We start from the raw sequence: 72,089 nt of genomic DNA on the forward strand, positions 1-72,089 counted from the left end.
GGGCTTCAATACAAGAGGGACATTACAGACGAGCAGTATGGAGGTATTTGGATGTTTTTTGGTGTGTCTTTTTGAACGAAGAAAGTTGGTATCCATTGACAACCATTATATGGACAAATACTGCTGCGCTGACCCCCCCCCCCCTAACTCAGAGAAGGAACGGAGGACTCTGAAAATTCTCACAGCTCTTAGTCGACATGAGGGTGAGTAGATAATGAGTGAAATTTGAATTTTGGGTGAACTATCCCTTTAAGTATCTAAGTTAAACTGCCTTTGTCATCCAAAACTGTGGTTCCCCCAGTTAGAGGAAAGTTATTTTGGTAAGTGTCACCTGTGTCCTCACTAGCATGATCATCTGACCATGTCTTCTGTCACACTTGTCATGTGATGCTTGATGCTGTCATGACCTAAGTGCCGTTTCCTCCTGGCCTCTTCCTGTGTACATAATATACACTGAGACCAGCAGCAGTAGTGAAAGTCTGTGTTGTCATTCAGCTGTGACCGGCCTTTCCTGTATTTTACAGCAGTGTCGTCGGGCAGGTTGAGACAGACTCTGGTAGATTTACCACCACCCCGGGCCGTGCTCCGTCCTGGGATGGAAACAGCATCTCCATTGTTATGTTGTGTTGGTGTCACAACAGGCGGTCGTACAGGTTTCCTATGTGATGTGTGTGTTTCATCCTGGGGGCTGATGATCTGGCCTTCGGAGGATTTGGTGAGGTGAGGTGAGGTGAGGCTTTGGCGTCACCACCAGCTGTGGCTACCATTACCGTTACGTCACAAAGCGCCACTCATGGTGCCTAGCAACCTTGAAAACACACAGCTTATTGGTACTTTGTGACCGAAACTTAAAGCGGAACTATTAAACTTACTCTTTTCTGCTGTGTTGCTAACCCTTCTCTCGGCCATGTGCATTTGTTTTAAACGAAGGTGGTAAGAAATCAATCCATGGAGCGGTGGATAACATTATTTGTCATATACAATGTTACATTGTGTATATTTGTGTAGTCTTATCTGTCATAAACAAGAGATTACAGGTTATGGGGCGCGTTTGTGCCACAGAGACGAGAGCTGGGACACCGGGTCGGAGGCTCTGATCTTACAATGTTGGTTTACAGCCAAGAGACGCTAGGTGGAAGGCAGAGAGCCTCCATTCTCCCTGGAACAAGTTACAAGTCATTAATTTAACCATTGCAATTACTCTGAAGCTTTTTAATCATAGGGATATTTCAACATTTTGGCAAATTCGCCTATTGCCATAATCCTTATAGTCTTAGGAGCAGGTTCATTACCTTTAATTGTCGGTGCAAGCTGTTTTTAGATCGGCGGGGCAGAGACGCAAGCTGCTTAGCGAACACAACGGAGGCTCATGGTATTTCTACGTTTGCCTCATCAAACTAAATACACAATCCAACAACCTCAAAACACTCTCGTTGTGACCTGCACATTCACCACGCTATGAAATAATAACGTATAATTATGTAACATTACGACACATGAGGCAAATACTCGGAACTAATTGTTCTTTTGAAGTCACTCTGACGAGCCACCGTGTCTGGATGTAGTTCAGGCTACGCATTTGCCTCGAAAACAACTCGTATATTATTTCACAGCGTGGTGAATGTACAGGTCACAACTTGTCCACAAGAGCGTTTTGGAATTGTTGGATTGTTTATTTGATGAGTTTGATGAGGGAAAGGTGAAAATACTGCACGCCGTGCATAGCCCGCATCTCTGCCGCGCCGTTCTAAAAACAGCTTGCACCGACACTTAAAGGTAATGAGCCTACTCCTAAAACTATAGGGATTATGGTAATGGGCCAATTTGCCACAATGTTGAAATATCCCTTTAAGGTAAAAATGTAGCATAGTTCCTCTTTAAGGTTTGAAAACCTGCAGTTGTACCATGATCTCCAGGTTTCCTCTTCTGTGCTGCCACATTGATCTTCAGATACGTTGGGCTGTGAAAGAGCCATCAGTTGGAGCCAAGGAAAATAATACGGTCACATTTGATGACACTTCCAAAAACGGGGCGGCAAAGTTGCGCCGCTGTGACACTAACAATCTTCAAATGGAGTCTCTGAAGGAAGCGGCTTTTGCATTGTGACCCTGTTTTGTTTGGCCTCTGACCTTGTTAACCACAGTCAACGTTCTGGTGGATGCAGCATCACACCACGTCTTACATGAAGATCCAACTGCTTCCTGTTTCCTACCCATTTGTCATCAATACAAGAAAACATGAATGTTCCTCTTAATGCCGAAGGTTGCACTCTCACATCTCTATTTGCGGTACAGACGGTGTAAATCTTCTCACTCGTGGAAAAAAAAAAAAAAAAAAAAAAAGTGACCATTTTCTAAAAATAGCAGCAACCAATTAGTGATGCCCATCCTCAGCTGCTTAAAATAGATCCTGCATTTCACACAGAGCTTATCAGTCGCGGTGCTGCTGAGTCTGACTATGCTCGGCATGTCCTTACACACCTGTGGCATTCGACGGCTACCTCTGTCTTTGTCTCTTCTGGCTTTGGGCCACGAGGTGTGACCTTAAACCATTTCAATATGTCTCCCTCTTCTCTTGTCCTGGACTTTTTGTGTCATTATTAGTTGACTAATTATACTGTTTTGGTTTTTATGTTGTCCTAGGTTACAGGTCTATACAAGCCAAGGTCTGTTTAGCTTTTGCTTTTGGGAGTGACAAGAACACTTATGTAAAATCAGTAAAGGGACATAATAGGGCAACAGTGTCTCGCCCCGATGCATCACATCATGTATCATCTGCTGAAGTTTAGTCATTTAGCTGAAAAACACTCCCAGAGCCACCAAAGTCCTTGGCCTCTCCCCTGCTGCCGCTGTCAAAACATCAATTAGCGAACGCCTTCATGTACAAAAACCCAGCAGCCGGCTGCACTTACATTAAATGGATGGACATTTTTTTTATAAATAGGCTGCATTATCCATAGTGCTGGTTTTCCAGGCAGAAGGAAACATGACTGATGGGCTGATTTACTTGTCCTTTTTCCCTCAAATAGCCAACAATGACAAGCAATATGCAGGCCATTTGGCTACGATGAAAACTGTTCATTCACCAGCTCAGCTCCGGTGTGTTCCAGGAAATCTGAAAAGGGTTATCCATCATCAAGTGGCTTGTATAATGGTGTCTTTGAGGAAATAAAAAGGAAAAAAATTCAATTACCATCCTGAAGTTGACTGAACCAACGAGCCAGGTTGCAGGAAACATGGTCCAAATCTTTTCCTTCATGGATTAAAGCATGGAATAATGGGGACAAGTGCTTTTGCAGAACATTATGATAGTTAAAATTATGTTTTGTGAGGTTAATGTGACCTCGACCTTTGACCTCTGACCAATAAAACTGGCAACTGTACTTTCTACCTTCAGGTTTTTGTAGAGGAAGAGTACAATAGAGGTAAGATACTCCTTGGAAATAATGTTATTATTATAAAATAATTGTTTTATATTGTAAAAATGCTGGGTAGCTTAATTTGGTTCTGCCTGTGCCTTTTCAGTCACTATTTTGTCGAGAATGTTTGTGTCGATAATGTTTGCTATTGTGTGATGCGACTGAATAAAGAATTTCAATCAAAATCAATCAAAAATCAAGATCGTTGGCTTTTAGCATTTGCTCTTCAAGATATGAATCTTATTTTCTACTTTTATAAACCTGTAGCCTACTTCTATATTTGTGAGGCAAACTGCAGCTGACGTCTTTCAGTTGTAGTCGGGGCATGAAATAGATGGTGAGGCCAAAATTGCACAAACATTTAAATTCCAAACCTGTAAGGGTGTATGTGTGAGTGTGTGTGTGTGTGTGTTTGTACTGTACGTGGAGGTCTGCACAGAGAGTACATGCACAAACTGCAGAGGAACCTCCCTTTTACACAGAAGCTGACAGTGAAAAATCCACAGCTCATAACTGATGGAGGAGATTAAAACGTACGAGGTCTGGTTTATCAGAAGAGACGCATGCAGTCAGCGCTACACAAACGTGGAGCTAGCTAGCAGTTACACACTGCATAACAATGTTTTACAGCATCTTGGCATGACAAAAGAGTTTCCACTCACATGTGAAGAGCTTGTGTAACTGAGCCCTGTCCAATCACATAGTCTTTTTTTTTTTAAAAGCACATAATTACGCTGACAAAATGTTAATGGGCAAGTAGTTATTAAAACAATCACAGATTGCACCTAAATTACTTGGGATGGGCGACCCATCCCAGCCCCCCACCCCCACCCCCAAGCATGCACATGTCTGCATCCCTGGTGCATGTGTTAGTGCATGCACAGGGGGTTCAGAGCATGTTTCAGAGGAGTTGTCAGTGCTGCTCAGACAGCCAGTGCAAGTGGTCTGCATGATCATCTGCAAAAAAAAAAAAAAAAAGTGAAAGAGACTCACAGACACTTGGAATTAGTTGTGCAATGCAAGCTAACTGTCTCATCAAGCACTGGACAGTTTAACCATTTGAAAGGTGTAGGTGTAGATGTGCATTCATAAAAAAAAAAAAGGTTTCAGTTGGATCAATAACTTAGCCGTTAGCCACATAAGCTAATAGCTACTGAGGCTGTGCAACGCGCTGCTGTCAGCCAACAGTATTTTCTCATAGTGTCTTTATTGCCTGCTGTTTATGAGTCTGTAAAAGAATGAAAACCGCTCACCTGGATCGGTATGTACACTACAAAAACTCAAAATCATTCCAAGAATATTTGTCTTATTTCTTGTCAAAATGTCTCATTTCTAGTCAAAACTAATCTCTTTCCACTTTACATAAGACGCATTACCTAAAAATTAACTTGTTTTTAGATTATTTTCACTTGTTTCAAACAAATTCTCACTTGAAATAAGTAGAAAAATCTGCCAGTGAAAGGAAGTTTTTTGTGATTGTAATAAGAAAGAAAAACTTGCTCCACTCTCAGATTTTTCTACTTATTTTAAGTGAAAATCTGCTTGAAAGAAGTAAAAAGTGTCTAAAAACAAGCTACTTTTTAAAAATATATAACTATGTATGTATAAATATACCTATTTTAGGTATACTGAGATTTGTTTTGACTAGAAATTAGACAAATATTCTTGTTAAGATTTTGAGTTTTTGCAGTGTACTACTGTACCTGGTGCAGGAGGGGATCAGTCTCATTTTTCTTTTTAAGTTTACTTTGCAGTGCATTTAATTTAAGAAAAAAATGTGATCAGTGCATGTCCAAGGCTTATTCAGTAGCAGCAGCAGCAACAGCATCTACATTTGTTCCAGCAGGATATTGCATAATACAGTATCTATTCTGGATCTGTTAGTGTGGGACCAAAAGCTGTGTTCAAGAAAAAAGAAGAAGTATTTTAACACTGGCAGAGTTACGTATGAGAGTTTCATTAATTACAGCCTGTTCAGTTGGACGGCATTCCAGCGAGCACATTTAGTCGAGCTCAGACACTGACACAGGAAGATTTGTAGGAAGAACTGACACACAGAGAATGAGACCTAACAACATTTAGCGAGTAGTTCAGAAAATAGAGCCTGTCCACTTTCCCGCCCGTGGCATCACTCCAGCGTTCTGCACTGCTCAGCATCAACAGATACAATGGAACAGTGTGAGACACTAATTGTGGCTTTATCAACACCGCAGCTCTGGGATCATGTGCGTTTCTTTTTAAAAAATTGCATTTTCAGTATCTGCTTGTGCTTGTTTGTCTAAGGCCTGAGTGACTCTGTGATGTAACCAGTGACGGCAGTTAACGCGAATCTCTGCTCTAAACTTATCAATAAGATGTTTTTTTTAAGCAAGCAAAGCTTATCATTACTGTCAGACACAGGCGCAGCCTTTCATTCTGCCGTGTGGCTGCATTTCAGAGAAAATCTCATTTCTCACAATGACTGATTTCATTAGAAACTGGAAGTCTAGGCCTTCCTGTTTTTAAAGCAGCGTGTATCGCTTATGCGCTCTATTTTCAAGTCAACAGATGCTTTTCAGTGATAAAAAACCAAAGATAACAGGAAACTGCACACACCCAGTATACTTTGTCGTATATCACAATGGTTGTTTTTGAATTGATGTAATTTCCAGTTAAGTCTGAAAACTGAAATTGAAACTCCAAACCACAGAGTTGGTCCTACTTCTGGATTTCTTGTAGAAAAATTCATTATCATGGGTGGATTATTCTATCTCACTTACAGTAAATCTGTGCTCAGTCTCAGTCTGATAAGAAGGAAGAAGCTTTTAAGGACAAAAAAAAACATCTCAGCATAATTTTGGAGCTCTGGTAACAACAGGTGGGTGTCAGCCAATCAGAAGAGAGAAGGCTCTGTACTTCTCTCTTCTGATTGGCTGGCTGTTTTTAGTTTTTTTTAGCCAATTGATCAAATAAAAGCAGAACACTAAACACTCAAGAGACGTCAAATCCTGTACGTGTTGGATGGATGTTTGGGTCCAGGTGAGGGGGCGGGGCTTGGTAACTGCTTCGTTGTGACATCACAAAGTGACAGGAAGTGCTGACGGCTGGTTTTAAGGCTCAGTTTCTGAATACAGGCTGTGTGCATTTCTCTGTGTGGACTGAGGTTTTGTCACTTTCACAGTATTAATATAGAACCTAGAGCTGCTTTATAATCACACTACACATGGACATCTATACTTTTTTTTTTTTTTTTTTTTTTTTTTACACAATATGGGATTTTTAAAATGCTGAAAATGTTTAAACATGAGACCAGAACCACTATTTATTAAAATAAAGAGAAAAAAAACATTTTGTATATACTCTGTCACTTGGTAGGATGGAGTGTAAAGTCGGGCCAACAACTGCACTGTAGTTGCTTCAGTGAAGATAAATTGTCCACCCACTAGAACTTGGCGCAGCCTTTATGTTTCCATCCTAATGCGGTGGAGTATTGCTCTAAACATATAACAGACAATCATTATGCAAACATCCCATTAATTTTCTAATGCAATGTTTTAGGATCTATTTCACTAGAAGTGTGTTGCAGCCTTTCTTTAAAACAGACCGCAGCACTGAAATCACAGCTTGAAGCAACGAAATGCTGCAACGTCAAACTAAACTGTAGTGATGTGGTGCTAAGAGGAAAAACAAAACAAAATGAAAAGTTCACTTACGTCCAAGTATGCAATTTAAATAATTTAATGTCATTCAAATCACTAACATTTTGAACAAGCACATCAACACGGCAACAAACTTTGTACTCAAGTGGTGACAAGTAACAATAAATAACACAATGTTTTAAGTTTTAAGTTAACTTGACTATGAACTCCCTAAGAATACATTCAAACAATACGTAACTGTTTGGAAAAGCAGTATTAAGGCCTACTACTCTCAGGGTATATCATCCTCTCATGCAATGTGAAACATACTATGTCTATTACATTTCCACTCAAATATTACTTTATTACATAAAGTCACAACTGTTGACACTTCAGAGCTGTTAAGAATTTGGTTTCGTCTTCGGCCAGCAGTCACATGCTGAGGCGTTAAAATTAGACATCACCGGCCCTAAGTGGGTAGTTGTTGGTTTTCTCTACAGCTAAATTTGGTTCAGATTCCACACAAAAAAAATGCACCTGACTATGTCTTGTACCAAATATAATTTTTTTCCCTAACTACGTTTACTTTCATCTGTTTGAAAAATGATCAACCTTAGAATATTAAATACTTTGCACAAAATATCACCCACAGGCAGCCTAAATCTAAAAAAAAACAACTCAGTATCAGTCTTTTAAAACCCCGTATCCAATCTGGAATGAAAATAAAAATAGAAAATATCCTTTGAAAGTGTCCCAGACGCCTCCAAGCAGAACTAAAAGGCCCTCTGTGACCTTTTACTATAGATGGCATGTGACTACTGAGTCCTCTGTGTGGTATGGATCTGTTGTCTTCCTTGGTGCTGTCAGCTCTTTTAGTGACAGCTTATTATGTGTCAGTGGCAGTTTAACACTACAACTAAACTACACCCACGCACACACACTCACACACACACACACACATACCCATGCACACTCCTAACTGAGTGTGACAGTTGATTCTTACATCCTCTATCTCAATCTGCACAGGAAACACCTCTGCAAAGAAGGACGAAGGAGCTCCGTTGCATGGTTTGCTTACGCAGCAGCTCCAGAGCGCCAACAGCGGCGGTGGCGCCGGGCGGATTCATTCATCGTCATAGTGCACAAACTTAACATCCAGTGCAAAACGCACACACACTACAGTGTCATTATCGTGTTTATTCTTCTTTTTCCTTTTTGTCAAATAGTCCTCAGGAGTTCAGGTGGAGGGGGAGGAGGAGGAGGGGGTTTGTCCTCCCGTTACTTAAGACTAAAGGCGCCGTTTGCTTCTGGATGTGGCGGCGTGTGAGGCCTCGGTGTGTGTGTGCGTCCATGTGCCACGCGCACGTCGACTCTCCTTCCTTCTTTGTTGTCAGTCCTTTCCCTCGAAGGAGCTCAAACATTCCAGTTAAGGGTTTTTTATGTCCTTTCTCTCTCTCTTCGTCTCTCTCTCCGTCTTTCTCCCCCCTCCGCGCCGCTCTCATCCCTTCGCGGTGTCGGCGGCGAGGTTTTCCAGGAGAGTTCTATAAATGTCAGAGCGGAGGAACCGCGGGTACGAGTCTCTTTCCATCAACCCGTAAACTATCTTCTGAGCGTCGTCGAAGCAGTGCATGGTGGGAGTCTTGACGTTCCTTTTGATCTGCTCTCGGGTGTGATAGTCGATGTTGATCTGCAATGAGGCACACAGACAGGAATGAAGGGATCTGAGCCAAGAGCCAAGACACTTCTCTGAGCCGCTCTGTCAGAGCTCAATCTTTATCTTCATTATTATGTCTGATGCTTACCTCTTTTGGAGATTCTGCCTTGATGAACTGTTCATAAATCTTCTTGGCTCTCGAGGACATCCTGAAGGAAGACTTGATCTTCTTGTAGTCCTCGCAGGTGAGCCAGAATTCAATGTTCTCATCGCTGTATTCGGATTTGAGAAAGTTGCGAAAGGTTGCCAGTCCATCTGAGGGAAGCGGAGAGAAAACAAGGCAAACATGAGATGCGGATAATTCCTCCCCTGTTTTCCCTTTTAATCATCCTTTTTTCTCACCAACATAATGTTTACTGTTCTAGTATTATCAAGTATTCTGGTCCTCAGGGGAAAAAAAAAAAAGGCAAACCTACATTTAGACTCGAGGAGCCTTTCCAGTGACTGTGACCATTGTTGGGTATCTTCTAAACTTAGCCTGCTGGGAGAGAATGCAAGTTGGATTACTCAACCAGAATCAAATTTGGGTAAAAATCAAGCTGCACAAAGGAGCTGCAAGGAGCACAGAAGCAGACTAATCAAGACAGCAGAGCAGATGTGCTTATCAAATTCCTACCAAAAAAAAACAAAAAAAAACAGAATGTCAAAACCATGGGATATGTTGGTGTGCGTGCATGCTGTGCCAAAGCAAACATGGTGTCTCTAGTTTGTTTGAATCCTTTCATGATGCCATAGATGGAAATGATAGGAGCAGGCTGGCTATTTTAAAACTGAAATGTATGCAAAACACGCCATAAGTCTCCTTACCTCTCAGAGCTTGACGAGTGTGAGAACATGCACTGGAGTCGGCACATGAAGTTCTTTCCACTGTGTATAGAGATAAGAAAATTACATGAATTTATCCCTGTTGGATTTACGGCGATTAAATTAGATTCAAGTGAGTCCGTCAAAGGGTGTATATATACGTATTGGGAATGTTAGTAATTAGAAAAGAGCATGTGGTGCAGTAAAGTTAGCTGGCATTATTAACTTAAACTATTTTCAGGAGATACCATGAAGCATCCATAGCATTCCTGTTTGTCTTTAAAGGATTAACAGGACAACAAAGATGAAATCCCTTTTGGACAAGTTCATCATCCAGAAATAAATTCATAGCTACACACACAAACTGAGAAACTATTCTTTTTTTTCAATCGAGCAGCATAAGTCGGTGCGTTTACTGGAAACCCCGGGTCTGAGCGACAAAGTAAAAAGTTTCACTCACATGTTCTTGTTTCTCTTCCTGTCATCTCTGTCCATGATGAACTGCTCTGTGTTGAGTGGTTCAACGATTAGGCTGGGCATTGTTTTGTTAAGTCCACACTCTCAGGCTCTCCGTCCTGGTCATGCTGCGGCTGAGACACACTTAGGAGGGTTCCCCCTGCGCTGCGGCTTTATATACCAAGGTTTTCTGTTGCCACAGACCGGGTGCTGCTGGGATACATCAGCAGCTCAGCCCAGACTGAAGAGGAAGCACCCCTTCCTCCTCCTCCTCCTCCCGTTCCTCCTCTCCTCCTACCTCACTGCTAGAAAAAAACACATACTCACACTGTACTGAACGTATGCCTCCCTCCTCTTGATGCCTTACTCCCTATTATGTCTCTCTGCTTCCTTTCCTTTTCTTTCCATCTGCTGTTGCAAGATCCTTCCCTCCTCCCCGACTGGACGAGCCAAACACACAGAGTCTCTGTGGCTGAAAGCATGCTGTGTTCACATTATTTTTAGTCTTGCAGCACAGATGCAAATGACAGTAACAGTGACTGTGATAGGCAAATCGTGACCTTCGCCCGCTGTGTGGTTTTGGTAGCTCTCTGCGCTGGGACTGGAGTCGAGCTTGTTGTGAAAATGGAGAGGGATTGTCTCCTGCCTCCTGCCTCCCTCCAAGAAAACATCAACTTAAACATTTACGTAGATCCCGCAGAAGGATAATGCATTATACCCGCTGGGCGGAAACTCATGCAACTGGAAGCTACAGCCTCATGTGAGAAAGAGGAAACAGCAAATTGATTGCAACAGGACAGGAAGTTAGAAAGATTGTCAGAACGTCATATCATCATTCTCCTGTTTCAGCCGCAAACGTATTGCTTTATTGCTGAAACCATCCAGTAAGTTCAAACACAGGCTCGGATGGCAGGAAATACAAATCCATGTTCTTATTTTGTAGCACTACAAAGCTAAATAACTGTTAACATCAAATCACTTAAAGGAGAGATAAAACAAAGTTAAGCACCCCAATAACGACTATGGAAACCAATGCCAATGTCAACACTGACTCATACACATTTGACAGATCACAGCCTTGTGCGTTTCAGCCGGTTAGTCATTCGACGGACTGGGAACAGACGGCGTGAAAAGAGACGACTGTGATGTGAGAACTTGTAGCGAACTGGACATTGTATTGGCGAGTGACTAACGTTAGCTGGAATTAGCAGAGCTGACCTTTGACATGTAGCCTAATGTTTCTGGTGAAGTTTAAAGTCTGGTTTATGACGAATACTTTTGTCATTGTTACCTAGATTTAAAAAAAAGGCCTTAAAATGTCCTCAAAGCCGGAAAAAACCTATCCAAGACTGATTAGAGATGTTGGGCTAGCTGGTTGCTAACTTAATTCGGATAGATAGATAGATAGATAGATAGATAGATAGATAGATAGATAGATAGATAGATAGATAGATTTTAATTGTCATTGTTATAAAAACAGTTTAGCAACTTTGAATGCTAATATTAGCTGTCTTGCAATAGCAAATCTTAGAAATAGCTATTAGGATATTAAACATGTGTATTGTTGTCGTCCCACATTGACCGGGAAAGTGAAAAACTGTCACAGAGATGAGAGACAGGTTGACACTGTCTCTTTGGGAAGACGTTCACAGTGTTATGCTCAGGATCAGTTTGATACTCAGCTTCTTTCTCACCTCTGCACAGCAGTGAAGTGTAAGTCTTTTTTTGAAAACACCTGCCTAGATTTTATCTGAGGCAGGGAAAATGTGGAGGGTGAAGGTTTCAGAAACTGTCAGACGACCTGACAAGCAGAGATTGGAGAGAGAACGAAATTCTACAAGCGCTCTGTGGTTTTGTTTAGTCATAAAATAAGTAGTAAAATGTGTCTAAAGGCCTTCAAAAAGCCTAACCCCAGTGGTTAGTCAGCATAACATAACCTGTTGAGCTGTCCTCCACCTGTGACTGTCGTGCTAATGCTGCACCAATCTCACAAAACATCTAAAAACCTCCACATGGAAATGGTCAGAGCTGAAGCTTCAACCCACTCACTGCCCTCCGTGCTGTCAGCTCTTAGTTTCTTTTTGTGCAGGATGATCACAAGCTCGCACTGTACCAGAAGGAGTAGGAGTTAAATCAATGTATAAAGCTCCGATGGGAAGTTTCTGACAGCCAGGCTTTGGCTGTCAGGACGAAATCGGCTTTTAAATTAGGTAATGTTGGGTTTCTAAAAATAATGTAGCCTACTGTGAGGCTGCGCAACTCAATTTCTTTGTCATTTTAAACACCAGTCTATATAAAAACAAATTTAGATAGGCAGACTAAACCAGATATCTGAAATCTGTGGGTCATTCGGGCAGCATGAGTCACTACGAACCTTTCATTCAGATGTATGCAGACACAGCCTGCTCTCATCTGATTGACACTGTAGGATTATTAGATACCATGCTCAGAATATAAAGCAGCAAAAATCAAATTATTCTTGAAAGCAACTTGACCAGAACAGTAAATGCGAGTGCAATTACGTGATAGGCTACCACTTTGTTTCTGTTAGGCCATATTACCTCTGATAAATGCTGTGGAGGATTTTTGGCAGAAAAACTTGAAATGAAGAGAAAAGACAGATGACTCAGAAAGTAATTAAAAGCATCTCAGAGGAACGGACTGTGATACCAGAAAAGCTTGTGTGACTGTGTCCGAGTCGACTGCTTTATCTGTGTTTGTGTCGGCCATTACTGCTCACCACCACCACCACCAGCACCTGATGCCACAGGTCGCCCTGCTACAATCTGCTGCCCTTCAGCTTCGACTTCACTCATGCTGCTCTCCCTCTTTCTGCCCAAACACGGTTATAAAGTGCTGAAGCGTTACGAAGAGTCACCAAACACACACGAGCTTGGAGGTCGTCCCTCGTGCTGCACGTCGGTCTGGTTTTGACACTGTAACCTTTAAATATTCAAGGAAAAAGCACTAGATCTTAATCTCTGAGGGATATAAATATATATACATAGATAACATAATAAATCAGTCTCTACCATCCACTTCTGGTCATCAAGTTCCCCAAGTGTGAACGGTCTTGACTAATACTGTGCCACTGACAGTGCTCACTTCCTTTTCCGTTACCGCGGCAACCGTGCTGGGCTATGAGAAAACAGTGACAGATTGTGAGTGGAGAGCACCATGCCATGTGATGCAGGAGATGTGAGACATGTGTCATCTATCAGGACCAGCCCCCCCCGACACCCCAGTGTGAGTCTCTGACTTACTGACGGCCCCCACCCCCCCGACTCTGACTTACTACTGACGTTTGACATTGAATCTGTGGCGTTCAGGATAATCGGAAATGATGAAGCTGTTTATTGTGATAGCTTCAAAACACCCTACAACTTTATATCCATTTTGTAAATAATATTCTACAAACACCTCCAGTCCATCCATCCCCAAGTGATACATTTAAAGGGATAGTTCAACGTTTTGGGAAAATATTGCCATAAAATCCCTATAGTTTTAGGAGTAGGTTCGTTACCTTTAATTGTCGGTGCAAGCTATTTTTAGAACGGCGGAGCAGAACCGTGAGCTGCTCAGAGCTACGCTACGGAGGCTAATGGGATTTCTTTGTTTCCCTCATCAAACTCATCAAATACACAATCCAACAACTCCAAAACGCTCTGGTGGACAAGTTGTGACCTGCACATTCACCACGCTATGAGATAATAACAGAAAGTTACGAGACAAAGTTGTTTTAGAGGCAAATACAGAGACTGCTTGCTGAAAAACTGTCCTGATGTGAACGCACATCAGCTGTTTTGCATGAATTTACCTCTAAAATAACTCTGTTATTATTCCGTTATTATCTCATAGCGTGGTGAATGTGCAGGTCACAACTTGTCCACCTGAGCGTTTTGCAGTTGTTGGATTGTGTATTTGATGAGTTTGATGAGGGAAACCAAGAAATCCCATTAGCCTCCGTAGCGTAGCTCTGAGCAGCTCGCGGCTCTGCTCTGCCGTTCTAAAAATATCTTACACTGACAATTAAAGGTAACGAACCTATCCTAAAACTATAGGGATTATGGCAATGGGCCAGTTTGCCAAAATGTTGAACTATCCGTTTAACTAAAACCTTGATCTTTTCTTTTGTTGTGACATTACAGACAAGAGCAGGTTTGGCACCTTTGATGTGTGAAAACCGGATTTTGTTGTGGTATCTTTCTCCTAAAAACCACACAAACAATAAAATGAAGTTCACTTTGGGTCAAGCTTACAAAAAATCTGTCGGACCAGTTTTCATACATATTGGACAAAAACCAAGACGAGTTGAATGACACAAATGTGGTTTTATTAGACACTGTAAAAAAAATTCAAATTTATAAAAGAAAAAAAAACTGGGACAATTTGTGTCCGCAAAAAGGAAATTCATTTTTTCGGGACAGTCACTCAAGAACAATTCCTGGAAAACCAGGGTGGGCCACGAGCATAAACAAGACCAGACAAGTCCTACATCCTCAACACCTTCCCTTTAACCAGAGGAGCGCAGTGTCACCCAGGCGACAATTAGGTTTTCTTTCCCCTGCATCATTAGTAGCTAGTAGCTATATAAACATAATTTTTATCAGGTTATGTGAATTTCAGCACATGTGGATGTTTTTACTGACATGAAGTAGAGCATGTGTGGACTTGTTGCTTTGTGTTTCTACATTTGATTGTCATTTCTTTGCTGGAACATCCTTATTAAGAGTAATTTATGCATTTAGCGGTATAAAAATACACCGAGTGGGTACTTTAGTTTCTAGTTTGGAGGTGAACAAGGTGTATTTATGCATAATGCCTGTGAAACAAGGAGAGAGCACACAGCTTTAAGTCGCCTACTGTTTCTCTAGAAAAGTCAAATCACCTTTAATCTTTTCCTTCTTTCTCTAAGTAAAGAACTTGTGCATCTGTGCCATCATTGTCTGTGGGTGATGAGATTATTCCCCTAACAAGGCAGCACATCCAGGCTGATCTGTTACGCATCAGGTTGTCTGATGACTACAGTGTTGTCGTTTAAGCCCCTGGGTTATTATTAGCCGCCTCACTATTCCTTTTTAAGGCACAATTTTCAGGAATAAGGCCATTTACAGAGCAGGGTAGGATCAAGGGTTACTGCAGGGTTACTTTTTTCCAGTTTGGTAAACCCTTTTGCTGGTGTGTGGAGTCATCTCCGCACCTAATTAGAGGATATATCAGACATGTGACCAAAAACATAATCTCCTTGCCGGGTGAGCTGTGGAAACTCTGTTTTTTTTTCATGCCCATCCCCACACATGCGCTTCAGTCAGTCAATCAGAAAAAATAGAGTTATGACTCTATGGAAAGAGTCAGAATATTAAAAACAGTAGGAAAGCGGTGACAGGAGCGATCCGCTTAAATGTTGGTCAAGAGATAATGAATGAACTGATTAAAAACTAGGTCATTTTATTCCTCATATCAGAAACCATTTATATTCTTTCCTCATCAGGTACCGTTCCTCACTCACCACCTCAACTTACTGAGACTTTCACATAACTCATACAGGATTTCAAACAACAATAAATGGCACAACCATCATCATCATCATCATCGTCCACAGCTTTCTGTCCGCCTTACATACGTGTACTTTTCCCGACTCACATTACCTTTCTCCTCTTTTTCCCTTGCTTTATTTCATCAATGCATGACTTTACCACCAAAATACAGAGACATGGTTGAAAATCTTCCTTTTAGTTTGGGTTTTGGAGTACGACAGAGATGCACTTCCCTTGAAAAGAAAATACTAAATACAAAAGAGGAAAAAGAAAAGAAAAAAAAGTCTTTGATAACGTCGACAATGTTCTTCCTTTTCCGCTAAATGTACCACAGAGTTCTGGATTTACGCTTCAGACTCAGGTAGGCGTCAGAGTGCAGGAATCTGGGGCAAGAGTCTCTTTCCATCAGCAGGTAAACTTGTCTCTGAGCCTCGTCGAAGCAGGAGAGGCTCGGCTCCTCCAAGCGCTTCTTGATCGTCTCTCTGACGTGTTGGTCAACATTAATCTGGAGGGAACAAGAAGAAAACTCAGTATAAATGATGTAGAATATACCAGATGTGCACAAATTGGTTCATTTAGTCATTTCTGTACCAAATAGATGCAAGAAGATGCTTAAAAATTTGACTTTTTCTTAATTGTATTAAAGGTTTCATATTGTATAAAGTGATTTTCTATGTGTTTTGTATTATAAAGCAGGTCAAGGATATTAATACCATCAAAATATCACAGCTCTAAGTCCACACACACACGGCCGAGCAGTCAGGCCCTAAGCTCCGCCCACCATCCAACTGAACCTTGCAAGATTTTGTTTCTCTGTTTACTTGAACTCTGACATATTTTTATTTGACCACTCAGAAAACAGTCAGCCAATCAGAGGAGAGTCTCACAGCGTCCTCTCTTCTGATTGGCCAACGCTGACCTGTTGTTAAGCTCCAGAGAGAAGCTGAGAAAGGAGGTGGAAAAAAACTACACTGAGACGGTTTGTTACGGAGGTAAAGGGTAAAACACGGGGCCTTAAAATCCAAAACAACCAGGAAACATGAGCCGCAAAATGATAAGATTTAAAGAGGATTAAGTTCTAATCCAGTGAGGCGTGTGTGGTGAACCCAACCCTTTATTTAGAGGATGTTTCCTCAGTGCACTTGTATACAAGGTGGAAGTTGTGATATTATGTTATTTGTCATCCATATTGCTTCACCCACTTTTACTCATTCTTCCTGCTAATGTGAGGTGTAATTTCTTGTGCTGATGCAGAAATACTCTTCTGTAACATTGTTCACATTCAGGACAATGCCAAGCTTGTTATGGTGTGATACCTATCTATCTATATACGTATATCTATCTGCAGGCGGTTTGTCCATGTGAGCACACTGACCTCTCTGCAGGCTGTGGGCCGGATGAACTCCTCGTAGATCTCCTCTGCTCTCCAGCGAAGTGTGTCCGGCGAGGCGGTCGACTTAAAGTCTTCACACGCGAGCCAGAACTCGATGTTTTCATCACTGAACTCAGACTGCAGGAAAGTGTGGAACGCTGCTAAATACTCTGCAAAGAAAGATTAAAAAAAAGGATTTTAACCTTTAATTCTTTTAAATCTCATTAGAAAGGTCATTAGACTGTGAAATGCTGTGCACGCTCAGAATCCCATTTAAAGTATGACTTTATTATCAGAAAACAATCAACCAGTTGTTTTTCTTACTTTTATCCTGCAACAACTTTTCCAGAGTTGGGTGGAGTTTATAGTCAGTCTGCCAACTGTAACAAAGAGACAGTATTGATTTTCACACAAATTATATATAAATACATGGAGATATATAAATGTTAGAGCAACATAAACTACCTGAATTTTGATGGAATTGGCTCATCATTTATTTTTTGCACCATGAGGCACTGGATGTCCTTCTTACGCCTCTTCCGATTAAGAACAATATCAATCCTGCAGAACAAACCAAATTAATCTCACAGTACAATACAACTTTATTAATCCCAGTGTTAATTGGTGCTATACATGAAAAGTTTTATATTTAAATTGTGGATGCATATAAGCCGGTCCACCTCCTCGCTTACCTTCTGGGCCGCTTGACATTTTGCATCAAATCCCTGATCTCATATAACCGCATCCTTGAAAACAAAAGTTTTGGCATATTAACATTGCTGTAAATGTCCAGCTCACAGTTACAGCGCTTTGTGTCTCTAAACAGAAGCGTTGCCTCCCGTTCTCACCTTTAACCAGGCAGGGAAAGGTGGATCTGCGATGACGCTGGGGGCCTGCTGGTACAGGTAACTGAATACCATTGGGATAAGCGTACAGAAGGCTGCTGTTTAGACTCACTTACTGTTGTCACTGACTCACGGCTGTAAAATTCCACTGGGAAGAGATTTATTGGACTGCTATTCCTGGAAAAAAAATGCTTATTTGTCTGGACAACTCTGTGTTATGCATGTTAAATGTCAAATCTATATAAATGTGCAATTGATAATGTCAAAGACTTTATAGGGGCGCTGAAGGACGAGGTAAATCCCTGGATGATTCATGGAGCCTAGGCTGGAGCGTGCGATGATCAAGGCGACGCCATGACAAGACAGACATTAGTCAGTTGTCAGTAACTATTTATACTATTGCACCACTTCTAGTCATATTGACATGTCTGGGTGTGTTGTGTTCAGTAGGGAATCGTGGCTTTGGCATCAATTTAAAGGAATATCCAGGAATGTATTTTAGATTTTTGGTTGGATTTGCAAATAATTTACCTCTGTGATTTGTGACATAATAACCTTTATTGACATTTCTAACTTTATTTAGGGGATCACATTCAGCAAAGGGCCCCAAAGTCAGATTTGAACCTGGGCTGCTGCAACAAGGCATCGACCAGCATAACACAGGTGAGGGGGTATGCTTTGTTTTAGCCTAAAAGTGAGTGTTTGTTCGTGATTTAATAAAGGAGCTCCATCTAAATTTTCTCCGCGGCTGAAACGTAGCATGTTGCCAGGATTAGGTCGTGGTGATTTATTGCTTGACAAGAACATCAGGTGTTGTTGCGTTTCCAAGTCAAGAGGTAATAATACGACCTCCGAGCAGCGCTACATCTTCAGGGCAAATTGGCGGCTCCAGAGAGTCGCTATCAGGAAGTGATGCGATGGACCAGAGTTGGCTGGTTAGACAAGTTACTTAAAACTAGAGTTGCTCTTCACTGCTGAAGACAGAGGGTTATGGAATTAAGTCTAATGCTGAACTTACAATGTTTCATTAAAGCGGAACTATGCAAATAGGCTACCAACGCTTTTCCTCTGTTTTGCTAACCCTCCTCTCGGCCATGTGCATTTGTTTACAACGAAGCAGGCGTTATAGCTATATATCATACACTGTTACAATGTGTATATTTCTGTAGTCTTATCTGTCATAAACAAGAGATTACGGGTTACGGGGTGCGTTTGTGTTGCTGTGTCTCAGAGACTCTGATCTTACAAGGTTGGTTTTCAGCCAAGAGACGCTAGGTGGAAGGCAGAGAGCCTCCATTCTCACTGGAACAAGTTACAAGTCATTCATTAAACCCGAAATCGAAAGCTGTTTAATTAAGGTAAAAATGTAGCAAAATTAAGCTAAAAAATCTTGCATAGTTCCTCTTTAAGAGAGCTAGGTAAGCAACTGGTAATACTAATGCTAGCTATGCAGCAATAGCAAAATGTACAAGTAGCTCCTCCTAAACAAGAGGTGGAATGGAATTCTGTTTTCTTTTAGGCAACGTCTAAAAACAGACAGCCTGTTCTCCTGCTCAACAGACCTCCATTGTTTCCACAAAACTAATAATAACAGATCAATGTACTGTACAGCACATGGCATGTTCCATCATTTCCCTGACTTCTGTTTATTTTGAGTCAGTCCCACAGGCTCTTAATGCTACCTGTCACAACAGGTCCAGACCTGAAAATAGACTCCAGCAGCAAAACGCTGAATTTACTGCTCTCGGATTAATGTTGATAAAAAAAATACAACAGTGCAGATTTTAAAGGAGATTATTTAGGCACCTTTAAAAGAAAAGACTGGTGACACCATTTTCAAAAAGTCTGAATTGGCCTTGAGCTGAGAGTCACAGTCAGGGTAGGGAAGTTGGAAATTACTAAGACTGACTAAAGCGTGGTTGGTTACAGTAAGAACAGGAGGGATGTGGTCTTATTTCCTCGAGTCTGTTTGTGAGAAGAACATGCAACATTTTCAATGGGACCGAGTCGGCCTTCATCATCCAGCACACACACAGGCTACGTTTGCAGTTTCACCACCAGGTGTGAGGTGAACAAACGGAAATTGAAAAGCGAAAAAAGTGTTTTGTTTCTTTTAATCTGTAAAAGTCCAGAAATGGTTCACACAGAAACGGAAACATGTCTTGAGTCATATGAGGACGGTGTGTGTAAGAGCTTTAAATGAGACAGGAAGCTGGCTGGGAAGTTTCAATATGTACCAAGGCAGTGACCCAGATAGTTCTGCGAGCAGCTCCGCTAACGAGGACATGTCCTCCATCTTTTTACCGTCAGAGATTTATGATGCTCGTGCAATAATGTGCTCATATATTTATCATCTTTTAACCTTAGTCATGTCTATCAGTGAGGATGCCATAGCTCCTCTTGTTGCATTAAAACCTCTGTATGATGTTCTGCAACACAGATTTAAATGGAAATTTTATAACATCATGCTTAGTGCCCATGTTTGAGTGGGTGGGGATGTTTACATGGGTGTGAGTGGTGCTTTACATGAGTCCCCGAGGGGGTCTCATTGATATACAATGGTATTTTTGTGGTTAAGAGAATGATGAAGTGAGCAAATTTCAAATTCCCCCCCCTGTTAGAATTACAGGAGCTGCAGCAGATGCACGTGCACCATTAGGGAGTCGACACACCCTTCATATTTCATGCTTGAGTGAACAGTACTTTCATAGGGGTCGTGAGAAAGTTCTGAGTGTGTAAAAATACTACAGGAAACTTAACGTACACAGTGCCATCATGACACGCCTCACTGAGCTTGTGAAACAGCATAACGTTGGTTTAACCTGTTCATAATCCTCCTTAAAGCTCTGTGTCATCATGCTCTGTTGACTTTTTCTTCTTTTGACAATTCATTTTCAATCAATGCCTTATTGTAACTGTTCATTTGAAGGACCATACTTTTTTTTAACCAGAAAAAAAGAGAAAAAGCTCAAGTGATGGACTAAATAGTGGGTCAGGAAGTAGAACAGGTCGTCCAATGACCCAGTCACTGTTGTAGTGTCAGGGGCAGATGCAGCCTTGTTGTATGAGTGAATAATAGTTTCTGTAAAGCGCTTTGGGTATCATGAAAAGGGCTCTATAAATCCAATCCATCTATTATTATTATTATTAATAAACTGTGTGTATCAGTTATAACACAACATTAGCATGCCTCACTAAATCCCCACAGTCACAGCCTGTAGCCCTCCGATTCCCTAGCTAGCTACACTTTGTTTTTCATTTTAAATTTGTATCCAAATGTGGGAGTAACCCTTTAACCCTCATTTATAAATGAATCTTATTCACTTGATTGCATTTCAATGCCATAATCTTACTTGTCTGATCACTTTTGCACTTTTGGTTCCACCTCTGATTTGCCCTGATGTGTGTCGTAGAGTTGTTTTTGGCTCATGAACAATCAATTATAACTTGATGCTTAGAGTCTGTGATCTTCTATAATCCATAGTAAATGTGTTAATGAAAAAGAGCTACATGTTGGGGTTTTATTCATGTGATATATTTCTGCTTTGTTATTATATAGTGCACTCAAGGTCATATAGGGGCACATGAGTGCTGCATGTACTGTACAGTATATAAAAGTATTCTCTGTGCACGGATTGTGCTCTCTGTGCAGGTGTGCGGACACACCTTGGTGACCGATGGGTTCATGACAGCCTATTTATATCTGTAAAACCTCGAGCCCTGTAGCTTCTGAAGACAATGGTCCTTTGATTTGAAGCGTCTTCCTCCCTCATCGCTGTCCTGGCAGCTTTTATCTGTGAATGAGGTTGGAAACTGCTTCCACTGAGGCATGTGGATCGTCCTGAATAACTGGAGCCCTTTCAAGAGAGGCGAGAGCTCTTTCTATTTCTACCTGTTGTTTGTGAAAGATCTTGATGATCCTGTGGGAACTGTTGATATAAAACTAAACAAACAAATGTATGAATTTCTTAATCCAGCTTTAACAGCCTCGGGGGCACGGCCAAACTGAAATGAAGGTGTATGTGTGGTCCTGTTAATAATAACGTGCACCAACCACCTTGCCTTATGAGATTTAATGAAACTTAATGGAAATTTTTTCCTGCTCTTGTTTTCTGTTCAAACATACGGCCTCAGGCGGAGTACTTGACGTTGTTTCTCAATAAAGATGCAAATGTAAACAGACAAACATATGGAGGCAAAATGCAAAGGTCAGCCAGCTTATCTGTCAGAGTCACACCGTGTAATTAGAGTACACAGGGGGTAATTTACTTCAGACACAAATGATATACTTTAGCAGTCAAGTCATTCAGTCATACGACCCGAGAACAGTTCTCCTCACATTGTTTTATTAATCATGTGTGGTTCTTGAGCTGCATGTTCTTCCTATGTGCCTTTCTAAACTGTCTATAGGTGTGAATGTGAGCAAGTTTTTTCTTCTATACTGTACTATATACAGCATGTCAGACCTGTGCACGATGAACCCTGCCCTCACCCTATAGGCCTATCTACCCTGTCAGATTGGCTCCAGACCCCTATCCCAAACGCACAACGCTGCATCGGTGTGTAAACTACAGATGGATAGATGGGTTCTTGTTGGTTCGATTGGAAACACTGCTTTAACACTTTAACGGCTGTGAGGTCATTTTGACCTCTCTCGCCTATTTACATGCATGTACTGTAACTCGGTTTAAACAAAAACCCAATGCCTCCCAGTCGATGACTTTTTTTACTTGGAACCGCCAAGAGGCCACTTGACCTCCATTATTTCTAATGCAAAAATGGTAAATAGACTGCATTTATACTGCCATATCCACCTTTTCCTGAACGTCAAAAAGGTAAGCCGGTTTTGCTCTTCCAGTGGAATTTAAAGCGGAAGTAAGCAGAATGTTTGTGTTAATATAAGTCTTAAATAGTTCTATCTTCCGACAGCAATCACTTATATAGAGTGTTTGGTCCGAAACACGGGTCTGTCAGTCACTCTGCTCTGCGCTGAGCCGAGGAGAAAACTTTCCTTGTATCCTACAACCTTTATCCAATGAGGAGAGAGAACGGCATAAAGGGGCAGTCCTCTCTGTGTGTGCAGCCAAGGGATGCGCGTGAATGTGGTGACGTAGGGACGAGGGCGGGGACTGCTAACTCCATCGGCTGACAGGAAGTTAACCAAAACCACCGGATCGCTTACTTCTGCTTTAATGTTTACGTTTCCATGGTTTCAGTAGTCGCGGAAAACGCATGGATCTTTTTTTTTTTTTCATTGAAAATCCATAAAACGCATGCATCATCACGCCAGCTTTTGACAATGGATATCACACAAATGGAAATCCATTATTAAAAGCCAGCGTTTAATAGATCAATGTGTTTACCGCAACTATGACAACTAGTGAAACCATGGAAACGTATTTCCATCGGAAGAGCTTATTTTTGACTTTCGGAAACTTGTGGATACATTATATAGCCAGTCAAACACACAGTTCAAAACACTTTACAGCAATGCCTCACATTCACACACACACACACATACACTTTCCAAAGTAACCACGATACAGTAGCTCTTCACTGCAAAAACTCAAAATCTATCCAAGAATATTTGTCGTATTTTTTGTCAAAATGTCTCATTTCTAGTCAAAACTAATCTATTTTCACTTAAAATAAGACTCATCACCTAAAAAATAACTTGTTTTTAGATATTTTCACTTGTTTCAAACTAATTTTCATTTGAAATAAGTAGAAAAATCTGCCAGTGAAAGCAGGTTTTTTGTGCTTGTAATAAGAAAGAAAAACTTTCTCCACTATCAGATGTTTCTACTTATTTCAAGTAAAGAATATGCTTGTAAGAAGTAAAAAGTGTCTAAAAACAAGCTACTTATGTGATGAGTCTCATTTTAAGTACCCTATAATAAGATTTGTTTTGACTAGAAATAAAACAAATACTGTATTCTTGGTAAGATTTTGAGTTTTTGCAGTGTTGGTTGGTTAGTGCTTGCGTAAAAATGTACTAAATTGAATTCCCAATCCCTGTTTATCTGTTTGACAGCTTTCTCATATTTTATTTCATGTATCTTGCCATTGATAGTTGACTAACTGAATCAAATTTATATTATTATATCGCTACAATAAAATAATCCTAATGTTGCAAAATTCATAAAATTAGGGTTAGGGTTATGATATTTCATCCATTTTTACATCTCATTTTGAAAGAAAGTCTAAACATTCCAGTAACAGAGGTCTATTTTGCGATTCTAAAGCCTGCAGTTGTGCTATGTCAAAACGACTTCACGGCGGTTCTAGGAGGTGCTGCATTGTTGGTGGTTCTAGTGCTAAAGGTCTGACGGAAGTCGTGCGTAATGCGAGTGTCATGATACAAGTATTTAATTGGATGTATTCCAGATGTTTTCTATGCACATGTAGAGAACAACTTGAACTAAAAATAATCTCCGGCAGGCATCCATCACCAACATTCCTTCTCCATCCAGTACAACATTCACATCCGGTGAGTTTGATCTGCTACTTCAGCTTCACTGGATGCCGATGGTGACACTTCCAGATGACTGTGGTCACACTTGGGAGCAGGTTACCTAAACCGACGTGACAACTTGAATCAGCAAAGGACGGTTGAGTCATCAACTCAGATCACACAGTGGCTCGATTTCCTGCTCTGTGGTTGTTGGCACAGTAGTGGTGGAAAAAAAAAAGAAAAAGTTGCTAAGTGTTACTGATAGCAGAGCGAGTATCGCTGAGAGCAGCACAAGTATCACTCAACACATCGGTTCTTACTGTACCAGTTGAGTTTTGTTGTGAGTGACACTGAGGTGAAGTTGGTCTATCGCGCTGAGAACAACTGTGTTTTTGATGATGACAGCTTTATTGCTTTGAGTCCTATGAACAGTTCAGGGTAACACTTTATTTTAAGGGGTCCTTGTTCCTTTGTATCTACCTAATTAATTACAGTGTAATTACCTATGTAACTATATGTAATAACATGTACTTACATTGTAAATACATAGTGTATTTTGGTGTACTTACAGGTCCTTGTTACACTTGTAATAAGAAATGCTTGTGCAAAGAGAGAGGCCACTTTGGCATTTCTTATTACAAGTGTAACAAGGACCTGTAAGTACACCAAAATACACTATGTATTTACAATGTAAGTACATGTTATTACATACAGTTACATAGGTAATTACACTAATTAATTAGGTAGATACACAGGAACAAGGGCCCCTTAAAATAAAGTGTTACCCAGTTCAGTGCAAATGGGATTTATAAACCCTGTGAATTTATAACTATCAATATTAGAGCCCTTATTGATGAAGACACCAATTATGAAAAGTGAGAAAAAAAGTACATAGCTTAGCTTCTATTGAGATACAGTCAGTGACGTCAATCAACATGTTGCTTATCAAAGTCACCAGCAAAACAAACATTTGAATACCTAGCAGTGTTTTGTCATATGCTTTTGCATCAAAAAGCTTCTGTTTTTTTTGTTTTTTTTGCCTCCTTTACAGTTTATCTCAAATGATGGGAAAAAACAAACAAATCTCTGACCACATTTACCAGATCTGTTTCGGTCTATAGCGCAGTTTCTGAAAAATCAAGGTACAGGATGAATGCCAGCTCTGTTCTGTAGTGGTGACAGCACAGAGGAGATGAAACCAAATGAGTCAGTCAGCAGCGGCATGAGGGAAAATATTCCACTGACACATTGTGGTTTGTCTTCAGACAAACAGACAGCGATTAACGGATATTCACTGAAGCTCTCGACAAACATCTGGACATGGAGTGGTACTACAGTCACGTATTGACAATATTGTACATTAACATGGACACACCGAAAGGTAATGTACTGTATGTCCACCTGTGCCTATGAGGATATATTTATTGGACCATCACCACTTTTAATATTTTAATATTTTCAGGTTTTCTAGTGAAAAGGGAACTGAGCTGAAAGTCAAAGATCTCGAGTTACCAGCTGATCTTTTTTCTGTCCTTTATCTGTGGTCATGAGCTTAACGTTACTATTCGTTGTCTAGACATTGCAGGATATATTTTATCATATATTTTCCTCTTTGTATCCTATTTATTTTCTTTAACTAAGTTATTTTCCTCTGGAGCGGCCTGGCCGGATAATTTCCTTCGGGATAAATAAAGTTCTATCTATCTATCTATCTATCTATCTATCTATCTATCTATCTATCTATCTATCTATCTATCTAGTGACCAAAACAATTATATTCCAGACAGGGCCGTTGTATAGGGGAGAAAGGTGATGATAATTCTAGGGGCCCAAAGCCCAGTAGGGCCCACAAAAAACCCCAGTAGTCTAATCTTTATATGACTGAATTATTCTGCATAAGACCCTGACTAATACTCATAGTAATGCTGCATTAGCATCAAAACACAGTAGGCTAAATAAGAAATGATAATACATATAGTCTATGAAAAAAAGTGGAAAAGTCAGGGGGCAGGGGCCCACTTTAGTATACTTTCAGGGGGCCCAGAATTCCTAGCAACGGCCCTGATTCCAGATACAAATGGCTTAAATGAGTTGGCTTCACAATATGGCTATAGAAGAGCTGCCACCTTTTTAATGCCATGGCCAACACACAACTCTTTCAAGTGCTTATGGCACAAAATTACAAAATACCAGAGGTAAGAAAAAAGTGAAACCTAATGCTGATTTACAGTGAGTATTAGAGAGGAATGTCAGGGCCTCAGTTCAGCCTCAAACCAAAGCTGCTGGAGTTGATGAATGGATGGATGGATGATGAATAACATATTAAACTTCTACAATCCACTTCTATAACTGGATGAAGATACAGGACAAGGAACCAGCTGAGGTGGTTTGGACATCTGGTTGAGAAGCCTAGATGAGACGCCTCCTCTGGCCTGGGAACGCCTCAGGAAGAGCTAGAAAACGTTGCCGGAAAAGGACAAGATTTCCCAATATTCACTTCCAGAAGCGCAGTGATTTTCAACCTTGGGGTCGGGACCCCACGTAGGGTCGTCTGAAATTCAAATGGGGTCGCCTGAAATGTCTAGTAATTGATAAAAAAAATGAATTCTTTTTTAAAATATGATTAAAAACACCACACGCAATCTTAAACAACTGTATCTATGCTTTCACTTTTTCTAATATAAATTGAGTTCAAATAAAATGCAGCATATATAAATGTCTGAGCTGGCGCATCGTGCAGTCACGTGATCGCATGGTCGCCAGAAATTTGTGATGTCAAAATGGGGCCACGAGCCAAAAAAGGTTGGGAACCACTGCAGTAGCGTAATATTACACTACCAACAGCTGATTCAGTGTCTGAGGTGTAGCCTACACTGTCATGTAAGCAACCACGTTTCGACTGTATCACACTGCTGTCAGTGGCAGATGACGTAAAAACTTTCCAAATACTGTGCACCTTTTGCAATGACTAACCTGTGCTGACTTTCTTTGTTTCTCTGTTGCCAAAGCCCGTGTCACATAGTCTACAATATCTAGAACGAACCAGTGAGTTAGTGGCCTTTGATCAACCTTTTAAAAAAAACGAAAAAAAAAAAACCCGTCCATTTCGTATGATTTCGCATGTTATCAACATCAAAATTTCCCCAGATTGTCTGCAATATCCCCCTTTCATCCAGGAACTGTACCTAACAAAAAAGTTTTTTTTACACATTTTCAAAGGGACTATTGTGACATTACACGTTACATAATAATGGAAAATCATGAAATATTTCACCAGGCTGACTAATTGACAGGAAGTGTGTATGTGTTTTTTTTGTTTTGTGAGATATGAGCGCAATAATATACTGCAAGGAAACTGCAGGGAAGTATGCCACTTTCAATCTCGTTTGATTTATAGACCAGTACACAACAGCACATTATGCTCGCTGAATAAATCACATTATATTCTCATTCTGACAGGGCAGGCATGACTAAAAGTATTGCCTACCAAGTACTGGCCTGTGTGTGTGCGTGTGTGTGTGTGTGTTCAGTACTTGCTTGTCTAAACTCATGAATGGAGGCAGGCCCTTCTGCCATCTGAGTCACCAAACACACACCATCTTATCAGGTAGAGATTGTTTAAGAAAAAAAAAAAAAAAGGGGTAGGTAGTACTTTCATAAAAAAAAAAAAAAAAGCTTCAAGTTGCAATGACCTTATAATATTTGTTTATGAAAATGACTTCTCCTAAACCAGAAGAGAACTGGCACCACGGAGCAGATGTGGTCCTTTAACATAATGAAGCAGCTGACATCCCATCGTTCTCAGGGTCACGCATGAAGGTGCTTGCTTTGCAGTTGGCAGTGACGAGAGGTGAAACGGTGAAACGGAGCAATTTGTTTTGCTTGAGGTTTCACAAGGGGGTATATACTACCAGCTACAGGAACTGGCCCTGTGTGGTCATGCCTGAATTCCTCTGTTGTCTGAAACGAGCTTCTTTTCCATCAGACTGGGCAAAGTTAGACGTCTCATCCAGATGAATGACCGTCTGAGGAGAAGGAGAAGGAGGAGGAGGAGGAGGAGGAGGAGGAGGAGGAGGAGGAGGAAGCGAGGACTTCCAGTACTCTTTTCTACATCAAGGCACTGACTCTCAAATTTCTCCAAAAACAAAAGTAGCCTAGTATACCGTACAGGTTGTTTTCTTGTTCGCAGCTACATTTAAAAGCTTTTTTTTTTTGGCTGGTGTGCAAAAGTGAAAAGCAGCGTGAAGGTGTGGTAGGATCAGATGAGTCGTGTCAACGGAAGTCCTTGTTGAGGTTTGCGTTTCCCATGGAAGAGACTCAATGAGCCGTGGCTGCGTTATAGTACAGTATGAAGCATTTTGTTGTTGCATGGTTTAGGTCCATTGATCCCATAGCGCCCACATACATAACGACACTGAAGGATAACACCTCAGCTACTAACAGAGCGCTGATGGGTTTTATAGGCAAAAAAAAGCTGCCATGCTTCTTCAGTGATCTAATTTTAACCCATCTGAACAATAAAGTTTTCAATGTCAAGAAATACTCCACACATAAACTCTTTGAGGCGTAAAAAATTGACGGTAACACTTTACAATAAGGGTCCCTTAATTAACGTTAGTTAGTACATTATTAAGCATTAATTAACTGTTTACAGATATATTAACAATCATTATTATGTATTACTTAGGATTAGGAAACACATTAATTAATGTAGCCTATTAGTAAGCAGTTAATTAATGTTTACTACTCAAAGTCAATTAAGAAATTAAAAGTTGAATTATGTAATTATCATTATGTATGAGTCAGCATTAATTAACACATTAGTTTATTATTAATGCTTAATAATGTACTAACTAATGTTAATTAAGGGACCCTTATTGTAAAGTGTTACCACATTGACTTTTTGTGAAACTCCGGCCACAGTGAAGCCTTTGGGAAACTTAAATGGTGTTTGGTGATACCTTTCTTTCTTTGATCAATAAGGTTTTAGTGTTTTATCGCTGCCTGTTGAACTGTTGATAGCTCAGTGGATGGAAAGGTTGGCAGAGCGATGATGGGTCAAGGCCAGACTGATTACTATGTAGACTAACAATATTACATTATAAGCATTAGGCTACTTTACTGCTCCATCCTGATCGTTGTGCTTGCAGCCACCTGTCTCTCTGAGCACGTCATCCACGACCAAGTAGATATGTGCAGTACAATCGGTAAATGAGCAGCTCCTCCTCAAGTGGTATAAACCCCCGTCGCACTTTGCCCCTTAAAGGGATAGTTCACCCAAAATTCTAATTTCACTCATTATCTATTCACCCTCATGTTGACTAGGAGCTGTGAGATTTGAAAAAAGTGCCTTCTCTGAGTTACCGTGCAGCAGTATTTGTCCATATAATAGTTGTCAATGGATAGGCTACCAACTTTCTTTGTCCAAAAAGACACACCAAAAAACATCCAAATACCTCCATACTGCTCGTCTGTAATGTCCCTCTTGTATTGACGCCCCGACATGAGAAATTAGGAAGAGCAGTGAACCGAGACACTGGGAGCTTCCGCTACAAACAAGCTTGAAATATAGACTTATTTAATTTTTTTCAGAACAATTTCTCATGTCGGGGCTTCAATACAAGACGGGACATTACAGACGAGCACTATGGAGGTATTTGGATGTTTTTTGGTGTGTCTTTTTGTTACGAAGAAAGTTGGTATCCATTGACAACCATTATATGGACAAATACTACTGCTGCACGGACCCCCCCGTAACTCAGAGAAGGCACGGAGGACTCTGAAAATTCTCACAGCTCTTAGTCCACATTAGGGGTGGGACGATATGGGTAACTCACGATTCGATACTGTGGCGATATTTGGCCCACGATAATGATAATATCACGATACACGATATCTGCGATATTCGATATATTGCAAGAAATTTCATCAACGATATATCACGATATATGTGACTGAAAAAAAAACATAAAAAGGAAAAAGTCTCATGCATTTATTCCAAAACTTTGTACAATGTACAAATTAATAAACACTGTACAGCTGGAGACATTAAAGTGCATGAACATTAATAACATGTCTTATGTAAACCAGGACAGTGCTTTATGATACTGAAAAGTCAGTAGCAACTTGTTTTATGTAGTTTCTTATGCTTTCCATTCATGGTATTTAAAAAACCAGCTGTCAAGAGAGAGAGAGCAGCCTCTTTGGTGATAAGAAGAACAAGTTCTCTAGTGTAGGACATGAGGAGAAAAAACATGCAGGTTTTCTGTAACATTACTGTATAATACAGCGCCAACCCCCCCCCCCCCACCCCCCCCCCCCCCCCACTCCGTCCTCCCTCACCGGGCGAATGAACGGGCGATTGGGGGGAAAAAAGAAAAAACTCGCTAGTCGAAGCGGCAGCTCGACGTCGCGCACAACCGCAACAGCGGCAACAACAGCAACAGCAACTACAACTTCCTCCTACAAATGTACGACCGTCGGTGTGACGTGCAGACCACAGTGGGACGACTCCTCAGTCCATGAGTTTCATGTCTCAGACCGGATCATGTAAATCAAGCTGCAGGGGGACGGGAGCGTCGCGGTAACCGTAGTAACTCACACACACACACAGAGAGACCATAGACTGTAGAGAGAGACACATACGCCTGTCTGTGTGGTTGCTGTATATTTTACCTTCGCAAAACAGTTCTTGCAGATTATATTCTTTATCCAGTGTTCTCCTGTCATCTGTTTCGTAAAAGCCAAAGTGGGTCCACACTTTAGAGTGGAAACTCTGGTGGAAACTTGCGGGTGGGTCTGCTTCTTCTGCCGCTACTCACGCCTACTTTACCCTCATTTACGGGATTAGCGCCCCCACAAAAAGGACAGGAGAGATTAAGTACTGACGGTGAAAAAAAAAAAGTACTGACTGTGACAACGGGGTAAATGTGTGTTGTAACAAAAATATCGATATTTGCCGTCAGTGTATCGATTATTTATTGCGACAGAGAGCACAACAATATATTGCAATATCGATTTTTTTCCCCACCCCTAGTCCACATGAGGGTGAGTAGATAATGAGTGAAATTTGAATTTTGGGTGAACTATCCCTTTAAATAAATAATAAATACCCAATATGGAAAAAAGCTTTACTGTTTATTAAAGCTACAGTGGCCTACAGTAATTCCTTATACCAAGAGATTTTATTCTGGCGTTTCCTTTTATATTGGTTATGATACAACAGTGTGACAAAAGCAGAAGCTGCTGGACACGCCAGACGTTGTCAGCTTCTACATGTTGAACCCGATGCCCTCAATGTGTTTTCTTTTCTTCTTTCTCAGAAGTGATTCTTCTTGGCGTGCTGCCCCCTCGGCTCCGTCATCCATTGTTGCGGTCGCAGAAAAAAAAACAAAAAAAAAACACACCACCGACGGTCCCCACAGTCCAGGCAGGCAGGGTGGAGGGGAATCGGTGTTGCAAGTGTTTCGCCAGAAGACTGTGTGGAAGTGAAACAGCTTTCAGCAGGCGAGGTGCATGAGGCCGAGGCAGATTCAGGGGGAAGTCGGACTGACAGGTTCCTATTCTGCCCGTCCACCGTCGGCCGCCGGACGGAGAGTCCTCGCCAAACACGAACACTTCCAATTCCTTTGCTCAGCAGGAATCTTTCACAAGTTACACTGACCACATTTTCCTGTTTTTAGAGACAGTGTAATAAATCAGAATGGATGTGGAGAAAGAAAGAAAAAAAAAAAGTCCTGTACACAGTGTTCAACTTATTCCTAAAGTGCTCTTACTTCTGCAAACAGAACATAGCTTGACTATAGTTAGTTGAGTGGTTATTTTATGATCTTAAAGTCACAAACACTGTTGAATATTGATGCTTACACCTTTAAATGTCCATCACAGCTGCTGCTTTTCAAATAAAGGTCTGGTCTTAAGCTACTTTTGACAACACCAGGCGCTTGTCTCCATCTAGTGGTGACATGCAGGCACTAATCTGTAAATATTACTCACAGTAAAAGGTGGTGAGGTTACTGCAGCTGCTTTGCGAGTGCTATAGTCTGAATAATAAAAACTATATGGAGGTGACAGGCTGGAAACTACGCTGAGCTCCTGCCTGGTGTTTTCTGAGTTGTTTGGTTTTTAGAGTGAAGGGCCGGTAATGATCTGCTCCTGAGGCCTCAAAATCAAGACTTAGGGCCTTTTATTTGATATTGTGCATGTTCTGTAACATATACAGAAGACATGCTAACATATACACATTTAAATACATTTGTTTAAATTGTTGTAGTTTGTGCCATGTAATCATTACTTCAGATTCCTGAGATGACCACTGATTGGCCACTATTTCGGGCCTGTTTTAACCCGAAACACAGCTCAAACAGGTTGTTCCAATATTTAACAAACACATTCACCAATAGTCCCATGTTTTGTTCAATTTACCACCATTGTAATACAATTCCCAGCAGCCATTCCTAACCTTTAAGAAACCAATGAAACAAACATTTAGTATTTTTGCTTTGCCAATGACTTAAACTAGGTGCATCTGGGCCCTGATGAAAGTCAATAGACTGAAATGTTGACTAAATAAAAGAGCTTCAAGTGAGTGCGGGAGCAAGTGTTGATCTTTTTTATGTTGAACTTGACTGGGGATCTGTTCCCAGCACCATCCCAAAGGAGAATGTGCATGCTGATTAAGCCTTAAATAATTAAACTGCCTTGAAAATAACCTAATAAGTCTGTTAATGTAAATCCATTACATTAATGCTCTGTCCAGTTACTAGCTTGTGGTCTTTTTCTTTGCTTTTGTTGGTGCATTGTTTTTACGCACATTACTGCCACCATCTGTTTATCAATGGAACTGCATCAGTGATGACATGAATGTGCATCATTACAAGAGCATGTGTGTCCTGAATCACACCATGCTATAAGACAGAGCTGGTGGTTAATAACTACACAAGAAACCTCTAGACATTGAATCTGAGATGAGCTATGATCTGTTTTGAGAAAAGGTTCAATGATTCTATGTAAATCTCAGGTCATTCCTATAGAGTGCCGAAGCGGAAGCAGGAAGTAATGGCTCCATGGGTCCTCAATTCGAAAAAAGGCTCCATAGAAATGAACGAGACTCCAAGATTTATTTCGTGATCCGTTTGAATTGTGCAATGACAAAAAAATATGTCCTCTACCTGTTTAAAACATCACGTTTCATGCCGAGAAATCAGCAGTTTATTGTAAAACGGCAACAGAAGAATGTATTTTGTGTGACGACGCTCTACGGACTACAGATCTGTGTCCCACAAAAAATACGTCACCAACTGACACGGGAAAGGGCGGCATTTGGTGTATGACGTCACCTACGCGACTTGTAGTCTTTCTGGTTACGGATTCTTCGGAATTTTATTCTACAATAGTTTTACACCAAACTGCTGATTTCTCGGGATGAAACGTGATGTTTTAAACAGGTAGAGGACATATTTTTTTGTCATGGCACAATTCAAACGGATCACGAAATAAATCTTGGAGTCTCGTTCATTTCTATGGAGCCTTTTTTCGAATTGAGGACCCATGGAGCCGTTACTTCCTGCTTCCGCTTCGGCACTCTATACATATTTCCAGTCTTTAAAGGAGAACTCCGGTAATTTTTGACCCCTAAATCGTTGTCCTGATGGTCACCCGGTGTTGGAGGGAGCAAAAACCTTGACTAAAATTGATGCAGGCAAACCGGAGTATGGGGGCAATTTTTTCAACCACAACAAACACCCAAAAAACAATCAAATATCTATGGTAAAACACAAAGTTTACACTGTTTATACCGGTTTATACTGTACAGTTTATGGGTTCAGTAGTGTGTCATAAGGATTCGAGTCATGTACCATAGATATTTGATCGGATCCTGGACCTTTGGGTGTTTGTTGTGGTTGAAAAAATTGCCCCCATACTTTAGCGTTGTGGCTATCGCTAGCGCCGTCTAGCCATGGTGTAACTCCGGTTTGCCTGCATCAATTTTAGTCGCGTTTTTTGCTCCCCCCCAACACCGGGTGACCATCAGGACAACGATTTAGGGGTCAAAAATGACCGGAGTTCTCCTTTAAACTTCGACTTAAATGCTAAAATATTCACAACAGAGTGATTCAGCAGGTTGTGTTTCTCACACAAACGGCCTCACAGCACATGAGCTGGTAGGAAGCTGGGAGAGAAATGTTGTTGGCTCCTTAGATTGTAAGATAGTAGAGGGGGAATAAAAAAAACAAGACTCTTTCATCCCCCCTCATCCTTTTTTTTTTTTAGTATTAAAGCACTGGAAGTCTGTCACAGGAGGAGTTAATCTTCAGGAGTTTCTGTGGTGAAACAGTGTAAAGTTTCCTCCTCCCCGGTCAGGAAGAAAGAGAACAGTTTGTGGTCGTCAGCTCCTTTATCTCCCACCCACTGAGAACTCTGCCACTTGCATCTTCCCTGAGCCTGGAGTCGTGGGGCATTATATCTTCTGCCTCCTCCTCTGCTCACATCACGTCGACCTGCCGGGGCACCGCTTCCTCCGACATCTTTCCCATTGTTCATCCTTCCTTTCCTCCTTACTTTCCTTCAACCTGCTGTGTTTTCTTCTTCCTTCAGTCATGTCCTGCCTTCCTCCTCCTCCTCCTCTTCTTCGTCTGTCCTTTTCAACCTTTCCTCCAGTGTTTGCGCTCTGGTTTAATTTGTTTCTTCAGTCCTTACTTTCTCTCCTCTCCTTTTGTCTTTCCTAATACCCTCACCTCCATCACCCTTCTTCTTGTCCCATCTCATTGTCTCTCTACAAATCCTTCTTTTTCTCATTACTGACTCCCTGCTTTCCTCCTAACACTCTTACCCTTCTTGCTTTTATTTGTCCGCTTTCTCCTCCTCTCTGGTTCTTTCCATCCAGCCTCTAAACTCTGTTGTTTAATAGCAGATTCCTTATATTCAATCCTTCTTGTCTATACCCTCTGACCTTCTCTGTCAAACCCTGCCCTATCCTATCCTATCCTATCCTATCCTATCCTATCCCTCCTGAGTATTAAGCCCATGCTGAGTTCCAGCAGGGCCAGAAATACAATCAGATAATGCTGGACCTCCAATCAGACTCGCAGGAGTTAGCTCTCAGCAGAATCGCTTACACAGTGGGACTCTGCAGATGCACACACGACACTCGCTGTGTGTTAAGGTCCACGTCAGGTTTCGCATGTGTGCAGTGAAGCAAGAAACTCGCACACTCTCACTACTCCTACACAACACGGTTTGAATGTCGTTATGAAAACATAATAAAAGATGTGCACTGCAGTGCACGCTATAATAGTTGTTTTCCCGCTCAGGTAAAAAAAATAATAAAAAAAACTCTTAATTCCCACGTCACCCCAACTTTTCAGGCAGGTTTTTATGTAAATTTCACACCACTGCTGAATTTTTTGGCTTTGCCTCAGTCACAGTGATGTGATTGTAGCTCACATTTTTGGCTACAATCACTTGGAGTTTATCTGGTTTTAAAATGTTCTCTTCCAATTTTCCATTGATGTTGTGATGCAGGTGACAGGAATGCTGATTGGCTGCATTATGGGCTGAATGACTGCAGAACTTCCTCCCTATGATAAATCAAAATGATAGTTTGACAAAATGCTATTTGCCTCCTGAGACGATTGATACCACTCTCAGAGCTACAGCCAGTTGCCCATTAGCTTAGCTTAGCTTAGCTTAGCATAAACACCAGAAATTGTTTGAAACTTTGCTTTCTGATCAGTCCTGTGTTATTAGCTGTTAGCCAGATCTTATTACCTTAGGATCACAATAGATGTTTTGCTTGTCTGATGTGATGCAAAGCCAAGCCAACCCGCTGCTGGCTGCTACAGCAAATTGGCATTAATCTCATTTAACTCTCAATAAATCAAACATGCATATTCCTTTCAATCTGAGGCTCTCCATCTGTTTCCAAAATACAGGAAGTCAGCAAAATGCTAAAATTAGACAATGTGGGGATGATGTTTGTGGTTGTTCCAGATCTAATCTCTATGCCGTAAACGCAGCCCGATAACCTCAGTTTATTTCTTTCCCACCAGAAAGCGGATACTACAGAATTCTGTCAGCCAACAAAAATGGATAATGGATGGATAAAAGCCTTTCAGCATTGTTGGGTAAACTGGTGGGATGTCTAAATCACCAGCAATCCATTGATATTTAAAGACCCCTGGAGCTGAAGAGAAGAAATCACACTGATTAATAAAAATGCTGCTATCCTCTCGCAATAAATGACAAAGGAACATTATACTCTTTCAAAACAACAACAACAAACCCCTAAATTATACACTGGGACTCCTTACTGGGACATTTTGTAGGCAAAACAACAGAAAAACAGCCTATGGAGTGATCATGCAAGTAATGTAAAGTAAAAAGATGGATTAGATGAGTTGGTGTCAGTCTCATCCAGCAACATAATGAGGAATGTATGATTCTATCTGTTCAGCAGGAGTTTCAGAAAGGGTGGACTATCTCCAAGGGCAGGGGGGTCGAGATGCAGGATGAATAAACAACAGCCTTTAAAACATTGATTAAGTCCGACAATGATTTATTCTCAAATAATTGTTTCAAGGGTGAAAAGGAAGACACGTATGAGCTCCTGGTTTCAGACACTGAGTGAATGAGTGGAGTTAAGCTCTTAATTAAAAAGGTCTTTTAGAGCCCTAGTGAACTTAATCAAGTAAATTATAGGGAGCGATCAGTGCTGAGAAAGAAGAGAAATGGAAGAAAATAGGGATATTTTCAACATAAGTGAAAATGTAAATAACTAAAATCTAAACACTAACCAAGGCTGGAAACTCGGACTGCAGCACTATCGCAGAAAAACACACTACAGGACTACAGGAATACAAGACATGTTGCATTCAGTGAAGAATAAAACATACAAGTGCAAATAAAACAAAGAAAAGAGGCTGAAGTCCACTTAGCAGCTTCAGATTCAAGGTCCATGTATAGTTAACTGTCAAAACTCACTGCAACAAATGTAAACAAAGCCATCATTAAAGGGGAATTGCTGTTTTTTACAATCTGGACCTTATTTCTAGCATAAAATACAATCATTTACTCACCCAGATAACTTTGGTGTTATTACAAGTTGTTCCGACGAAATTAGATCCAGCCGAGAGCCGCGTATATCCATATAATGTGAGTCTACAGGGCAGCAGAATGCAGCCTCTAAATAACACATTATCTGCCACGAAACTCGTTCATTTCACCAATATGTTTTTATGATACGCTAGTGCTATTCCCTTCTGAGTCCGGGGTTAGCTGTTATCAACATCCGGGGTCTGTAAGTTGACCTACTGACCTCTGACCTGGATGATGTCATCTCTGAGCGCCGCGCGGCGTGGCTTGTTGCTACCGCTAATGCTACGGTTCGTTTCTGCGTGTTTTCGACTTGTCAGAACAAAATGAGCAGCTGGACGAAGTTCAGCTTCCACAGGCTTCCTCTCCTCAACCTGGACTCACTAAAGCTCCGGCTAGTTGAGCTAAAAATGGACCCGAATGCCGAAGCAGAATGATTATTATCAGAATGAGCCGGGCAGCGGTCGGAGATGACATCATCCAGGTCAGAGGTCAGTAGGTCAACCTACAGACCCCGGATGTTGATAACAGCTAACCCCGGACTCAGAGGGGAATAGCACTAGCGTATCATAACTAAATATTGGTGAAATGAACAAGTTTTGCGGCAGATAATGTGTTATTTAGAGGCTGCATTGCGCTGCCCTGTAGACTCACATTATATGGATATACGCGGCTCTCGGCTGGAGCTAATTTCGTCGGAACGACTTGTAATGACACCAAAGTTATCTGGGTGAGTAAATGATCGTATTTTTTGCCCATATTGCAAAAAAAAAAGAAACAGCAATTCCCCTTTAAAGTTAACAACAACACCTATACTGTAGGTCTGTAAGTGACAGGAAAGGTACTGAGAGTAGGGAGGGAGGGGGGGCACACCAGGGACACAGAGTCATTTTGTACCGTGCAACACTTAGACTCAGTTCAGTCTCGTATCAACATAAGTGTGACATGGACATAATAGTCTATCATCATATTTGTGTTGCGGTCCAACACTTCTTCCCGTTCTCTCAGTCTGTTCCCATATTTTGAATGATCTTTATTTCCCCTTCGAGACGACGACTGTACAAGCTGTCCCCATTCTGTTAGAAGATCAGCGAATGCCACACAGCACATGGGACTAATGTTCTGCTCAGTCGTGTTGTATTTCCCTCATGAGGGTCTTTAAGGTGCAGCTGAAGTCTACAAACCAGACTGAGCAACAGATGCCAGAGGTGTCCTCGTCTAATTACATCTGCTCCAAAAACTTCTACTTAACCTTCCCCCCTAAAAAACTTTACTGAGGGTTGAAGCTGCTGCTGCTCCAGTGAGAACATGATCGGGTTCTGTCTCTGCTCTGAACTGTCTTTGACTTTGATAAATCTCCAGGCCACAATTACGCAGAGTACACACACGGTGGGTTTTAGAGGCTTATTCTATCTTTGAGAATAAATATCTTTTGACTAAAAGATCCTGACCTTATTCCAATCTAAACTTTAAAACGTCCGAATCTTAATGCAGAACTAAGCCCCCGTAGATTTGAGATGCATGTCTGAATAGGCTACTGGAGAACTTTCATTGTTCTCTCATTGCTTGAACATTATGTATTCTCATATAAACACAGACACACACACAAGCTCATCCATACAACGGGAACCTCAGATTAGTTTGAGAGTGGCCAATAATTACCTACATATTGAGGTTGAGATTTCATCCAGTTATCTTGAGAAAACAACTCTGTTATTACAGAACAATTGTTGCATTATCTGAAGAAAATGGAATAACTATCTTTATCTCCAGAGTATTTTCTTGGAGATGAAAAGATAATTGTTGATGATGTCAACACAACAAGACATGTGAAGATAAGGTAATCATTATCTCCTCCTTTCAAGAAAATAAAACTCTGAACATACAGTTGCAATAGAAATTGAGAAATATCAAAATAAGATATTACAACTAAAAATTCTTAATCATGTACGTTATTCTAATTAATTTGAGATGAATACAGCCTTTATTTAGGAACCGGTCTGTAATATTTGGCAAGGGTTATTGGCAAAATCTGAATATAGGCTACTACCCATGAATATATTTGTATACGTTTATAATCGCCATAAAATAAGATCTGTTGGGTTTGCGTAGCATTATAATTATTAGCAAGGGCCTTTCTTTAGAGAGTGATGCCATACAGCAGCCTGAACAGAAAACCCAGCCAGCCAGAGAACGGGTTTCGCACGCAAAAAATAAAGCAATGACGAAGAAGGTGGAAGGAAAGAGGAAGGAGGAAACAGCAGAGAGTGAATATGGTTTAGATCTTTACCTCATCACTGGATGCTCCTGAAATAGGCCTACTCCCATCCCAGCCGTGGAAGACGCAATTTCCGTCCAGGTTTTTTTTGTCCTCAGAGGCCACCGTCACATTGGACTAGAGTCGACACTAGAGCCCAACAAAACATGTCACGGCTTTAGGTTTTAGATTCCAGTATCCATTGTTGTTCTATCTTTTAATAGGCTATGGTATTACAACTGTGGTGATCAACCAGGAAAAATAATACACAATTTTTTTTTTTTTTTTCCTGAAGTCTCTTGCGCTGTTAATTCCCGCCCCTGACACACCTCCAGCATCGGCCAACGGTGTCCCTTCAACTACACACCTGACCTCTATGTTTTAAAAAAAACTGGCGCCATAAGAGCCAAGATGGCGGCTCACCGTACTGGAGCAGCAGCAGCAGCAGCGTCAGCTCCGTCAGCTCCGTGCCTATCTCTGGCTTTTGAACACAGTCCTCCTCGGTCGTGTAGTGGGATTCATCCTTGTCTGTCTCGTCCTGTGGATTATAAAGTGTGGACCCACGCAGGAACATCGGAGCTACACCGGGATCCTGAACCTCCTGAGCAGCAGCAGCAGCAGCAACAACCAGCCAGTGGTGGCTTGAAGGTAAGTCCGAGCAAGTCCGAGAGTGTCCTTGCATCAAAGATCATCGATTCACTTTTCTAGGAAGATGAGTTACTCCAAGGTGGAAATAACTTAATTGACCTGACCCTAAGATTTGTTGTTGAGGAAGAGGGGTCACTTTGAGAGGTTTTCACAGGACAGAGTTTAACTGAACTTTCTGTTGGTCCAGTTGAACTGTCCTTGCTGTTTGTTGCTGCCGTGGGACATTTTGGACATTTTTCTTTTGTGGTTTTGTCTGAAAAGGAGGTTTTCTTTTGTGACTGGTGCTTGGACTTAAAAACGTGGGTTTAACTGTGTTGTGTTGTCAGTTGTCTCTCCTGCTTGTCATGGTCTTGCATTGTCTTGGTGGTTGATTGAAGGGACTGTAGCCTACATGATACAGGGTCTAAAGTGGCTTCTGAGCTGTGTGTCCTTGTGGTGGATTAACCTGACTAAAATCACAGATAATCTGCTATGCTACGTTTTTATTGCACGTTATGTATTTTGTATATTGTATTGTGGCTTCATGTGTATGGAGGGTTGAGTTGCTGGACCAGATTAAAACTGCCCACCGCTGGATGAAAACATCATTGGTAAGTTGTTTCATATTCATTATTTTGATGATGACATAAACTGAACTTGTCTGTCTGGCCTTTTTCATAAATAGCATTGTGTTTGTTGTAGACCGCCGTGTCTGTCTGTTTGATTATTGTATTACGACAGGCCACACATGTTGCTTGTTTGTTGTCCTGTCTGGGCTGATTATGTGTGACTTGATTGTGCAGCAGGCAAACTGAATGGCATCCATTATCACTGTATGTCATTTGCTTTCTATCCTTCATTTCCAGTTTGTTTAGCCTGCCTTATCTGATTCAGGTTTGAGCAAATTACTTGTAAAATCCATGGTGGTGTTGACCATGGTGCTGAAATATCAGCAGGTCGCTGTTTAATGATAAAATCCATGGCAATGTCCTGGTGTTCTCTCTGTTCATTTATGAAACAAATTGAGTCTCTTTGAACCATTAAAATATGCAAAAAAAAAAAAAAAAGATTAACAAAGTGTGAATCTTTCTTTTTATTTTTAGTGATTAAGACGTTTATTCAGCAGTGACCAAATACCGCTCAGATCCAGATGTTAATGACATAGCCAATAGGCTTTAAGGGCCCACTACAGGTCAACACACCTGCTAACAAAAATAAAATGTGGTGGATCATATGGAGTGTATATATAAAACTGGGTTTTGAAATTTTATATTGGCACACAGAAAGTTTTTTGTTAATGTCAGAGACCATGAAAGGTGATACGGGACGGAAACACGGCACTATACTTAATGAAGCTATGGACAGTTTTCTTCACATATCTTTTATTAGATTCGCTTGTAAACCAGGACAAAGTGATTTGAAAATGATCTTCAGAAACTAAATATATCACACACTGAAAAATTCAAGGGCATCAATGACTCATTCGTGTGAACAAATGACAAACAATTTCCCCTCGATGTTTGTCTTTCTAAACACATGTCAACCTTTCAAAGCTTTGTCGGAATTACAGGCCTGAAAACAACTTCCACATCTGCTTAATACATTATTCAGATAATTGTTTGGCTTTTAGATCCTGTCAGTATACCCCACACCAGTAACCCTGGATCTCCTTTTCACTTCCCGTGACAGACGAGCCTTGTGTTTAAAACTGAAATCCTCAGGAGAGCCAGGTGAAGTGCAGAACAGTTCGTCGGAGTCGGAGTCGGAGGAGGAGGAGGAGGAGGCGTCGGTTTTGCTTAATTTCCTCACGTCTGCTTTTCATTGCTGTTCAGCCTGTTCCAGGAGAGCTTGGTAGGTTTCTGATTTCAGAAATCGCGGATAACAGTCGTTTTCCATCAGGCTGTATATCAGTCTCTGCGCCCTGTCGAAGCAATTTGGCCCCGGCTGAGAGATATTTTCACTGATTTCTCCTCTCGTCACACAGTCAATGTTTATCTGTGTTCAGGAAAACAACAACTTTTATTTCACCTGTGGGTTCTTTCTGCTCGGGAGATATTTGCTTTCTACATTATGATGCGTGTTGTGGATGTGCGGTGGAATAGAAATAAAAATGGAGGGATGAATGGGAAGGCCTACATGTGAGCATCAATGAATTTCACAGTTAAAATGAGTGAATCGGTGCAGAAGCAACAGGGATGACAAGAAGGAGAAGAAAGCCCGCAAAGTATTTCTGATTTAAAATTATTTCTAAAAGCCATACCTGTCTCAAAGCATCGACCTGGACGAACTCCGTGTATATCCTTTTGGCTGCAGCCGTCCTCTCCGTCTCACTCGTTAATGTTTTGTAGTCCTCGCAGGCCAGCCAGAACAGAAGGTTCTCCTCGCTGTACTCGGTCCGCAGGAAGTCCTCGAACACGAGCTGGCCTGCTGCACACAGACAACACACACACTCTGAAACATTTGACAGAAAGAGGTTAACTTTTTTATTTTTTATCTTAAAGGGATAGTTCACCCAAAATTCAAATTTCACTCATTATCTACTCACCCTCATGTCGACTAAGAGCTGTGAGAATTTTCAGAGTCCTCCGTGCCTTCTCTGAGTTACGGGGGGGTCTGCGCAGCAGTATTTGTCCATATAATGGTTCTCAATGGATACCAACTTTCTTCGTACAAAAAGACACACTGAAAAACATCCAAATACCTCCATACTGCTCGTCCCTAATGTCCCTCTTGTATTGAAGCCCCGCCATGAGAAATTGTTCCGCCGGATTTGCACTGACACAGGCAGAGCAGTGAACCGAGACACTGGGAGCTTCCGCTACAAACAAGCTTAAAATATAGACTTATTTAATTTTTTGCGGAACAATTTCTTATGTCGGGGTTTCAATACAAGAGGGACATTACAGACGAGCAGTATGGAGGTATTTGGATGTTTTTTGGTGTGTCTTTTTGGACGAAGAAAGTTGGTATCCATTGACAACCATTATATGGACAAATACTGCTGCACGGACCCCCCCGTAACTCAGAGAAGGAACGGAGGACTCTGAAAATTCTCACAGCTCTTAGTCCACATGAGGGTGAGTAGATAATGAGTGAAATTTGAATTTTGGGTGAACTATCACTTTAACTACAGGGCGTCCAGCCAGCAGCAGGATATAGAGCAGTTATTGTTTCAGCAGCATTTAAGCAGAAGCTTTAAAGTGTATTCATGTCCATTATAACGATGCATTACTACACATACCCATAATACATTCTATATTGCCTCAGGCACTTAGGAGTTTTATATATAATTGTGCTCATACTTCCTTTCCATTTTTTTCCCCTTTTCATATGTAAAAATAGAAAAAACGCTGGAGTGTCTGAGGTCCCCAAAGATGAATTCTTTTTTAAATGACGTTATTATCTTCAAATATCAGGATAATAAGTTGTACAAAGACAAAATTGGATCCATCTTGTGCGAATAAGATAATAAGATCATTTATGCACACAGGAAATTATCTTGTGCACACAGGATAAAATAAAAACATTAAAAAAAAAAGTCAGGATAGAAACATGGGTGAAAATTGGATTAAATCTGGTCTCGCTTGTTTTTGTTTTTTTGCCCATTGCATCTTCCAGCCTTAATGGAAGATGGATGAAAGCTCTGGAGAAGTTACATCGAGGCTATTTTGTCAGGAGTGAACTTCTCATGCTCCAGATTGTTTTGAGTTCACAGGTGTTTTCTCCCCATTTTTTTATTACCAGGAAAATGTCTGACCTGTGCTTGTTGCAGCAATACTTTGTTCACCGTGATTTGCTGTGCAGAGGGTTTTTTGCTCAACGACTTTTGAGACCATGGGGACACAAAAAAAAAAGTTTAAATGGATGTTTCAATGAAAAAAAAAAAAAAGGTTGAGTGTTTTAGCAGAAAATCACAAGGGCAATGAGCCTTAGCTTAAGGTTCTGCTCCTCTCTTATCTTTCACATACATTCTTCCCTCCTCAGCTCGGTCCTTGTTAGCTGAAAGAAGACGGCAAACAAAGAGACGATGCAGCGAACCACCAGGTATTGTGGTGGATGTCTGGAGGCTGCCTTTTTTTTTTTTTTGGTATTTTTTTATACTTCAAACCTTGAAAAAAACCCAAAAACCCAAACCCAGCTTCCCAATGTGCACTCTCGCATCGCTTCACACAGTCGCACCCAGCTATAATTCTTATCTCCTCCTCGCACCCTTTTACCTTTGTTATACAGGCGTATTCATCGAGCTGTGATTCCAACGCAGGTGTAAAATACTTAGCGCCGTCCTCTGGGAGCAGAAACAAACAGCTAACAGCGAGCGCAGTGAGTTATTCACACAAATTGTTTCACATAAATCACAGCTGGAGCTCCGACAGTAATTGACAGGAAACAAAATATGTCCAGAGGCCGCGTGTTCCCACCTACAAATCACTCCGGCGCCCCGTATCTGAGCCTTCAATCATAACCGACTCGACTCTTTTTAAAAAGTCGCACGAGATGTGAAGGTACATGAATGCCACCAGATTGCATCTGCCACATGCACAACTATTTATTTTTCGCTACTGTTTACCTATTTGTCACATGTGTCACCGCTTTTCTTCAAAGGGGGGAAATGGAGCAACTGGGGGTGCGAGACAAAATTCATCACCCAGAGGGACCGTTAATCTTGACGCGGCGACAACAGGGGGCTGAAATATTACAGATCAACTGAGTTCATTTCAGCAAAGTAATGAGAGAAGACAGACAGCAGGGAAGTGGGAGAGAAAGAACCCATCTGCCCCTCTTAGTTGTTTGTGATGTGGTCAGGTGGAAGCCACAAGCACCAGCACCAGCACCAGCACCAGCTTTCTTTTATGAATGGATACAAGCCGGCTGCACTACAAAAACTCAAAATCTTTCCAAGAATATTTGTTGTTTTCTTGTCAAAATGTCTCATTTCTAGTCAAAACTAATCTCTTTCCACTTAAAATAAGACTCATCACATAAAAATTTACTTGTTTTTAGATCATTTTCACTTGTTTCAAACTAATTTTCACTTGAAATAAGTAGAAAAATCTGCCAGTGAAAGCATGTTTTTTGTGCGTGTAATAAGAAAGAAAAACGTGCTCCACTGTCAGATTTTTCTACTTATTTCAAGTGAAAATCTGCTTGAAAGAAGTAAAAGTGTCTAAAAACAAGCTACTTTTTATGTGATGAGTCTTATTCTAAGTAGAATTAGATTTGTTTTGACTAGAAATAAGACAAATATTCTTGGTAAGATTTTGAGTTTTTGCAGTGTGGAATCACCATATCTACACCGGCGGCTCAGATTAGGCCTCTTATCCCTGCCAGTGTTCGTCCTCCTTAAACATGTCTCCAAATGGATTTGATGAACTTGAAGGAAAGAATATATTCTCCAGCCTCGTGAGGAAGCCCGAGGCCAATCGGGGGGATGATATACTGAGGCCGAGCGGCGGCGGAGGATTGGAAGGGTGAAAAGAAACATAAGAAAAGGACAGAGAGAGCAGCATTTGACAAGACGGAGAGAGGAGTTATAACTCTCAGCGTGGAGTGGACTCACTTTTACACTCCAGAAGTTGGTCCAGTGACTCGCCCCATGCAGCCACGTCATCAACAGGAGCCCTGCACAGCAAAAAACATCAAGAATATTTACACATTAAAGTCATTGTCAGATATCTATCAATGTTTTGACATCTGATTTTTTTTTTGTCAAACAAGAACTCTGAATGAAGTTCATCCGTCCATGACTCACATGTTGGCTGATATCGGCTCTTTAATTGATCCCAGGTATCGGACCAGTTGGCCTCGTCGTCCCCGTGAGGTGAATCTCCTGCACAGAGCGTATACAGACTGGAGTTATCGCCATGGTAACTGCTTAAAGAAGAAGTATAGGCCCATGTTGAGTGGGGTCAAAAGTCTGAGACCACTAGACTCCACTGTCGCTCGAATTAGTCTGATTAATTGTGGATACCAAGTGAGAAGACAAAATTATGCAGCTGTAATTCTATAATAGGTGTGATCAGTGTAATTGGCAATGATGTGATGTAACAGAAAATGATACATCTACTTTTCTCTACAGGAAATTCCTGTTTTTTGCATTACTAAATTAAATATGGTATATTACTGGGTCTTTTTTTTTTTTGACATACTCAGGCAAGGTTGAGTTAATTATGTCCTCTAGCGAGAAGTAAAGTTTGAATACCTCACATACAATTTGCACATGGGTAAAAGTACAGGGCCACTTTACACAGTTTCCCTGAGCCCTTGATGCTCTACCTGGGTGGATTTGATGCTATTAATATTCTGTGGGAATCGAGGAAACCACTGTGAGGATTTGTATTTCACTAACTTAACTTATACCCTCACAGACTTGTTTCTGTACGTCTAATTGTAGCTTGTCTACAAGGAGTTAGATTAACGTCAGCGATGGAGGCTACTAGCCTAACTGGCTGCATCCTCTCATCATTAGTTTACTTGTTCAGAAATTCAAAATCAGATTAAATTTGAATGATGCCTGTGGGTAAATTGGGCCGTAGCAGCAGCAGCAGAAAGCAGAGAATCGGAGAAACACGAGTCAGAGCTGTGGATGTAATAAATGGAATTACAGCGAATAAACATGCAGGAAAAAGTGAAGCAAATAAACGGAGAAGTTGGAGACGCTCGGGCTCAAGTGGATGTGCAAGAGCTGTTCACATTATCAGATGTGTTGAATGGATAAAAGGGACTGTACAGAGTGTGCGTGTGTTGTGTGCACTGTAAAGCAGCTCCTGTGTGTAGAGATGTGTGTCGCCGTGACAACTCAACAGATGATTTTACACACAACCTGCTGCATGTTGATACACAAATGCAATATTGCATTTCTATAACAAACAGCCTATTATTGCACCTGTAGCTGTAGGTGTGGAGCTGTCTGTCTGTGCTGCCAGGCCAAGCCCAGTCATTAGGGGGCTGAAGCAGCGCAGCACTACTTGTCACCCAGGAAGTGAAGTGTGATTTGTTTTTAAGCATTTTTTTTTATTTTAAATCTCTGGTGACTCTCTGCTCCACAGTCAGACAGTTGAAGCACATTCACAAACGGTTAATTTAAACCAGTGTTTTTCAACCTTGGGGTTGGGACCTAATGTGGGGTCGCCTGAAATGTCTACTAATTGATAAAAGAAATTACTGATAAATATGTATTTTTTAACTATCTAAAACACCACACACAATCTTAAAGGTACATTGTGTAGGAATTACTCCCGTCTAGCGTTGCGGTTGTATATCGCAAGCAACTCAATCGTATTTTTCATGCTGCATTCACCTGAAATTGGGCAGACAGCAGACGGACAACAGCCGCTGCACGTACAGTAACGGCATAAACAAGCCTCTATGTAAACAAGAGGTCCGTCAGCACGAGGCAAAACAATACACCTGACAATATGTTGTTGTGGCGATGTCGTATTGTTTACCTGACCAACGTTTTGCCGGCTTTCTCTGGACTTCTGTGACTAAAATGACATCTGGTTTGTTACCGACGGCCGTCTGCCCGACTGCAGGTGAATGCAGCATCAGTGTTGATGGGGGTGATACTGATTAATGATAAACTGAACGAAATAATCTATTTTCGTGAATAGATAACAGGAGAACTTAGGCTACACAATGTCCCTTTAAACAAATGTATTCTATACTTTAACTTCCTCAAATATAAATCGAGTTCAAATAAAATGCAGATATCTGAGCTGGCACATCTTGAATGATGGTCGCCAGAAATTTGTGATGTCAAAATGGGGTCAAGAGGCAAAAAAGGTTGGGAACCACTGATTTTAACACATGACAGCTGTTGTGGACCAAATATATCATCTGTTCTATTCCACGTTAGGCCACCAAAACATTACCAGGGATTGTCCTGTCACAGAGCCTGCAGCCGTGAGCTGACCTCCCTGACCTGCCATCAGCACCAGTATCTGGGTAAAGACTGTGCAGCACAGTTCACCAAACCAACACCACTGAGTGAGTAGTGTCACAGCCTTTTGCTGTGAAAGTGTGTCTGTAGCAACTAAATGAACATATCTTAGCAGAGTTTAGAGACTTAAAATAAGAGTAAACAACAGCAGCAGCAGCTTTTCAAGTATCTTCCAGAATAACGTTCAGTGGTAAAGAAAACAGTTTAGTATTCAACAAGAATTTCTGCAAAAGAAAATGTTTGCAAGATTCTTATGGATTACAACTAAATCCTGTGAACGATGCAGAAAACAGCGTGTGTTCAAGTCGCAGCGATGCTGAAAAATTTGTTTGCAATTCAGATGTTGGTGACTGGTTTAATATATAGTATATTCATTTTTTCTCTCTTTCTTTTAGACTGATCAGCTGATTTTCAAAAATCTTTCATCCCTGTGTTTGTTCACTGGTCTGGGGACGCAGCAGTCTGACCTAAATAAAGTAAACATGAGAATTCTTTAAAAAAAATGTTTTATGTCCCTTTTTGATAGCAGAAATCTAATTGCTCAAAAGTACGTCACTTAACGAAGGGAGATGAAACCGCTCATAGAAAAAAAAAAAAAAAAAAAGTTCAGAGAGCTTTGACAGAGCTGCTTTGAACTGTGCAGTGTTACGCCATGTGTTATCAAAAAGTCCCTCAGATGTGAGGGGACAAGGCATCACAAGAAAGACTATATCCTCCTCTTCTTTTTCTACTTCTTCTCTTTTTTTTCTCCCTTCTTCTCATATATAGCGCAGAGCATAGCATACGCAGCAGCTCAAAGGATCCTCACTCCTCGTTGGACCTTTTCACATTTTTTCCCAGGGAGGGAAAGAAGGAAGAGAAAGAGCTGGAGGCATCTTTAGTGAGAAACACAGAAGGAGAAACTTCCAATAAAAAGAAGAAAGAAAAAAAAAACTGCACAGATCACAGGAGTCCCATCAGAAACACTTGCTCGCAAACTTGGAAGACGAGGGAGAAAGAGAGAAGAGAGACAGAGAGAGAGAGAGAGAGAACCATCCACAAAACACATCCCAGTTTTATTTTAGCAACAAGCTTTGTGGCCGGGCGAGATCAGAGAGAGGCAGTCATTACCGAAAACAAGGCAGACAGGAGGGGAAGTGAAACATTCAACAGTGTTCAGCATTATCAAAACCGCTCGGTTGCCCAGACTATACGACATCGTCCAAAATCTGCAAGCATAAGCCAAATGTGAGAGCCATGGTACTTACAGCATGTGCTTCCTGTTGCCAGAGAGGACTGGAGTATATTTTGTTCAACTTCAAGTTGTTGTGGGAAAAATGTGATCTCAACAACACACTCCCAGGCTTCCCTCGCCTCACCTGACTTACCCTACAGGTTACAAGCCCGTACACGTTGAGCCGCAGCGCTGACAGGCCCGGGGTTTCCTGAAATGTCAGCTTTCACTCTTCTGCTGTTTTCACCTTAAACTGTAAATGTTTTAGCTGGAAATGATTAAAAAAAAAACAAAAAAAACCCAACTCATTAGAGTGTGTTCTCTTAAGTCGGGGAACTACACAAACATTAGTGAAGATTAAGATATATAAGACTTCAAGGACATCGTTCACAGTTGATGCAGAGACTAGACAGGCACAGCTGTGACTAACCCTGCCCTAGCTGCTTACAAGCACCGCTGAAGGCCCGAGCACATGTCTGGCTCCGGCTTGGATTTCAGCCCTCAAAGATAATCATGCATCTCTTTGGAGGAGGAGTGGAGCTGTCAGTTCAAAGTTTGCGGTTGACAGACAGGAAGTCTTTTTTATATCTAGTTTTATCTACAGTACTTACACCCTTATGGTGTTGCATTGGATTTGATATAATCATCAATCAATGACATCAATTTAAGAGTTGTTTTTCTAACAAGAGCTACTTTCTCAACAATGGTTGAGTATATTCTCCAGTCAAATATTAGATACAGACTTGTCTCTGTCTTGGTCTTTGAAGGTTATTTGATGAAACTCTAGCGTCGACCGCGGTCACTTCCTTCATCTACACATGGTGACTCTGGTGTGAAGGAGATTTTCTCACTTCCAGTGTTCATCTCATTTCCCTAGGTCTCACTTTTGGTGTCAGACTACAGCCCATAATGACCTTCACTACAGTTCAAAGCTGCTCTATTGCTACTAGTTACTGTTAAAGGGATAGTTCAACATTTTGGCAAATTAGCCCATTGCCATAATCCCTATAGTTTTAGCAGTAGGTTGGTTACCTTTAATTGTCGGTGCAAGCTATTTTTAGAATGGCGGAGCAGAGCCATGAGCTGCTCAGAGCTACACTACGGAGGCTCATGGGATTTCTTGGTTTCTCTCATCAAATTCATCAAATAAACAATCCAACAACTCCAAAACGCTCTGGTGGACAAGTTGTGAGCTGCACATTCACCACGCTATGAGATAATAACAGAACGTTACCAGACAGAGTTGTTTTAGAGGGAAATTCATGCAAAACCACTGATGCGTGATCAGGGGTAGACAATAAGGGAAAGATCACTGGCCCCACCATTCTAACCACTGGCCCAGGACAATAGGTATCGATCCCCATATTAACGAAAAACAACATATCCCAGCCAATTCCTGCGGTCTCGCCATCGAGGCTGGAACTTTCTGATACCATTACTAGTCAATTTCCAACATTCTTGATACTTATTCAATACCACGATCTTGTAGTTTCTTGAGATTTTGGGGGATTATTTTGTTATATGTATTTTAGTGATTATGTATGAGTTGGTATATTTGTGTTTAATTTTTGTATGTTATTTATTTGAGTCTGATGTAAAGGATTTATATCCTGTATCAGATATGTTTCATTCAATTTCATTAAAGAAGGTCAAAAAAAGTGCTTTTAAATTCATCAGGCTACTTTATTTAATAAATAAATAACTGTTTCACATATTTAGCCTCCACTGTGGTTTAACAATGAAGTAAAAACAGAGTTAAAATGGTAAATATGCCTCAACACAAACATGAAGTTATGTAGTCATTACTTTTATCCTCCAAGTAGTTCAGTGATATAACTGTTGTTCTCATTCATTCACGTTTAGGCTGTTTCCACAGATTGGTGCAAAACTGACTCATTGTTTCATTTTCAGCTCAGTTTTGCGTTTACACACGTTTTTTTGTTGTTGTTATTATGGTCTAAATGTCACGTGACGTGCCACCGCTGTGGCGCACACCGAACAGCTGGCGCCCCAGCGCGAGCTCTGGCCCGTGTGTAACGTTCGCGTCGGTCCCGACAGGACTCGACCCGACGCGCTGAGGAGGAGGGAAGTTTCATGGTTAAGAAAAAGGTTTTTATCGGTTCTTGTGACGACCTTCTATCAGCAGCAGTGAGTGAGCTGGAGCTGCAGCTGCTTGCAGGTGGTGCTGACGTGCCAGGGCACAGCGCTGGCTGCGCACAGAAAGTAGATGTCTCTGTCGTTGATCGGGTCGGGATCTCTTAGCACTAATTACCGAGACGATTTGACAGTTATCATTTCAAACCACAGGGATTTAATGTAAAATTAGATTTATTTATTTACTTGTTATATTTTTTTCAAGGCATTATTTTCACTGGCCCCACCGGGCCAGTGTTTGGAGCGTTCTGGTGGCCCTGACGGTTTGAAAAGTACGTCCGGGCTACCGGGCCATTTATATTGTCGACCCCTGGTGATCCCGTTGGGGGCAGCTTTTAGGCAAGCAGTCTCTGCATTTGCCTTGAAAACAACTCTGTCTCATAACAATCCGTTATTATCTCATAGTGTGGTGAATGTGCAGGTCACAACTTGTCCACCAGAGCGTTTTGGAGTTGTTGGATTGTGTATTTGATGAGTTTGATGAGGGAAACCAAGAAATCCCGTTAGCCTCCATAGTGTAGCTCTGAGCAGCTGCTTCACCGTTCTAAAAACAGCTTGCACCGACAATTAAAGGTCACTAACCTACTCCTAAGACTATAGGGATTATGGCAATGGGCCAATTTGCCAAAATGTTGAACTATCCCTTTAAGACCCCAATGTGACTGATGAATGGTGGACACCTAGAGACACGTTCATCCTTTGTTGCTGTGGTAACCTGGATAAAGATGTAAAAAAAAAAGCATACACTCAGAGATCATGTGCAATTATGGGATAAATGTGGAGAAGGACACGTCATGTTAATTGAAATGAAATTAAATCATGTAAACAGGTTAGTAAACAAAAGCAAAGAAAACAATGAGAGCAAGTAGCTGCACTTTGCAAACTTTGCAAAAGAGTGGGCTGAAGACAGAAACTTCTATAGGCCCACCCCTTCTCCATAACTCAACTGAAATGAATTAATCGTCCAGCTTCCTTTGAGTGATCTGCTGGGGGAAAAACAAACAAACATGAAAAGCCACTGTTGAAAAAGATTCAATCTTCTGAACTTGGTGTAGCTCCACTATCATTAGCTGTGATTGCGCTGCTCATCATTTTCTCTGCAGCAGGTCTGTGTGCAATAAACACTTGAGCCTGTGACATCTGAACTCCTGGACATGGAGTTTTTCAGCTCAATCACATGTGGTTTGTTAGAGAAAGATCGTCGGCGTGACAGAAAAGTAAACTAGGGTTCAGGGTGAGGAACCTAAAGGTTGGAGTCAGGGATCTGATTGGGGTTAACATGACACAGTCAATTGGACTCAAACTCATAATTCATACGTGCAACAAGGTCATCTACCTCTAAATACCTACTAAGCAACCTTATTTATTTTTATTTTTTTATACAACTGCTACCATGGAAACCTCTGAATGTATCACAGATGCAGGTGCTGCAGGATTCACCTCCAGTTATGGTACAATATTTCCTCCAGTATGTTATCAGGACCCATTTCCTTTTGACTGAACCAGTGCATCTGTGCAGGACATAGGAGGGCTCTTTGACCCAGTTCATGCAAAAACCCCTCCCACCCCCCAGCCCCCCCCCCCCTCCCACCACGGGCATCAAAGTCTCCGGAGACAACAGGATGGCAGAGAGAAGCAGATGCTCAAGTATCAGGCAGAGGTGGGGTGCAATGTCCTCGTCTAACAGAGAGACAGAGGGAGCGATGGGAAGAGGGATGGGGCTGTGAAAATGACTGATGGGAGCACAAATGGCAAAGCTGTGATCGGGAGGAAAGAGGAGGAAAGAGGAGGGGGAGGGGGTGTGTGAAGGGAGACGAGGACGACGCTGACAGCCGAGCGGGGCCCTACCTGTCCGCCCATCTCTCGTTTCCTGTCTTGATTTGCAAGTCCTCGACGGGACGCTCGGGCGGAGGCCGGCCCGGGAAAAACAAGAACAGGTGTCATAAAATACAGCTGCGACTGGGATTTGCATCTGTAATGACCCCACCGGAGACGCCGGCGAGTGTGATGTTCGCAACAAAAACCTGTCAGACGCGCGCTCGGAGTGATATTCATCACCAACTGAGCTGCACCCGATCTGCTTGTCCCATCACTTAACGATGATGGAAAACGGCTGGAAAAGAGCTTCTTCTGGGGTTTTTGTTTTTTTGTGTTTTTTTTTCTTCCTGTTTACTGAAGCAGAGTCGCTCTTACTTGTTTAATGACTTTGAAACACAATTTTAAAAACAACACACCTGTTTAACTGACCCAGATGGGAACGATTTCCCAGGTGTGAGGAGAGGTTTAAAGATTCAATCAATTACAGACTGATCGACTCGCACACATCTGAGCCGCCGCCTCGATACCATCAAACATGTTTCATGTTCACAAGGAGGCATCTGCAGGAAACTACACGTGTGTGTGTATTTTTTATAGGGACGATACATACAACATTTCAACAAAAAGTGGAAAATGTGATGCATACAAGACATCTAGCTTCAGCTAATTTGCAGTCTTTCCCCTGGTCAGGCTTTAGAATAGGATAAAAATATACTGAATACAATAAATGCAATGATACAAATACAAAAAAAAGCCACTGCACTATTTGTATTCGGATTCAGGCTTTTAAATAAACTTCGGATTCATATTCGAATTCGGGAAGAAACTGGAAGTGGGCGCACTGACTTCAGGCGAGCTAGTGCTACGCCGAGCTAGCCGGCTAACTTCCGCTTTAGCTCTCGGCTAACTAGAACGGGAATCAAATAATTGAATCGTGCGGCTCTTCTAGACTTTCCAAACGTAATCGGACTGAATGGATCAAATTCTGGTAGTGAAACGAGTCGTTTCACGGGGGTTGTGACACTCAAAACATTTTTTCCACTGTTTTATAGCTGCTTCTTTCCACAGTAACCTATTGTCTATGAGAAAAATGCTAAGTTGTTGAACGGTGACCCTGGAAGTATCGGTGAGCACTTCGTGTCTAACTTACTGTAATGCAATGCATGCAGGGAGTTGCTGTTTCTTAGCAACCCTAACGTGAACTAGACACAAATGAAACATGGAGACTCAGTGTTGCCTGCTCGTGTTTGGCACAATACTCGTGTTGTGCTTCTATGGCGGGCGCACCAACGTTAAGGTGCATTACCGCCAACTAGTGTGTTGGAGTGTGAACCAGAACCACTTGTGTGCTGTTGCTGATCCAAACGTTTCTTTTTCTTTAGAAAAAAGCTCCCGAATAAGGAGGAAAAACTTTGTTCAGCAAAACTATTCAGAATCAAAGTGTTATTTGTGTACTTCCGAATACGTATTCTGGTTCGGGTCCATCCCTAGTGTGTAGATCAGAGAATGAGCCACTTAAAGCAAAGGTAACAGTGAGATGAATTGGAAATGTTACACATTAGAGTTATAGAGGCATATGGCACATACTCACCCCCCCTTCCCCTCCTCCCCTTCCTTCCCCATCAGCTCTGCTTTTTGACTGTGCAATAACCTGCCACCCATATTCTCATTGACATCCCAAGGTGGCAGAACTTATTACAGCCTCAAACTTAGGTCACTTTACAAATGAAACGACCTCCATTTCATTTGAATGCCTGTGCGTTGGTGGGCGATGCTGCAGTAATGCGTCTGCCACCGTCCTTGTCTTTTTATATTGTTTGCCATTTGTGGGGTGACACAGTGCGCTGCAGTAAATGTAATGTCTGCCTGAAACGCTGATATTAGTTAATGGCGTATAATGTTCATTGCCAACATTTGTCCAATTTGTTGTTGATAAATGTTGGAGTAACATCTTTTTTATTCTAGGACACTGTGGTCACTGGAGACTGATAGGTGTCTGATATAACAGGAGGACACAGGAAAGATGCAGATGCAGGTGATTTGCAAATATAACTGCAGGGAACCATAGCAACACTTATGCGTAATGTTACCTTTAGGAGTTGTGGAGAGGGGAGAGTTTTCCAGACTGGACCCCTCGTCCACATCCACATCCACACCCACTCCAGCAGCAGCAGCAGCACTGTCAGGGGGAATTGTAACCGAGTTCTTTGTGATAAATAAATAACTCAGAAATATATATATACTCTCCCATGTCAGTATGCTGGCTACTGTCCTCCTACTCTTCTCCCTCCTCCTCCTTCTCCTCTTCCTCGCTCTCATCTCTCTCTTCATTAGCTGCTCTCCCTCCCTGACCCCCTCCTGCTGCTTCTGCTGCCAAAGCCGCACCGGTTGTAGCCTGGAAATATTGGAAACAAATTAATTGGATTACTAATCAGCGATCAGACTGTTCAGCTTTCCCATGTGTGGTTTCTGAAGTTTCTAGTTTTGCCTCTGTTTTAATATTCATCAGAAGTGTGTGTGTGTGTGGTGGGGATTAATTAAAGGGGAACTATGAAAGAGTGGTCGCTTTCCTGCTGTTCTGCTAACCCTCCTCCTGGCCATGTGCATTTGTTTACAACGAAGCCGGCTAGAAATCAATCAATAGAGCGGTGGATAGCATTATTTATACACCGCTGGGGCCGGGAGCAGAGCTAGATCTTGCAGCTCTAAGAAGCTGTCAGAGCTGCAAGATCTAGCTCTGCTCCCGGCCCCAGCGGTGTACCCTACAAAGTTTATAAACAGTGTCCACGGCTCCTTGGACGTCTCTGGAAGATCCTGAAGGTGATTTGGCGGAGAGGGAAAGTCGCCGCCCAGTGGAGGTACGCAGAGGGGGTCTGGATACCAAAAGAAGAGGACTCTTGCAACATCGAGCAGTTCCGGATCATCTCGCTGCTCAGCGCGGAGAGCAAGATTTTCTTCAAGATCGTGTCCCAACGGCTGACAGATTTCCTTTTGAAGAACACCTACCTTGACACCTCGGTCCAGAAGGGGGGAGTCCCAGGGGTACCTGGATGCCTGGAGCATACGGGAGTGGTGACGCAGCTGATCCGGGAGGCAAGGGAGAGCAAAGGAGACCTGGCAACTCTTTGGCTTGATTTAACCAACGCCTACGGTTCTATCCCACACAAGCTCGTCGAAACCGCACTGGCAAGACACCATGTTCCAGACAAGATCAGCAGCCTTATCATGGACTACTATGGCAACTTCAGCGCTCGAGTCTCCTCAGGTCAAGTAACATCTGCCTGGCACCGCCTTGAGAAGGGCATAATCACCGGTTGCACAATCTCAGTGCCACTCTTCTCACTGGCCATGAACATGATTGTCAAGTCCGCCGAGGTCGAATGCAGAGGTGCCAAGTCAAGATCTGGAACACGGCAGCCCCCCATAAGAGCCTTTATGGACGACTTGACAGTCATGACAACATCTGTCCCAGGGTGCAGATGGCTCCTCCAGGGACTGGAACGGCTCATCCAATGGGCAAGGATGAGCTTTAAGCCCGCTAAGTCCAGGTCACTGGTCCTGAAGAAAGGCAAAGTGACCGATCAGTTCCGCTTCGCCGTAGGAGGGACCAGAATTCCATCAGTGACCGAAAAACCTGTCAAAACCCTGGGTAAGATCTTCGACAGTTCCCTGAAGGACTCAGCAGCCATAAAACAGACCAAGTGCGACCTGGCAACCTGGCTTACCACCATCGACAAGTCTGGTCTCCCAGGAAAATTTAAAGCCTGGATCTACCAGCACGGAGTCTTGCCAAGGATACTCTGGCCCCTGCTGGTCTATGAGGTACCAACAACAACGGTAGAGGCACTCGAGAAGTCCATCAGCCAGTTTCTCAGGAGATGGCTGGGGCTTCCTCGGTCCTTGAGCAGCATCGCCTTGTATGGCCATTCCACCAAACTGCAGCTCCCTTTCAGTGGACTAACGGAGGAGTTCAAAGTCACTCGCTCCAGAGAGGCGATGATGTACAGGGACTCTGCAGACATCAAAGTCGCATCAGCAGGGATCCTTGTGAAGACCGGGAGAAAGTGGCAGGCTCAGGAGGCCATTACCAGAGCTGAGGCGCGACTGAGGCACAAGATGCTGGTGGGCTCTGTTGCAACAGGGCGGGCAGGTCTGGGTTGCTTTCCAAAGCCGCGCTACGACCAAGCCCGTGGAAAGGAGAAGCGTCAGCTGGTCCAGGATGAGATTCGAGCGGAGGAGGAGGAAGACCGATGCAGCAAGATGGTCGGCATGTCCAAGCAGGGAGCATGGACTCGGTGGGAGCACGCAGAATCCCGCAAGATCACTTGGGCAGAGCTGTGGAGAGCGGAGCCATTACGCATCAAGTTTCTCATCCAGTCAGTCTATGACGTCCTCCCGAGCCCAGCCAACCTGCACACCTGGGGCCTAGTCGATGCTCCTGAATGCAAGCTGTGCCAGAGGAGGGGCACCCTGGAGCATATCCTAAGCTGCTGCCCAAAAGCACTAGGGGAGGGGCGCTACCGCTGGCGCCACGACCAAGTTTTAAGATCTTTGGCAGATGCCACCTGCATGGCGATCCAGCACAGCAAGACCCAGGCTGCCCCAAAGCAGGCAATCTCCTTCATAAGACCAGGACAGAAGGCACACCAACACCAGCCCAGCTCTGCAGGGGGGCTCCTCACCACCGCTCGCGACTGGCAGCTCCAAGTTGACCTCGGCAGACAGCTTAAGTTCCCAGACAACATCACAACCACTCGTCTCCGCCCAGATATGGTGTTAACATCGGAGTCCACCAAGCAAGTGGTTTTAATAGAACTGACTGTCCCCTGGGAGGACCGCATCGATGAGGCCAATGAGCGAAAGAGGGCCAAGTACGCCGAGCTCATCGTAGAGTGTCGGAGTAACGGCTGGAAAGCACGCTGTGAGCCAGTCGAGGTTGGGTGCCGTGGCTTCGCAGGCCATTCACTTGTGCGAACCCTCAAACTCCTTGGAGTGAACGGACTGCAATCAAAGAGAGCCATAAAAAACACGCTAGAGGCTGCAGAGAGGGCCTCTAGGTGGCTGTGGATCCGCAGGGGGGATCCGTGGAACAACGCGCAACTTGGACACAAGCTGGGGACTGATCACCCCCGGCTGGGTCGCCCAGGAGAGGGTGTATGAAGATCAAAGACCCGAAACACCCCATGACCCTGGGTTCTTCACTGATGACGTGTCCAAGTATCACCGGAAGGTGTATTCAACTCCAATAACTCAGAAATATATATATACTCTCCCATGTCAGTATGCTGGCTACTGTCCTCCTACTCTTCTCCCTCCTCCTCCTTCTCCTCTTCCTCGCTCTCATCTCTCTCTTCATTAGCTGCTCTCCCTCCCTGACCCCCTCCTGCTGCTTCTGCTGCCAAAGCCGCACCGGTTGTAGCCTGGAAATATTGGAAACAAATTAATTGGATTACTAATCAGCGATCAGACTGTTCAGCTTTCCCATGTGTGGTTTCTGAAGTTTCTAGTTTTGCCTCTGTTTTAATATTCATCAGAAGTGTGTGTGTGTGTGGTGGGGATTAATTAAAGGGGAACTATGAAAGAGTGGTCGCTTTCCTGCTGTTCTGCTAACCCTCCTCCTGGCCATGTGCATTTGTTTACAACGAAGCCGGCTAGAAATCAATCAATAGAGCGGTGGATAGCATTATTTATCATATATGCCTTACCACGTGTATATTTGTGTAGTTTAAACTGTCATAAACAAGAAGTTATGGGTTACGGGGCGTGTTTGTGTCACAGTGCCGCAGAGACAAGAGCTGGGACACCGGGGCGGAGGCTCTGATCTTACATGGTTGGTTTTCAGCCAAGAGAAAGCCTCAATTCTCCCTGTAACATGTTACAAGTCATTTATTTAACCATCACAATTGCTCCAAAGCTGTTTAATTAAGGTTAAAATGTAGCATAGTTCCTCTTTAAAGAGTGAACATTAACTAACATAAACTGTCTATATAGACTCGCAGCAACGTTGGACGTCGTCTCTGTCTTCTCATTCTTCATATGATCATGTTTCTCATTCAGAGCAAGCACATAGAGGAGAGGCCATCCACACACAGTCCTGTCAGTGTGTGTGTGTGTGTGTGTGTGTGTGTGTGTGTGTGTGTGTGTGTGTGTGTGTGTGTGTGTGTGTGTGTGTGTGTGAGTGAAAGAGAGAGAGCGAGAGCAATATCTGACCGGCCAAGCGTTGCAACTGCACCACTTTCACAACAGCAGGTGATGGGGCATCAGATGAGAAGCTGAAATGTGAAACTCATGTAATTTCCATATTTATATATATAATTTACAGTGTCGGGGGTTTTTACCCAGTGAGTAAATTACTTGAGCTCACTTACAGGTCAACCTCAGACCTGTGCATTGACAGCCCGTGGCCTTAGCAGAGGTCATTTATAACCTTTGACCCCGACCACCTGTCTAATCATGTGTTGCATTGATTACAAACACTGAATGCTATAATGCTACAGTTATAATGCTCATCACTGCGAGGCGATAATGCACCAATGTGATATTTACAGCTCGTTCTGCCTGTGACTAAATAATCAATCAGCTCAGCTTTTAAGTCCAGACCGTTGATGCAAATTACAGATAACGACGGTCAACACTAAAGAGCATCTCATAAAAAATATATTAAATAGCCTCATTCGGGGCTGAACTGCCCTGACCTGAGCGGCCGACCTTGGGTTAAGTGAGTGAACCTGAGGCAGTAAAACATTAACATGGAGCAGATTACTGCAACATTTCACCTTTCTGATACGGCCAAGGACTCTAAATGTGTTTTTTTGTTGTTTAGATATTTGGCTTGTTTGGATGCCTTCCATTCCCAATGCATTCAGATTAGTGTTCCCACCGTGTGTTATGAAACTGCTGAAGGACATTTCTGCTCTCCCTGCTCCTGAGTCATGTACTATGGGGAATGTAATGCAATATATAATACATGTTCAAGGGGAGAAACATCTGTTTAGAAAGTGTATATGCGTCTTAAATAACCCACTTTTCCTTATGAGACGTTGATGAATGGTACATACGAATGTTCATTTCGATGTAAATTGGTTACATACAGACCGGTATAATGACGTCCTGGGTTCACAGCAAGCTGTTGAGAGCAGTTTGACTTCATTACTTATTCAGGTACAGTAATTACTGACACTGTGAATGCAGCTACGGCTTCGCTGATTCATGATTAATTGCAATGTTGTATGTTCATTTAAAACAATATATTATTCAATTCAAAGGTCCTTTATTGGCATCCACGTTTCAAATAAAGCATCAAAATATTAATTATTTTTTAATTGTATGAGCTAAGAGCATCTACTGTACTGCTGCTGTCTACAGTCTTTTTTTTTTATTATCCCTTTCTAAATTGATTTATCTAAATGGTAAAAACGCTGTCTTATATAATAACACCAGAAGAAAGAAAAACACAGGAGCAGTAGGTATAAAAAGGTCGACTGTATAGTTAATGGATTAGAAAAGCTCCATTTACAAATATTTGAAATGGCAACAGAGAGTCGTAGGAACAGGTTAGCGTACTGCATTTTCGCCACGGGCGCTGCACATTTAAATAATGCCAATGCAGCTCATGCATACTTAGTGGATGATTGACCATTCTCCACACACTGGACTGACTTTGCTCATCCTCCTCTGTGGCACTGAATACACACATTCACATATAACAGACTCATGGGCGACTACCAATACACAGCTTGTGTTTATTCAAAATGTTTAAAGGTGCATTATGTATATATTTTAGTTTAAAGCAGAAGTAAGTGTAACGGATGTGCACTCACTCCACCCATAAAAGATGTGCTAACCAACCTGCCAAAGGGTTGTCAACCTCTTGGCGAAGAGGTTAGCATCGTCGCCTCCGGTGCGGGAGGTCGTGGGATCGAACCCCACCTAGGGCAGGCCGTGAGAAACACAACGCAGAGGGCCAGATATGACGTCGGCTACATAAGCGGAATATTTGTGTTAATATAAGTCTTAAATAGTTCTATCTTCCGACAGCAATCACTTACTATATAGAGTGTTTGGTCCGAAACACGGGTCTGTCAGTCACTCTGCTCTGCTGTAAGCCGAGGAGAAAACTTTCCTTGTATCCTACAACCTTTATCCAATGAGGAGAGAGAACGGCATAAAGGGGCGGTCCTCTCTGTGTGTGCAGCCAAGGGATGCGCGTGAATGTGGTGACGTAGGGACGAGGGCGGGGACTGCTAACTCCATCGGTTGACAAGAAGTTAGCCAAAACAACCGGTTTGCTTACTTCTGCTTTAACCAAGCTAGCTACTGTAGCTAGCCTGAGGCAGTAGTGTCCTGTAATACCATATTATACCACAAGGGGCGATAGTGAGTAACTACAGAAATGCAGCATCATTCCAGCACTGATCCTTTAAACCGAACAGTTTGTGCTCTTCATCCTGTCGACACTGCTACAGCCATCCATCCTAAAGGACAGAATGGCAATCAATAAGCAATATTTTAAAGATGTGGTCATCATTGAAATAACCTACTGACATACACATAAAGACTGCAATTCCCTATTGTGATTAGGATATGTGCATTTACTCATCCTGAAGTTAATAGATCTCGTATCATGAATAAAGGCTGTACCCGACACTGACTTCACCAAAGCTACATTCAAAAATCCATGGCCAAAAGTGTCCACATACTTCTGTCCATGCCGGGTGTCACCTGTGCCTCTTGTACTTGCGGTATAAAGTTTGCTCGTATAGAAGTCAAGGAGAGGGAAAATGGTTTGCACAGAGACAGGGGAAATTAATGCGAAATTACAATAAAATGATCAATTTAATTGTAATTAACTTCTCTTAGCACATATTTGGTCTGGGATTTCAATTTCTAATCAATTTAATCTCCCTCTTCCCTCTCTGTCTCTGGGCCTGTTTCTCTCTCTGTCTCTCGCTGTCCCTCTGATTACAGATGGAGAGTGACTCAGAGAGTTGATTAGCCTTCCTCATCCCCGTTTGGCTGTCGACCCTATTCTCTAATTACATTACGTTTGGCAGGCAGCTCACAGGGCATGCCCTATCCGCAGCTGAATTGCAAATACACCACCCACACGCACACTGCATTTGATTTAACATTAAAAAAAAGTCAAGACAATAACAAAAACAGGAAGCAATACAGTCTCATATAAAAAAGTCTAATTTAATAATGTACTTTTGGGGGGAAATCTTGATGCCACGAAGGAGTCTCTCTCTTTTTATTCTGTGACTTGTAATGCAGTTCTGTTTTCATGCAATAAACTGAACCAGAGCAGCTGCTTTGAGGAGCAGAAGTGAAATGTGAATTGCAGCTGGTGTGAATGTGCTGAGGCTTTTACATCTCTGTCTCCGGTTGTGTTGTGCTGCAGACTGTACAGTGCAGCAGCTCCACTGTGGGGAGCTGTGTCTCTGCGCCTTGCACTGTCTGTCTCTCTCTATAGCCCCAGCCGTCCTGTCCTGTCTTTCTCTCTCTCTCGTCTGTGTGTGTGTCTGTCTGTCTCTTTGGCACATAGCATCATATGCAGTGGCTGTGGGCCGTTGTTGCTCATGTTAAAAGCTCAGCTGGGAAGTCAGAATCCCTTGGACTGATGCTCTGTGGCCTCAGTGTTTCACAGCTCTGTAGCTTGGACCGACCATCTGGGTTGGTGCAGGCAGGGGGAGGCAATGTGTGTGTGTCTGTGTGTGTGTGTGTGTGTGTGTGTGTGTGAGTGATAGGGCGTAGGTGGTGGCCAGGCAGGCATGTGTTTGTGTGCGTCTATTTGCATATCTGTTCACGTGCATGCATGTGTGTTGATTCTGTAATTCCATTCATCATGCATAGCAGTGAGACGGCCATCGGAGCGAATCTGCACTGTACAGGTGTGTTTGGTGGCAGGCGGGGGTGTGTGTGTGTGTGTGTGTGTCAGGGTGGAGGTGGTGGGAGTCTCTCTCGCTCTCCCTCTGTTTGCTTACTGCATGTTCTATTATCCTCATCTCTGTTGGCTGCACTTGTTCTGGAATTAAAAAAAAAAAAAGGTGCTGTAAGTCAAAAAAAATTAGCGACTGCACGCCACGTCGCTTTTATGGGTGAGGTGTGTTTTTTGCTCTAGTTTACGAAGATGAATGAGCACATACAGATATTAGGCCAACAATTACAGTATCTAATTTTTGGAGACACGCCTCGGACTTTATTGTCTCCTCCTTGACATTTCTGTACTCGTGTGTGATTTACATCCTCTCCTCTCCATAGTAAAGTCCAGGTCTTTATAAAAACGGTAGATAACTCCATATAATAAAAACAATAAATCTTTTTAGCAGCATCTGGTCCTCATAAATCTTCAGAAGCGCATTAATCAAAACTGTAATGACCGGAGAACGTGTGTCGGACAGATTGTCAGGAGGGTCATTTAAAGTTAAACGCTTATCTGGGTTCAACATTTCAGACATACTAACGCTTTTTCAACTCACTCACCTGGACTTGTACTTTCTTTCACATGACTGACCTCATAACAGCACAAAGAACCTGTTTTTATTCTTATATTATAAATCATGTTGTCTAAAATTCACCAATCCACTTTGAGCGACTTGATTATTCATGTGCTAACGTTTTTAGATTTGCAAATAAATAACTGGATTTGGGCAACTTGATTATAACTGTATGAATATTGGATGGTATTGTGAAGGAGCAAACAAATAAAACGTTGTTATGACTTTGGGGGGAAATTGCATTACCTACTGGGCAATTAAAAACAAAAAAAAAGGAAGAGGGGAACAACTCAAACCATAAATTTAGATAAATAGCTTGCACAAATAAATTAAGCATTCAGTGATGATTAAAAGTTCACAGTTCGGTTGCCTTAAAAATTAATCTGGTGTTTGTTTCCATTGAGAACCCCTCAAGAAGCAGAGGAGACGGTGTGCAACTCATTCACATTAGTAAACTGACTTTACATGCACTCATAATGGCTCCATTGCAAGATATTGAGACTGTGGACCAGGGGGGTCAAACTCATTTTACTTCAGGGGCCCCATACAGTGCAATTTGATCTCAAATGGGTCGGACCAGTAAGCTAACAGCATATAAACCTATAAAGAACGAGAACTCTAAACTTTTCCCTTTGTTTTAGTGCAAAGAAGTAGATTTATTAGACCTGCATGATATCAGCAAAATGTGCGATCTGTGATGACACTGTTCAATACTGTGATGACGATATGATTTATGATAAATGAGAAAATATTCAAGTGTGCATATTAAAGCATCTACAAAGAAGATTTTATGTTGATTTTGGCGACCCAGTGGACAATAGCGGTAGTGTTTTTGTTAAATGAAGACTGCATTTCCCATGAGCTCTAGCGCGTATTGTCATAAAGACACTTATCTGGCTCGCTAAATCGTTTCGTCCGGTGGACCGACCCGACCGCTGCCTCCCGAAGGTATAGAGTTACACTATTTAGAAATATCTTAATTTCTCACCGATGGTCTATTTGCTGTTATAGGTCACACAGAGATCAGCAGAAACAAGAGACTTTAAATTTCTTTGTAGTTGCTTTAACCATGCAGAGATTTTCTGATGACTACCGCCTAATAAACCAAAAACAGAGAAGAAGAGTGGAAAGCTTGCACATTGTAAACAAACTCCAAACATTATAAGACGACTAAACATGAGAAGTTGTGGCAGAACAAATCTTTCATCTTTTCAAGCAGTGTAGCTCAGGTTACAGGTATGATGTGTAAAAAAGTTACTCACCGCATTTCAGGCAACATTTTGCAATATTTTTATCGTCCATGTTGATATTGTGATGAGAATAAGAAATAAGATTAATCGGTCAGCCCTAATTAAGACGTTTACATTAAATGAACTGTCCTTTTGCAAAACATGATATGAACAACTTGAAATTTATTGAGACATATCTGCAATTTCAACAATATTATGCCTGTCTTCTATATATTTTTCTGCACGTGGCAAATTTATCCCATGGGCCGGATTGGACCCTCTGGCGGGCCGGTTTTGGCCCGTGAGCCGTACGTTTGACACCCCTGCTACAGACGCCACATGATCTATATGTGCACAGGTTTATCCTCTGATAGATGCTACTTAGACAAATATACGCACGAACAGCTTTTACTGGCAGTAACATGTACACTTTGCATTGATATAACAATTTCAGACACCGGCTATTCACACACAGACACGCACACACACACACATTGCAACACTCGTCTCCAGCGCTCCTCTCATTATGTCGTCTCAGCAGCTAACGATCTGCGGGTTTTTATACTCAACACAAAGAGGAATGCCATCCTGCAGACAAAGTCTTCCAGGCTACAACACAAGACAAAAGCAGCGACTTTGTTGTGCGGTTGCTTTTCTTTTCCCCTCCAAAAAAAAAAAAGGATGGTAAAAGGGAAAAAAAAATGGGCCAACAGTAATTAAATAGCCAAATTTCAGGGTTTGTTAAAGCTGAACTAGTGTGCTCATGGGAGAGCAGGCGAAGGAAATGGAGGCAGGGCCCTTGTTCTTCAGTCAAAGAACAAAGACTCCCCACCCTCTTCTCATTTTATTTTTTTTTGTTTTGCATTGAAGATGCAGATCAAGACAAGGTAATTATCCTCTGATTGAGTATTCATAAACGATTATGCTATTCTTTTTTGCCTTTTAATGATGCAAATTACGACTAATTACCTCACGTTAATGGATACCGAGAGCCTTTATGAGCTGTGGAAAAGCGCAATTAGGCGACTGTTTATCTAACTGCACCACGTGTAAATATTAAGTCGTAAGGTGTCTATGTGTAAAGCTAATGTAAGAGTCCATTTGTCTTACTCATCATACGTGAGTTTGATGGATGTCGAAGACATGAGTCAGCGTTACGGGAACTAATTCCATTAGCAGTCACATGAATTATACAGCAGCATATATAGAGGAAATGCACATGGAGGTTTTGCAGATTTAAAAAGTAAATGTTCTTAATTCTCAAGGATTTTTTTCCCACAGAAATCCCATTGGAGTCATTAAATTAAGTTGCATCAGGGTTGATTTTAATAAGTCACCAGCGTCTTTTTCTTTCCCCCCTCCCTCCTTCCTTCCCAGTATAAAAATCTGTTGCCTGAGTTGAATCGGTCTGTTCCCTCTTTTTTTTTTCTGATGGTTGTCTCATCTGTCAAAAAGCCTCTCGCGCAGACTCCAGTGAATCATGTCGCAATTTGCTGCTGGCACTTTCATCATTAAAACTTCTCCACCACCCCTACCATCCTACAACTTTCCCCCCCTGATAAGACTTTCTTGAATGTGTGTGTGTGTGTGTGTGTGTGTGTGTGTGTGCGTGCGTGAGTGTGAATAGACAATTAGTTCAGTAACAATTGAACAGGGAGAAGGGGGACAAGGCGGGGGCTTTTATTTTGAAAAACAAACAGCCAAACATGGGCCTCCTGCTCAGATACATGAACTTCTTTCTGAGTGCAGAGGCGGCAGATTTGGGGAATGTTAACCAAATGAATAAACAATGCAATCAGAACTTTATATGTATCTAATGGACACAATGTTGTGTTTATCGTATGAAAAAGTGCAGAGACATAGGAACAAGGTCTGTCCAGAGGAGGTTGGAGGTAAAAACACATGACACATGAGGTCAGACTTTGTTTTATTCCCTCATCAAAGTAGAAAGTTTATGTTATTAAAGGGATAGTTCAACATTTTGGCAAATTGGCCCATTGCCATAATCCCTATAGTCATAGCAGTAGGTTTGTTACCTTTATTTGTCAGGGTAAGTTATTTTTAGAACGGCGGAGCAGAGCGGCGAGCTGCTCAGAGCTACGCTATGGAGGCTAATGGGATTTCTTGGTTTCCCTCATCAAACTCGTCAAATACACAATCCAACAACTCCAAAACGCTCTGGTGGACAAGTTGTGACCTGCACATTCACCACGCTATGACATAATAACAGAACGTTACCAGACAGAGTTGTTTTAGAGGTAAATTCATGCAAAACCGTGTGTTGTCTTCAGGGACAGTTTTTTATTGTCTGTATTTACCTCGAAAACAACTCTGTCTCGTAACGTTGTGTTATTACAGTAGGAGCCACATAGAAATTCCCCTGCCATGCTGCTGCCATGCTGTTCCCATGCTGTTCCCATGAGAGTTCCAGCAGAGCTCCAGCAAAGTCCCAGCAGCTGGAGTGACCCCCTCCTTTTCCTGGGTGTGACTAGTTTTTACTGGAACTCCACCCATTCAATGAAATACATGACATGACCAGGAGATGGCGCTTCTCTCACAGAACAGTACATATCGCCAGAGGCGGCATTTAAAGTGCCGCCCGCTGGTGGTGAGTGGAAATTCACATAATTCATAGAACCACGAGTACATGTTTGATTTAAGAAGTGAAATTATAACAGACCTAGCTACTGGAGATGCGCTGGCCACTGTTTTATCTGGAAATAAATTGTTGTAGCTAATAATACCTACTGTCAATTTTTTTTATCACAATTTATTTACTGTGACTCTACATTTAAATAGGAAAAAACTAAGGGAGTGATGAAAGCCTTTTTAAGATGTTTGCAGTTGCAGGTATTCAGTGCATGCCTTCGACCAGGGAATTAGCATTATCATTGCTCAATCTTTTGTTTGCCCTAATGGGCCACCCATTGTCACACAAATCGCACAGAGCCTGCAATGGAGCTGGCTGTTCAACTTTGAAGGAGGACCGGGGGAGGGGAGGTTATGTTGGAAGGCTAGCTGGACCAGACTCTCTCCTGAGCAACAACACACCCCAAACCCCTGAACATTCACACCTGCTCCAGCGCATTACCATCTCCAAGCATCCCCCACTGCTTTGACTATGAATTGATTAGAAAATGAGCAGGTATTTCCTTAGAAGGTCCTGCTTTAAAGCAGATATCAGTGGAATGTTTTTGTTAATATAAGTCCTAAATAGTCCTATTTTCCGTCAGCAATCACTTACATGAAGTATTTCAGCCTAAACACGAGTCTCTCCGTCACTCTGCTCTGCTGTAACCCGAGGAGAAAATTTTCCTTGTGGGATACAAGTGTTATCCAATGAGGAGAGAGAACGGCATGAAGGGCTGTGTGTGCAGCCAAGGGATGCGCGTGAATGTGGTGACGTAGCACGAGGACCAATTGATGCCTGACAAGGGCGGGGGCTGCTAACTCATGGTGCGTTCAAAGAAACTCGTACTTTGTGTTTTTCCTTCCTGTGAAGTCATACCAGTTCGATCTGGTACGAGTTCACGGGTCGGAAGTTACGAGTGGCCGTTATAGGGAACTTTCACAGACAACAGGATGGTAAAAACACGAGCTACGGGTTACCTGGAACGCTACCAAGTCGTAGTTGTGACTTGAAGCTGTAACTTACGGTTTCAAAAGCCTGCCTTGAACGCAGCATTAGCCGAAACGGCCGTGAAGCTGATATCTGCTTTAAACATTTTTATTTTCATGATTATCTTACCTTATTATCTATCTTACAAAAAATGTTGTAATTTTGCAACAGGATTGCAGATGGTCTGAACATATGGAGTCAGTGCTGGAATTTCTTTAACTCTGTACTTCCTCTGGATTAAATTTATTAATTAAATGTATTGATTTTTCACTATAGTTTACTAGTTATAGCACAAGCCTATACTGTCAATCCCCCTATAAACCCCATTCCGATTTGATATCACAACTTCACAAAGTTGAAGACACCTGCTGCACCTAGTCTAATCTTTGTATGACTGAATTATTCTGCATAAGACCCTGACTAATACTCATAGTAATGCTGCATTAGCATCAAAACAAAGTAGGCTAAATAAAAAATGATCATACACTTAGTCTAAGAAAAAAAGTGGAAAAGTCAGGGGGCCACTTTAGTATTCTTTCAGGGGCCCCAGAATTCCTAGCAACGGCCCTGATTATCTGCTGCTTATTTCAAGTGGACCGGCGGATCAGCTGGTGTGCAGTGACCGCTGTATAGCCTATGATCTCTCTCTCTCTCTCCCTCTCTCGCCCTCTCTCCATCGCGCTGTACGTCTTCACAAGACACAGGTCGACGTGTGTGGGGTGAGATGGAAATAAGAGCAGAGCGCACCTTCGCTCTCATGTTGAGTTCCATATTAAGACAGGTGCGTCAGTGCCAGTAGATCATCGCGGAATCGCGCGTCAGGCATTTGGCTCTCCTAATGGGAATGGCTGGTTTGACGTGACTTTATCATTAAAAGTAAAAAAAAAAAAAAAAGAGAGAGAGAGAGAGAGCTGTCAACCACTAGACGCGTCAGGTCAGCATAGCGCAGGGGGAGGGATATTAGTATTGTGAGCAACATGCATTAATGCGCAGTAAAATAAATGTCGGCCTTAATAGTTTAATGAGTTGCCATAACGCAACTTGCACAGCCCTAATAAATACACAAATGTAGCCCGTGGTTCTGAGACGTGACGCGCTGTGGTCACTAGAAATGTATTTATTTATTTATTTGCGGATCGGGGGTGAATGAGCAAGCCAGAGATGCACAGCAGATTTCATGGTTGCCGACTGGGGGCTTGTAAATAACTGTTTATATTACAGGTTTCACACAAACAAACAAAAAACATCCAGTAGCCTATGTTAAGTCTCAACTGTGCCATGACGAGGGCGCACGACGCACATGTGGTTTTATTTATATGAACCTCATAATTATTTCTCTTTCCTCTTGTTTGAATATAAGGGCGGTCACTTAGGGCCACACTTTCATTTTACACATACAGTCTCATGCGTGTATATTCACGGACACGTTGGCATGTTGTTTATTTATTCGTTAGGGTTTATTTGCGCACCGTATGCTTCAGTGTTAACATTAAAACCACCACAAGGCAAACATTTACTAGAATGCAAATTCTGTAGACAGGTAAACTGCGAGTGATATACATTTTTATTTGTGCTCTGTCGGTGTTTATTTATCTTTGAAGCTACTTATAGATCGCCTGTTTTGGAGGCAATTATAGCAATTCATCTGAGGGAAAAAAGAAAGGAGGAGGAAAAGTGATTGACAGATTAACTCGGGTCAAAATCACTGCTCCTCCCCGTGGACAAAGGCGACACCGCAGCTGATTTTCACACGGGCTGCAGAGGGGCGTTAACAGTCGTGGCTGCGTTCGCTACGTCATCGCGGGGGATTAAATTATCGCCACGGGCCAAGCGGGAGCCCGTCACGGACCCACCACGGACCCATCACGGTCCCACAGAGGTCCCGACAGGGACCAGGGGGAACTTCTAGGTGGCTACATCTGTATCTCATAGCGTGGTGAATGTGCAGGTCACAACTTGTCCACCAGAGCGTTTTGGAGTTGTTGGATTGTGTATTTGACGAGTTTGATGAGGGAAACCAAGAAATCCCATTAGCCTCCGTAACGTAGCTCTGAGCAGCTCACGGCTCTGCTCCGCCATTTTAAAAATTGCTTGCACCGACAATTAAAGTTAACGAACCTACTGCTATGACTATAGGGATTATGTCAATGGGCCAATTTGCCAAAATGTTGAACTATCCCTTTAAGCAACAAAGATCCTACTCATTTTAACCTGGTTGATCTTCTCCTAACCAGACCAGAGTAGTTGTTGTGCCTGAACCTAATGGAGCCATCATGGTTGTTCTTACTGTAACCGTGACAACCAAACAAGGTCAGGTACGCTGCATGCCGCTGTAGGGGGTGGGGGGGCTATTTCACCTTCACCATCGTTCAGTCTCATGTTTCATTTCCTGCTTTATTTCTTAATGGAGTCCCAGGTTTGAAAGCAGCCAATCACAAGAATCCCAAAACAACCATTTAGATGTAGCTACGTGTAAAATTGAAATTTAAAGAAATGTATTCACACAGTTCAGACTCAAACATCCATCAGTGGAAGCTGCACCACTAACTCACTGTGGGAAAAAAATAAATATAAAAAAAACAAACCCGTGGGCATAAATTCATCTATCATTGTTTTCTGATGCCACTTCTACTTTTGATATATTTATTCTGCCTCTGGGCTCACAGAGAGTTTCTTCCACTGCTGTTCAAACACTCTCCCCCTTAAAATAACCGACTAGGTGTGTGTGTGTGTGTGTGTGAGTTTTCACCGATGGGTCCATTATTGAACACGACTTGCGTATGAAATCACTCTGTAAATCCTGGCTCCCCGAGTGAAAAGGGAAAAGTACAATTTCCATTTGCGTCCATTACAATACAGTAAAAGTCCTCCCTCATAATGGAGGTCAGGCAGAAGAATGAGCAGCTCACAACTGTTAACTGTATTGAAATTCCTGACCAGCTCATTAGGAACAGATAAATGTATGTCCACATATTGTTGGAATGATTGGTTCAGTTCAATTGGAGTTTAATGCCTCCAGCTGAGAAAGTAAAAAAAAGAAAAGAAAATGCATACAATAAATAAGAGTCTTTTGTTATTTTGAATTCTTGTCTCATTATGGTCTTTAAGTAGCTGAGTCAATTTACTTCCAGCCATAATGTGAGTTTCAGTTTGTATATATGCTCATGTGCAGACATATAAAGACTATTCCCTCTCTTCTCTTTCTATTATCAGAAGCAAAAGTGTGAACAGGACGACCTGGTTTACTTTTCACCGAGTCTTCTTCCTGCAGCAGGAAACATTAAATCATGGGGTTTATGTGGAGGAGACATGAAAGATTATTTTTAAAAGCTGCTTCAATATCATCTGATAACTTTAAACACTTTCCCCCACTTATGAAAAATGGTGTTTGAATTATGGAGGAAAAGGAAGCAGATCTTTGCTCCTAA

General features: G+C 42.0%; 3 protein-coding genes across 3 annotated transcripts; all 3 read right to left on the minus strand.

The window, feature by feature from the left end:
- Positions 1 to 7,173: 7,173 nt before the first annotated feature.
- Positions 7,174 to 10,734, minus strand: LOC310985285 (regulator of G-protein signaling 21-like). The gene is made up of 5 exons (XM_083970844.1): positions 10,014 to 10,734; positions 9,557 to 9,616; positions 9,166 to 9,230; positions 8,838 to 9,004; positions 7,174 to 8,722 (listed from the first exon to the last, which is right to left on the minus strand). The coding sequence occupies exons 1-5, from the start codon at positions 10,091 to 10,093 to the stop codon at positions 8,534 to 8,536; spliced, it is 561 nt and encodes a 186-aa protein (XP_083826970.1). The 5' UTR covers positions 10,094 to 10,734; the 3' UTR covers positions 7,174 to 8,533.
- Positions 10,735 to 15,865: 5,131 nt separating this feature from the next.
- Positions 15,866 to 40,248, minus strand: LOC310985354 (regulator of G-protein signaling 21-like; the record flags this gene model as incomplete). The annotated part of the gene is made up of 3 exons (XM_083970928.1): positions 15,866 to 16,051; positions 16,922 to 17,088; positions 39,990 to 40,248. The coding sequence occupies 3 exons, from the start codon at positions 40,246 to 40,248 to the stop codon at positions 15,866 to 15,868; spliced, it is 612 nt and encodes a 203-aa protein (XP_083827054.1).
- Positions 40,249 to 42,011: 1,763 nt separating this feature from the next.
- LOC310985355 (regulator of G-protein signaling 21-like) lies at positions 42,012 to 48,786 on the minus strand (the record flags this gene model as incomplete). The annotated part of the gene is made up of 4 exons (XM_083970929.1): positions 42,012 to 42,188; positions 42,454 to 42,620; positions 45,751 to 45,812; positions 48,782 to 48,786. 4 exons carry the CDS (start codon positions 48,784 to 48,786, stop codon positions 42,012 to 42,014), a joined length of 411 nt encoding a protein of 136 aa, XP_083827055.1.
- Positions 48,787 to 72,089: the final 23,303 nt, after the last annotated feature.

The sequence above is a fragment of the Trachurus trachurus genome, assembly GCF_905171665.1.
Source record: "Trachurus trachurus genome assembly, chromosome: 4".
Lineage (NCBI taxonomy): Eukaryota > Metazoa > Chordata > Actinopteri > Carangiformes > Carangidae > Trachurus > Trachurus trachurus.

Excerpts from the sequence above, each read along its gene's own strand:
- LOC310985285 (XM_083970844.1), bottom strand. The coding sequence starts at position 10,093 with ATGCCCAGCCTAATCGTTGAACCACTCAACACAGAGCAGTTCATCATG. Across the intron at positions 9,231-9,556 it reads CACTCGTCAAGCTCTGAGAG|CAGGCTAAGTTTAGAAGATA; the intron begins GTAAGGAGACTT and ends ATTCTCTCCCAG. Across the intron at positions 8,723-8,837 it reads AGGCAGAATCTCCAAAAGAG|ATCAACATCGACTATCACAC; the intron begins GTAAGCATCAGA and ends GCCTCATTGCAG.